The following is a 72,089-nucleotide window of genomic DNA, read 5'->3' as shown; positions in this document are numbered from 1 at the left end:
CAGAGCGGGGGATGAGGCTGGCTTGAGGACAGCGAGGGCCGACCTGTCCCGAGGCATCAAAGAAGCAAAGAAGGCGTTCTCGTGCAAGGTCTCCACCCACTTCAAGGACAGCAAGGACGCACGTAGCCTTTGGCGGGGCATTCAGACCATCACGGACTACAAGCCCGAGCCGAGGAGCTGTGAGGGCGACGTCCGTCTGCTGAACGATCTGAACCGCTTCTTTGCTCGCTTCGACGCCCAGAACAGCACTTGCCCACTGAAGTCCACTCCCCCCCTGCACGAGCAGCCCCTGCGCCTCTCTGCCGACGGTGTGAGGAGGGCGCTTGCCGCTATTGACACCCGTAAGGCGGCGGGCCCTGACAACATCCCGGGTCGAGCGCTGAAGGACTGTGCTGGGGAGCTGTCGGGTGTCTTCACGGACATCTTTAACGTTTCCCTGCAGCAGGCCATCGTCCCCTCGTGTTTCAAGGCTGCCACCATCGTTCCTGTGCCAAAGAAACCTGCACCGTGCTGCTTCAATGACTACCGCCCTGTGGCACTGACGCCCATCATCATGAAGTGCTTTGAGCGGCTGGTCATGGAGCACATCAAGTCCGTTCTCCCCCCCACCATTGACCCTTTCCAGTTTGCGTACCGTGCCAAGCGGTCCTCTGAGGACGCCATCTGCTCTGCCCTCCACTCGGCCCTCACCCACCTGGAGAGAAAGGACTCATATGTGAGGTTGCTGTTCGTGGACTTCAGCTCTGCCTTCAACACCATTGTGCCGCAGCGACTCATCTGCAAACTCGACGAGCTGGGCCTCAGTACCTCCCTCTGCAACTGGATACTGGACTTCCTCTGTCAGAGGCCTCAGGTGGTGCGTGTTGGCGACAAAATCTCCGCCAGCATCACGCTGAGCACGGGAGCCCCCCAGGGCTGCGTGCTCAGTCCATTGCTCTTCACCCTGCTGACGCATGACTGCACTGCGACCTACAGCGACAACCGCATAGTGAAGTTTGCTGACGACACGACTCTGGTGGGTCTCATCACGAAGGGCGACGAGACTCGGTACAGGTCGGAAGTTGACCTTCTGACCACGTGGTGCAGGGACAACAACCTCCTGCTGAACGTCGATAAGACCAAGGAAATGATTGTTGACTTCCGGAAGGGTCACACAACACACCTGCCGCTGATCATCGACGGTGCTGTGGTGGAGAGGGTGAGCTGCACCAAGTTCCTGGGGGTGCACATCAGTGAGGACCTCTCCTGGTCCGAAAACACCTCGTCACTGGCAAAGAAAGCTCAGCGCCGCTTGTACTTCCTGCGGAAACTCAGGCGTGCATGTGCTCCTCAGGCAGTCCTGTCTACATTTTACCGTGGCACCATTGAGAGCGTCCTCACCAGTTGCATCGCTGTCTGGGGTGGTAACTGCACTGAACAGAACTTGAAGGCCCTGCAGCGCATTGTGAATACGGCTGGTAAGATTATTGGTGCTTCGCTACCCTCCCTGAAGGACATTTACACCTCCCATGTCGCCCGCAAGGCAACCTCGATTGCCAGAGATGTGAGTCACCCGGCTCACTCTTTGTTTGACCTTCTGCCCTCTGGGAAGAGGTACAGGAGCCTGCGCTCCCGCACCACCAGACTCGCAAACAGCTTCTTTCTCCAGGCTGTTAGGGCCCTGAACTCGCTACCCCCTTCTGCGTAGCGTGCGGCACTGTTGCGCTACTTTCGGGAATGTCTGCTGTACGCGCACTTGCTCCTTTTTTTTTTCTGCTCCTCCTATTTATTTATTGTTGTTTATTATTGTTGTTGTTGCGTTATTTATTCATTATTTATTCAGCACGCTTTTGTTATACTTGTTGTCTGTTGTGAGCCATGTCTTGTCACCGTGGGATAGGGGGGAACGAAATTTCGGTTTCTTTGTGTGTCTTTGGCATGTGGAGAAATTGACAATAAAGCTGACTTTGACTTTTTTTTTGACCTCCGACTGCACGGCACGCTATTACAGTAATAGTGGAAAATCGTACGGTCCCCGGGAATACAACCATAGGTAGCTTTAGGGATATCTGGTGGGTGTGCGGGGCTAAGGCATATTTGTTTTTACCTTATGGCTGGGTGGGTTGCTGTTATTCGGCAACCTTAAGGCTCCCGTTTGAGGTGATGCCCATTAGGAAGGGCCCTAAGCCCCAGGGTAGTGGGTTTAGTCAGGTCCCGAATCGAGGTAAAAGGGACATGGCGAAGTTTCACACTACGGAGGCGTACCATTGGAGAATTAGTTTGGGAGAAAAATGGTGTTAGGGTTTTTCAAATTATCCTTATCGTATGATTATGTTGGAATGCAACCGCAGCTCAAGCAGAGGAGCAAGAGGGGCCTTCCGCTCGTACGCAAAACTTGTATCCAAGCTTAACAAACCTGCAGCCCCCCCCATATAACAGCAAAAGAAGTCAGGGTCACATTATTAGAAGTCCTGTACAAACAAGAAGTTTGACCACTGCTGCTAAATTTTCTCAAAATATAGACAATGTTGATGTGTGCCCAATGATACAGGTGCCAAACCCTATTGTAGGCGAAGGCCAACCCCCACATACATATGTTTTCCGGCCATGGACTCTGGAAGAGGCAAGAAAAGCAGTTGAAGGGGTTACCCCTGTTGCTGAAGACCCAGATATATGGGCAGAGGACATGGCTGGAATTATACATTCCTATAGACTGAATGGACATGAGGCAGGAGAAGCTGCAATGTCCTCCTTGGGAAAAGACTGGGCAAAGGTTAGAGGAAATTATACAGGTAGAAATAATCAAGGGCCTTTTCCCTATCCCATTGAGGAAAATCAATTGGGAGGGGAGTATGCAGCACAATGGAATGGTCTTGTGCAAAGAGTGCGAACTATATTTCAAAGATGAGCGAATTATGGTCACTTGGCAGGAATAAAACAAAAGCCTGGCGAAGATACTGATGATTTTCGTTTGAGATTTGAAAAAGAATTCAGGGTGCATAGTGGCATCCCATTCAATGATACAGCTGAGAGTGCTTATCAACAACAGCTTAAAAATGCGCTCCTCACTAATTTCCGCCCTGAAATAGGCAACTGGGTGAGGAAACATTTGGTGGAAGTGGATGTTGCAAGTGTGACAACAACTATGCAATGGGCCAGACATGCTGAAAAAGTGATCAAAAAAGGCAAAAGTTCTGATGTATTTCATCTAGATAATGATGATGATGAACTAGATGAAGACACAACAGTCTTCTTCCAAGGGTCCCAGCAAGGCAGAGGAGGAGGTAGAGGCCAACAAGGTCGCAGGCCGCCATATAATTCAAAACCCCCACGAGATTCTGACAACTGTTGGAACTGTGGGAAACGAGGGCACCTTGCAAGGGAGTGTCGTCGGGCAAAACAATATCAATCAAAGGGTGCAGGAAGGGGCAGAGGAAAGGCCAAATTTTCAGCATGACTAGATTCCCCCCCTTTGACCTCTGATGCTCCTATAGAGGAAGAAATAGTAGATGTCCATACAGCATGGGACATTCTGAGTGCATTAAAAGAAAAACCATATGTTACTCTAAACATTGGAGGCAGTGATGTCGAGTTTTTGTGTGATACCGGGGCTTGTAAAACCGTGATAAAAACTAAAGTCCCAAATCTAAAGGCCTCCCAAAATACTATTTGGGTGAAATCTGCTGATGGGCAGGTACACAAGGAAAGTATCTCTAATCCAGTTGAAGTGAGAGATAAGGAAACTGGAAGCATGGCTTCAGTTTCGATTGTCCTATCCCCAAAATGTCCCATAAACCTGTTGGGACGAGATCTGATGACTCGGTTGGGAATTGCAATAATTCCAGTAAAGGATGGCATGCGAGCATGTAGAGTGAGAGATGTGGACTCATATGCTGCACAAGCAGGTGAACAGATTTGCTGCTCCTATGCCATCCCTCCTGAACGAAATCCTAAACTCCCAAGCAGATTGCTGAGTGAAGCTCGAAAACAATTGTCCCAACCTGAATCAGAAATGACTTGTACTGAATTACATGTCACCATGAATATTCTCACTGATCCACAAGATGACTATATTGGAAGTTTTCTCAGCGACACAGAAGTAACTTTAACAATCACTGCTCTGTACACTGATCGCAGGTCATTTGCAGCTGCTGCTGTGCTCTAGCCCGTTCCTCAGAAAGACAGATACAAATTGTCGGCTGTACCCCACATCTCATTGTTTAAACCTCACAGTATAACGTGGGCAGATGTGGGTTCCCGAATTAAACTTGCTGGATCTGTGACTGATTATGAGGACAAAGGTGATGGGTGGAGCTACAGTACCAGTTGTGACGTGTGGAAGCAAACAGTGTGTGAAGTAGCTGTAGGCAGAGCAGGCGCTTGTGCGCTTCCCTGACTAGTTGACATTTATTTGAATGAAAAGGAGGAGGGGGAATTGGCTGGGCTTCCTGAAAAACTGTGGACCAAGGGCCCATCTGATGTAGGACTTTTAAAATCCATTTCCCCAGTACAGATCAAACCAAGATCAGAGTGGCGTCCAAGAGTTATCCTTTAAAACAGGAGGCAATGAACGGGATTGCCCCTGTTATAAATGATCTTTTGACAGGAGGAATCATTAGGGAGTGTTCGGATTCTCCTTGCAACACTCCCATTTTTCCAGTCCAAAAGGCCGACAAAATTAATTGGCGAATGATACAAGATTTACGAGCAGTGAATGATGCAGTGCAAACAAGAGCACCCAATGTGCCTGACCCACACACACTTCTGAACACTTTGAAACCTAATCAGAAGTTTTTCACAGTAATTGATCTCAGCAATGCATTTTTCTCAGTGCCAATTCACCCAGACTCACAGTTTTGGTTCGCTTTTACCTTTAAAGGACAAAGCTATACATACACCAGATTGCCACAAGGATTTGCTGATAGTCCAACTATTTTCGTTCAAGCTATCATGGCCTGTTTGGCTGATTTTCAGATGTCAAACAAAAGCCAACTTCTAGTTTATGTAGATGATCTCCTGGTAGCCTCTGAAACTGAAGCTGCTTGCAAGGCAGACTCCTTAGCATTGTTACACTATCTCTGCAAAACAGGGAATAAAGTGAGCAAAAATAAGTTACAATGGGTCAGACAGGAAGTGAACTATTTAGGTAACACTTTGTCGGCTTCTGGAAGACAGATACAAAGAACCAGAAAGCAGATTATTTCAGATACACCGATACTTGAAACAAAAAAACAAATGATGTCATTTTTGGGGCTCTGCAATTACTGCAGAGCATGGATCCCACATTATGCGGAAAAAACACAACCGCTGCTGGATATTGTGCATGGAGTTCCCATGACAATGACAGAAAAAATCATGTGGACACCAGCAGCGGATGATGCTTTTGTAGTGCTGAAACAGGCTCTGATAGAAACCACAACTCTTATCTTGCCAGACTACAATAAAACCTTTGTGCAAACAGCAGACTGCAGGAATGGTTTTATGACCTCAGTGTTGCTGCAGAGTCATGGTAGCAAACTAAGACCAATTGCATTTTATTAAAAAAAAACTGGATCCAGTGGCTCTGTCTTTGCCGGACTGTGTCCAAGCAGTATGCGCGGCGGCGCTTGCAGTGAGACAATCTGCAGATGTGGTGCTCTTTCACAAAATGGAGCTGCTGGTTCCACATGCTGTAGATGTGTTGCTGCTGCAAAGCAAAATGAACTTTTTGTCGCCAGCCAGACATCTGTCCTACACTGCTATACTTCTGTCACAACCACACATCGTGATAAAGAGGTGCACAATCCTTAACCCAGCAACGTTGATCCCGTTGCCAGGGGATGGAACACCACATAACTGTTTGGATGCTACAGAACATCTACAGCTGCCCAGAGAAGATTTAAGTGACACGCCACTTGACAAGGGGGAAAAGTGGTTTGTGGATGGATCATGTTCAAAGGATCCTAAAGGAAACAATCAAAGTGGTTATGCAATTGTGAAATTGCCAAACCAGATTGTTGAAGCAGAGAAGCTTCCATACACCAGGTCAGCACAGGCTGCTGAGCTGATTGCTCTAACAAGAGCTTGTCAATTAGCGGAAGATAAGGAAGTCACTGTATACACAGACAGTCAGTATGCGTTTTCTACTCTGTTCTATTTTGCGAAACAATGGGAGCGCAGAGGGATGACAACATCAACCTGTAAGCCGGTTACCCATGCCTCCTTGTTAAAAGAATTGTTGCAGGCCATTCTTTTACCTGCTAAACTAGCTGTGTGTAAATGTGCTGCTCACACCACTGGCAGAGATGAAGTCTCAAATGGAAACAGATTAGCAGACAAAATTGCAAAAGAAGCAGCTGCAGGGAGACATGGCCATGAATTTTTTTTAATGGGTTCAGAGGACACACAACTCATAGATAAGACTGTACTGACAGATATGCAGGGCAATGCTCCAATGGTGGAAAAACGAATGTGGACGACAAAAGGTGCAATAGTGGATACAGATAATATCCACCGCATCAATGACAAACCTGTTTTACCAAAATCACTTTTTAAGGCAGCAGCGCTTGCGACACATGGGCCTTGCCATGTGTCGACAGGAGGGATGAAGTCCATCATAGATCAACAATTCACTACCTTTGGTTTAGATGCTTACTTAAATTTTTTTTGTAAAGCATGTCCTGTTTGTGTGAAACATAATCCACAAGGAAACATGAGACCTAAGAGAGGCTCATTTCCAAAACCCTCTTATCCATTTCAAAGCATGCATATGGATTTTATTGAACTCACACAAAGTGGACCTCACAAATACTGCCTAGTGATGATTGATGCATTTTCCAAATGGGTGGAAATAGTTCCATCTAAACATGCAGATGCCTTAACAGTGGCAAAAGCCATCTGCAAAACCATCATACCAACTCATGGCATCCCCCAAACCATTTACAGTGACAATGGTCCACACTTTGTGAACCAAGTTGTGCAGAACATGGCTGTACACCTTGGAATAACGTTAAAAAACCACTGTGCTTGGCATCCTTCGAGCGCAGGCCTGGTTGAACGGGCAAACTTTACTATCAAAAGCAGGTTGAAAAAATGCATGGAAACAACAGGCAGATCTTGGCCAGAGTGCCTCGACTTAGTGAAGCTCTATATGAGAATTACTCCCACTTCCGAAGGACTAACACCTAAGGACCGTTTCAAGTTTTGCTTGCTACTCCCACGGCGGTTAAGATTTCTCAACGGCCCAGTTGGATTCACCTCAGCCACTGCAAGTTGCAGAGAGTGCTGGACCCCTAATTCGGAGTGGTGGGGAAGGCTAACTACAAAGGAGTCCCATCGTTTAGGGTGAGGCGTCTCAATGTTGGTGAAGAATTCATCGATCCCCACTCCGCTAGGCGAGGGGATGTCCCGGTGTCTCTGCCATCCTAGTAGCAACGGGGCTCCATATGCCAGATGGATCCTCTGCTGCGTTGTGGTTGGAGCGTGCTATGGTCTATTGACTCATCTGAACAGACCAAATGACAATGTTGCCCGTGGAAAACGATGGTCGCATGATGAGAACTTTGAGGACTGGTCATGGGACCCCAGAAACCCATACGAAACCAACACTTGGTACCGGTATGTCAAGTTCACTGTGAGAGCTCACACACAGGAGGGGTGTTATGTGTGTTCGAAACTCCCCCCTTCCTCCACGCAAGTTCGCTTGGAGGCCAGAGCAATGAATGTCACTGAAGCAAAATGTATGGCATCCATGGGAGGAGTTGGATATCAGCACCGTGCCGTCGCAGTCAAAGATGCCGACCCTTACCGCCCTGGACTTGCTGACGGTGCCTGTGATCAGCTATTCTGGACAAATCTCAATGTGACTGTTAGAGGACGAACAATACCACAAGTGGCCTACACAGAGAGACCAGCTGGAGTGAATTACACATGTTACATCCAAGGTAACAAGACCCACGTCTGCATTAACGACGAGGAGGAAACTGGATGGGAGCTTTGGACATCACCGATGAGTGTCAAGATAAGAGAGCCATTTCAGGTGGTGAGGGCTCTCCAACCAACATGGCTACACCATCGAACGGAACCTACTTCATACAGAATGGCTGGTGGCTTTGTGGTCACAAGGTTTATCCGATCCTGCCCGCCAACTGGACAGGAGTGTGTGCACCAGTGTGGGTGACGGACCACACCTACAGGATACGACATCATCAGCTGACAGGAGCACACAACTCTTCTGGACGTCGAAGCAGAGCAGTTGCAACCTTTGACCCTCATGACCCTGTCTGGGGTGCGAACGTTCCAGAGGACCATAAAGTACGGTCCGTCGGAGACAAAGTTGTCCTTGCGCTCTTCCCTCAGACTGGGGTTGGGAAACTATCGCTCTTCATCGAGACACTGAACTATCGTTTTCAATCCTTTGTGAATCTCTCACTGCAAGTCAACGATGGACAAAATAGAGAGATTCAGGCTATTAGACTGATGGTCTTGCAAAACAGGATGGTTCTGGACTTGTTGACGGCAGCACAAGGTGGTGTGTGCCACATCATTGGGACTTCCTGTTGCACATACATACCAGGAGAAAATGACACCCACAACGACGCCATGAATTCACTGAAGAACTTACAGCAGGCCATGTCTAATGACAAGGTCCCACATCAGTTTGATTTCTTTTCGTGGCTATTCTCTGGCAACTGGTGGCAACTGCTTTTGAAATTGCTGTCTCCTGTGCTTGTTGTGCTGGTGATGTTGTGCTTGTTTACGTCCTGCGTTATCCCATGTTTGAAGTCTGCTGTGTCAAAGTTTGTGTCCTCTACTGTAGCCCAAGTTCATATACAACTTCTTAGAGATGACGGATGTGATGACGATAATGAAGCGTGGATTGCGTAGATGCTGTTCTGTTGAGCATGTTTTACAGAAATTTGATGATTTGACCATCGAAAATGCTTCGCAAGTGATGGATACAATGATGTACTGTTTCTGTGTTTTTGTTTTTTATTGATAGCATTCTGGTCGTCTTAGGCAAAGGGACCGTGTAAGAATTTTCCTGCTAATAACATCTGGCCGGCAGGTTTTTCGCTTACACAATAAGTTTGATCTTGGGGTATCAAGGTAATGCCTCATCTTCACTGGAAAGTGTTGCTATCATTGTTTGTTGTTTTTTATTTTTACTATTCTTCCCTCTTCATTATACATATATATGTGTGTTTTTTTTTTACTTGTCTTTGTTGTTTGCGGTGGCATAATCATATGATAAAACAGGAGGGAGATGTTAGGGTTTTTCAAATTATCCTTATCGTATGAATGCAACCGGTAATAAATAACCTACCTTGTCTCATCCTACACAAGGTCGTAAAACATCCCCTGATATGTTTTGACTAGAGCACAAGGGCTTCCTATTCAGTCTACTCTTACCCCCACTCTTTCTCTTAATAAATATGCCTTTGCAGTTGGGAGAGGCTCCAGATTTCATTCCTGTAGCGAGTGAACTCTCCACCTGCAGGTGTCTAAAAGAACTTGCCTGTCTCCCGTGTGGTTCTTGCAAAATAAGTTGGAGTGAGCAAATCTCTAACAAATGGGGCCTTCGGATTTTCCCCTGGTATGAGGTTACGTTTTTGGTGGATCATATAGATAACATTACATATACTCTTCAAGGTTTCGCAAATGAGACAATCAAGGGTTTCAGACAGTTGTCACTTACCCAGAAGAGCCATCGCCTGACCCTGCTTAAACACGACATGGCCTTGAATTATATCTTGGCCCGGCAAGGGGGGTTGTGCGTGTCCCTCAATTTGTCGGACGACGCCTGTTACACTCTAATCCCTGATAACACAGATAATATAACCAGTGTCATCGACACGCTTAGAGTCATCCGTGACTCTTTTGGGCCCTCCGAAAGCGCCGGCTGGTCGGCTACGAGCTGGCTGCAGGAGAGGCTGGGGCCTATGGGGGTGATGCTGGTTCAGTTGTTGCTCGGGATATCGTTGTGTGTAATGTTTTGCTTTTGCACTGTGTTAGGGTTTTCCAGGTTATCTTTATCATAGGATTATGTTGGAATGTAGACTATATTGATTAACCAATCTTGTCTTGGTCTCACAACGCAGTAAAATAAAGTGGTTGCTTCCTCTGCTTGAGTGACCAGCTGCAGAGGAAGCAATCAAAGTTGTTCTGTTTCCCACAACATCGTAAAACACCCCCTGCTCTGATCTTACCAGAGGCCGGGGGTTCACCAAACCTGTCCACTCTCACCCCCACTCTGTTCCTCCTAATAAATATGCCCTTGCAGGAAGGAGACTGGCAGATTTCATTCCTTGAGCGAGTGAACTCTCCACCTGCAGGTGTCTAAAAGGACTTGCTTGTCTCCCGTGTGGTTCTTGCAAAATAAGTTGGAGTGAGCAAATCTCTAACACACTGTAATATTGACGTGCGTGAAGGCCATGATGTTGCAGTGGTTCGGTGTGGTAATGCCGAGGGACCAAACCCAGATGCCGTTAATCCCGGTCGAACGTGGGGCGGATTGGGGATTTGGGGAAGAGGTGCGGGTGAATGATAGGCATCACTTTTAAATAATAATAAATAAATAAAAAACGTGCCGGTGTCATTTTGGTGTGTACCGGGTGTTTTAGCTTAGATTTTGCTTGTTTTTCTTGTCGGGTTCTACACTTGTGTTTTTATTTTTAATTTTTATTTTCTGCATTGTTGGGAGGAATCCTGCTTAAAATGGTAGGCTATGTGGTTGATTAATTGTTTTTTTATAAAGCTTTCTTTGATTTTTTACTTGTGACCAGATGGAGACACCTTACAAGCCTGTCGGGGTTCTAGTCTTCCTTGCGCACGTCTTTATTTTCTTTAAATTTTTTCTTGTTATGACATTTGTGTTGTTTTGTGTGTGCTGTGAGAAAAAAAAAAAAAAAAACACAAAGGGGGTCTGCCATGCAGTGTTGCCCAGAAGGAGGTGTTTAGGGGATGGAGAGGCCATCCGGCTCGTGATGGACAGTGCCGCTTCCTTTGTACTGATGTTGCATGCGTACGTTGCATTTTGTGCCGTTGTCATCACTCGATACTGGCAGTGGTTCTCATTCGTTGCAGGACGCTTGGACGCTGACTGGGGCCTTGCAAGGGACTCTGAGGATGGTGGTATGGACATGAGGACTTTGTATGGACATCAGGCCCTGGGCAGCGCCGCCCGGTGCTCTTCACCGAGGAGGACTCAGTGGACTGGACATTGCTGCGGCACGCACTCACACATGCAAGGGGGGTGGGGGGGGGGGGGGACTTGACTGTTGTATGTTTTGATAATTCGTTTTTATATACCTCACTATGTTACCTCGTTGTTTTGCTGTGTTTATTTACTTCATTATGTTACCTCATTTCTTTGCCTCGTGGTGTGTTTACGATATGACAATGCTGGTTTGTATTGGGGAGCATGGTTCTGTTCATTACTGTTTTTGGGGCTCATGCTACGCTTTGTGGAATGTGATGTGTGCCGGAGCTCCCTTCACATGGCTGACACCAGGTGAGGGGGGTCTCTGGGAGTGTAGAATGGGCCTCCCTCTTTTTCCTTGTCATTAGATTGGCGAGGTTTTTTCGAAGGTGGTCCGGCGACTTTTTGGTGCTTCTAGCGGGCCACAGCAACGTTTTCTCTCCAAATTGATGTCCTGGTTAAAATAGCACCGAAGGGGGGGATGCGGTCGGCATCAATTGGTTAAGCGGGTTGGGGGAATTCAATCTTGGTCATGTGTGGTTCCTGAGAAGCCTCAGATTGCTGTCAGGGAGAAATTCGATATTAACTTAGGTCGGGTTTTCCTAGTTAAAGTAACCTTAAGTAGCAGATCTCTCACCCAGCGTTAAGGTATTCCACCTATCGAGTAGTTCTATGAAGACCGTTTGCGCACCAAGGTCGGAAGCCTTTTTCACCCACGTCTGCTCCACCTTGGAAAGAATGGACACCAGATTGGCACCCAATTTCTAGCAGACAGCTTGAGCTTCGGCCCACTTCTCCTTGTCCTCAAAGGTTTTATAGCAGAAGCCCACAAACTCCTCCCAGGACTCTCCCAAGCATCTCAGCTCTGCAGGTGAGATCCCATGCGAGGTTAGCAGTAGTTGAGCGCTTAACATGAGAAAATGCTCCGTGAACTCACCTCCGTCTGCAAATGTGAAGGCCTGATCCGTCGAGTCGGCACTCCTGCAGGTCGTAAATGTGACAATGAGCTGGGCCTCTTATTGGTACTTTGCCATAAACGTTGGCCACTCACTCCATCCCGTTCTGGGTGGAGGCATCAAAGCCGTTCTTTACCACGGCTGTCATCACAATGCAGTCTCCTCCGATGTCGTTATGAATGACGTCGGCGTGAATAGCGGCCACGCAGACGGTTGAATCCTTCACTCACATCAAGTCAAGAACTTAACTGGCGGGTCACGATAGGGAAGATTTGACTCCTTGCCCTTGCATGTCAGGGCGCAATTTTGATCACACAGGTACCGCACATGCTGCTGTTCTGCCTGTCTAAAACAATGTAGCCTTCCTGATTGGTGTGTGGAAATGAATGAATCTTTCAAAACAAACTAATTTGGACCTTTGCAATATAAAAGAAAATCCCAATTGAAATGTAGGTTCATCTTCAAAATGTTTATTTTTGCCAGAGACAGTGCCTCTCCAGTCCAAGCGTCACTGGGTCAGCAATCACGTACTTCATTGTAGACTAAGGTTCCTGTGATATTGTGTTGAGAGTCGGCGCACTTGGGTGGGCAGTGGAACCTGCAGAAGGCAAAAAGACAAGCGAATTGACAACAGGCACTCGCCGCCATGGAAACGCCGTGGCAAGTGCGACTCACGTCATTGCCTTGGTCAAGTGGAGGCTGTTGAACGTGCTGTCACAGGTGATCGTATCTGTCAGACAAAAGGTGATGTCAAAAGATGGGTTGCATGTTTTTCCCGGCAACCTCGGTAGCGGAGGGAGAGACTCGCTTACCGTCACGTGCGCATCCTAAGAGGTCAAAGCTGAGGCCGAAGTCAACGCTGTCCTCTACCGGCAAGATGCGGACGTACTGAGCGGACAACGCTGAGCCTAACCGGTGCCCCCCCCCCCTCCGGTAAACTACAAATAGCACTCATTTGTATTGGCAAATTTGGGCAACCCGGTCGGCGTCAGGTCGACTGGCTGGCCAGTCACCTTTTCGTCCGGGTGTTCAGTCCAGCGTTTGCCATCAACACTCGCCTTCATCTCAAAGTTGATGACCCAGGACCTTTGGTCAGTGTAAGGACAGCCCTGGGTGACGATCCCAGTCACCTTTCTCACGTGACCAAGGTTCACCTGGATCCAGCTGGTGGAGGCTGTAGGACACAAGTTCGCTCAGGACACCAAACTGCCAGCGCCAAAGTAGCTTTCAGTTGTCTACGTACGATCTTGTGACGGTCTCCAGCAGGAATTCCTGCTCAATTGAGCTTTCTCTGGGCTGGTGTCGCTCATAGAGGAGTAGGCTTCAAACACTGAGTCAGGGATGTGCTTGTCCGCCTCGACTAAACTGTCAAGATACACTGAGGACAACCCAGAATCAAGATTCAAGAATTTTTATTGGCCATGTTTAAGCATGCCAAACAAGGAATTTGACTTCGATACATCTCAGCCTCTGTTCAACATTTAGGTGACTAACAACACTTAGGACATGTGCAAAAATTGACAAATATTCTCAGACATCCCCTGATCTTATATCCCTGATAACTGAATCCTTGTATTGTATTGTTTTGGGCATTGTTAGGCGCGGTCGATTCACTAGGCCAGCGGTCACCAAGCTTGTATGGCGAGTGGTCTCCTGAACCTTTTAGTCATTGCATCAACGTTTGTAACAGTACAGACCATTCAATGTGCTGTCATACCCCAACTCTGGTCGGGAGATACCGCATTAGACAACAGAGACGTGAAGCCCACCTTTCCGTTCACAGCTGTAGACCATGTGCAGGTATTTGGAGACTGCAGGGCAGGTCTCCCGGACGCCCTCGAAAGGGTCAGCAAGACAATATTGACGGTTGTCACATTTCTGCCTGTAGTGAGGGAGGGCTCCTCGCACCATGCAAGTCTCTGCAAGTCACAAGGTTGAGTTGAAGCTTATTTGGCTGCAGCGGTTGTATCGTCGGACCAAAATGCAACGCGACGACATCGCTTATGTCCTGTCTTACCCTTTGTTGCGTTCTGAGTTGGACAAAGGCTGCCCCTCCTCCGTCCACAGAAGGCCGACTGGATCCGGATGACGCTTTGACCCTCACTCTGACAAAACAGGTCGACGTGCTTCTGCTGGTTGCACACAAGGATCTCCCGAAAAATCTGCGAGCGCAACGTGGTGTGCTTTTTCCGTCTCGCATCTTTTTATGTCAACATTCAGGATTCACGGAGACTAACTTACCGTCATGGCGTGGAAGTTCCGGTTTCTGTCCTGCGAGGCAAAAGGCAAAGCTGGGCATCAAAACCAATCAGCCATGAGTCACATCTTGAGTTTGACACCTGTGCTTTAGACTTTTTTCCTATCAACTGCGTGACGTTGTCCTGCGAACGACACGGCGGACGCCACTTGAGCGTGTTTTGTGTTGCGCTTGGTTGAATGAGTCCATTGTTTTTTCATTCCGTGTTGTAGCATTTCAACTTCTGGTGAAATCACAACTTCAAGCATTTCGATGAAAACTTTGCATACTGGGACCAATTTCATCATGTCATCCTGTTGGATTCTCCGGAATTCCATCAAATTCTGCACTTTATTCTACAAGACGGATTCTTTTTTTTTTTAATCTCATTCAGGTTTTCTTGTTCATGATAAAGTCAAAATCAAAGTCTGCTTTATTGTCAATTTCTTTACATGTCGCTGTGGTACAATGGTGTTGAATGCAGAACTGAAGTCCACAAACAGCAATCTCACATACGAGTCTCTTATTTCCAGGTGGGTGAGGGCTGAGTGGAGGGCAGAGCAGATTGCATCCTCAGAGGACCGTTTGGCTCGGTATGCAAACTGGAAGGGGTCAAGGGTGGGGGGGAGAATGAATCTGATGTGTGTCATGACAAGCCGCTCAAAGCACTTCATGATGATGGGTGTCAGTGCCACGGGGCGGTAGTCATTGAAGCAGGATGAAGCAGTTTTCTTCGGCACAGGTATGATGGTGGCAGCCTTGAAACATGATGGGACGCTGGCTTGCTGCAGGGAAGTGTTAAAGATGTCTGTGAAGACATCCTTAAGCTCCTCAGCGCATATCATTGTAAAGGGAAAATGGCAACTTTGTTCCGCAAATGTTCCAGTTTATATACTATACTTAAAAGGCATTTTCTATTCTTGCTACATGACGACAATTACAATATTTTGCCTTCAGATAGAGGCAAATGCCAACTTTTTTAGACTGCAGTAAATGTTTTACTTACTGAAGATTTTCTGTCAATCCACTCAAAGTTGTTTGTCTTCTTCCTCAATCCCACGAAAGGCTGAAATTCACCTGTGTCTCTCATGTGACCTTGAGGAAAGCAGAATAAGCGCATGCGTGTTCCCTCAAAATGATAGCAAGAATCATCGTACAGAAAGTCGCCAGGGTAGCAGAAGAAAGCTCAAGTCACAAACAAACATGGATTGTCAAAGCACGGCGGGATGATGAAAGAGTTAAAAGCAAGGGTGGCAGCCACTCACTCTCCACTCGATTGTAACCGAAGTCTTTAAAGGCACACGGCCAGCCCTCTGGGCAGTCTGCAGAAAGACCACAAGATTGAAATGTTCCTTTCGACATCACAATATCACAACTCATGCGGACTTACCGTCCAGGGAGCGCTTGCACATGAACGCCAACGAGGATCCGCCACTTTCCTGGCTGACTCTCGGTCCTCACGCCTTGGTTGACGTACGCGCAGGACTCTACGTTGGAGCTGTCGGGAGTAGTCGTGAAATGCATCTCAGTATTTTTTCTGCTTTCTGATGAAAAATTGACAAAAGCTTTTTTTTTCCCCCCTCGTCACGTGCGCTTTCCCATTTTGGAAAGGGGCTCCAAAACCTTGCCTGACGGTAAAAGGACTTAAGGCGTGACTTTTTTACCTTCCAACCTGACGGGAGTCCCAGTTGGAGTAGTTTCCCGTCACGCGGACATCTGACCAAGTCAGCTTCTTTTGCTTCTTGTCATACCGACACCAAGCCTCATCGCATTTCTGCACAGACCAATCCCGGTTGTCAGTCGCGTACCAGCAGAGAATCAACTGCTTGCGCTTCCGTCTCTCCAGATTGGAGAGTCCGATCCAGAAGGGGTCATCGGCCATTTGCTCCTTCACAAAAGCTTCCTCGTCTGATGAGGTGACGGAGACCATGTCGCCACCCTCCCAAACGCAGTCGTGCCGAGCCCCCAGCCAACCGTTGGGCGTCACAATCTTCTTGTAGCAACTGAAGCCCAAAGGGAGCCAGCCATTCACCATTTTGTGGTATATGGTTTTTGTGGCTTCGCTGGTCTCCAAAAAACACTCGGTGGTCGGTGGCTGGTTCCAGGCAAATGAACACCTCAGGGACCCACGGCTGATTGGGAAAAGATTTTATTCAACCGATGTCAGAGTGAAGTCTTTCCAAAAAGTTGAGTGGCCCCAAGGCATGGATGTAAAAAGCCCGAGAGAGAGAGCGAGCGAGAGCGAGCGAGCCCCTTCTTTTGTCAGGCCCGTAGCTTTTATACCTGACAAGAAGCTGATGTCACGGCTTTGGGTAACAGCTGCAGTTTGAGTCTCAGTCTGCTTGTTTCCCCTAAAAGGTCATTCCTTCGGCTCTCCCTGGTCACGGACAACTGGCCCTTCTATCTTCTACTAAGTACTTATACATTACTGAAACTAAAGCTTCTCTGTACAGCAAAAATAGTTTGATAGTCTTACTGCTACTAGTGGATCATCTAATGCAACATACAGATACGCATAAAGTTCAAAATTCACTTCATTCCCCCCTTCGGGACGTTACAAATGTCCCGAAAACAGTTTAACAAAAGATGACATCAGTAAACAACCAAAAACTCTTCTCCCAACCAAATTTTCTATATGCTCACGTCTACAATTTGGCCCAAAAATCCTCAGCCTAAATCACGCTCAAGGCATGCTACGTAAGGTTATTTTAACTAGGAAAGCTCAAACTATTTAGTTAGCCAATTGCTCCCTGACAACAATCTGAGGCCTCCCAGGAACCGCAAGTAAAGAAAATTGAAGTCCACATTATTCAAATGACGGTACCACCCCCCTTAGGCAATACCCCTACAACGGTGACACATTGCGAAGTAACAAATTTGGTGTGGCCCGTTAGAAGCCCCAAAAAGCTGCCGGCCCTTCCTCAAGAAAAACCCCCGCCAGTCTAATGACAAGGAAAAAGAGGAAGGCCCTTTCTACCATCCCCAGTGGTTCCCTTCACCTGGTGTCACCCAGGTGTAAGGAGCCCTGGCACATTACAATCCACAAAACAGTATGAGCTCACAAAACAGTATGGAAATGAAATGACATGTCCCTTTTTACCAAACAGTGAAATTGTACCGTCACATGATCAACATGCCAGCAGGTAACAAAATGAGGTAAATAATGTTGGAATAAACAATGAGATATACAGTAATGAGGTATCAAAACATGCTACTAAATCAAGCCCCCGAAATGTCGCCCCCCATTTTCATGTGTAAGTGCGTGCCGAGGCAGAGTCCATTCCCCGAATCTTCAGCGATAGGACGTGCTGGGTATCACTGCCCAGGGCCTGCTGTCCATACAAAGTCCTCATGTCCACGTCACTGTCCATAGAGTCTCTTGCACGGCCCCGGTCAGCATTCAGAGGTTCTGGAACGAATAAGAACTACTGCCAGTATCGAGTGATGACAATGGCACTAAACGCAAAACACATGCAACTTTGACACAATAATGATGGTAAACCGGTCACGGGCTGGGCAACAACATACGGTGGACCACATTCCAGTGGAATCATGCAACACATCACACAAAAAGGAAAATGAAAACCCAAGGAATTGGTGCTACGCTGATGTTCCCACTCCTTCATCCCCTATATTTATTTTTTTCATTTTCATGTATAGCTCTATTTTTAGTATTTTTCTGATATTAATTCTCCACTCCCATGCACTCCCCTTATCATTTTGTTATGTTTAATCCGAGTACCTGTCATTCACTATCATTTCAACAGAGTAAGTCAGATCAGTCTTACAGTCGATTGGGAGCAGCGGCATCTGGGTCTGGTCCCTTGGCATTACCACACCTATCCACCGTAATATCATGGCCTTTGCGCAAGTCATTATCACAGTGCAAAAACAAAACATCACACATAGTGATATCCCGAGTGCCCCCAACACCTGCGCCAGTATCGTCCCCACAGGTCCCAGTCTATCCTGTATCCAGCTGGTTGCTGACCAACCAGAGCCCTCAGACGGTCCAAAAGAATCTCGAATGACTTTAAGCGCGTCGATGATACTGGTAATGTTGTCGGTGTTATCTGGGATCAAAGTGTAGCAAGCGTCATCTGTCAAGTTTAGGGCTATGCACAACCCCCCTTGCCTCGCCAAGATATAATCCAAAGCCATGTCATGTTTAAGCAGGGTCAACCTATGGCTCTTCTGGGTAAGTGACAACTGTCGGAAGCCCTTGATTGTCTCATTCGTAAATCCCTGGAGGGTATACGTAATATTATCAATGTGATCTGCCAAAAACGTCACCCCATACCAGGGAAAGATCCCAAGGCCCCATTTTCCTCCCAAGCTAATTCTCCAATGGTACGCGTCTGTAGTGTGAAACTCCGCCATCTCCCACTTAGTCCTGCTTGGGACCGCCTGATAAGTCTCCCCCTCTGGCTTGTGGCCCCTCTTTATTGTCATCACCTCAAACGGGAGCTTCAGGGTAGCAGAATAGCAGCAGCCCAACCATCCATAAGGCAAAAACAAATAAGCTTTAGTCCCACATACCCACCAGATGTCTCTAAGGTTACCTATGGTTGTGTTTCCAGGCACCGTGCCATTCTCCACCATCACCGTAATCGCGTTATAGGAGTCGGGTAGAGGAAAGGTCACCGGATGGATGGCTCCCCTTTCCCCCATGCTTCACCTGGGAATTGCATAGAGTAATAGTCGCAATCTGCCACCCCCATAGGCACCCCCGGACCACCGTGAATCACATTAGAGCAAAAACAGGCGGGCACCTTTATGGATTCTGGCACCGCAACTTGAATGTCCTCATGCACGGCGAGCATATCCGAGTAGGGAAGTTCACTTATCCACACGCACACCCCTGTGGGCTTAAAAATCTTCCTCACCTGAGCGTCAGTTTCAGGTGCTTTCCACGACTGTTCGTACACCAACCAAAGCAGTAGCCTAAGTTGGCAATCGTCGGATACCGGCACCGGAACAGTCTGAAAAACAGCTTTCAGCGTACTTGGTGATTTTACCCTTACCAAGCACGGCCCACTCACCGCCTTGGACGACTTAATCGAATGCAACATCAGTTGATACCACATGTTTCCTCCTGCCCATTCGTCAACCCCAGGTAATGCCAAAGCATCGAACCCATAAGCCTTCCAAGCAGCTTACCGTCTTGCCATAGCATGCAAATTGGTTCGCACCTCCGCCGGGGACCAGTCCGAGTCCGCAAACGCTTCGCGGACGGTTCCTGGAACGTCAGGCGTCGGCTTTACCGCCTCCACCGTTTTCATGAGCGTCCCCGACGCGGCCGACTGCGTTTCAATGTTGTCGCCAATCGTTGTCATGGATACAACGTTAATTTTGATTGGGACTGCCTTGACTGGGCTGTCTGGTTGTTCGTCATCAATTTCTTTTTTCTCTGTCAATGTCACGAAAGTAACACTGTCTACCGTCATTTGGTCGCCCATGCGTAGTGCTTTTCCCACTCCCATTTTGAAACAGGTACACGTATAGTTTCCAAAATCAGTCATGCCAATTTTTGTCAGAAATAGAGCGCAATCTCCTAACACCTCAAATCGCCTATATGTATTTAGTAACAGTACAGTGTCCACATGTGTTCGCTGGGCCAGGCCAAGGATGTTACCGGTGTTGTCTTCCCATTTGGCGGTGTGTCTGCACAGGGACCCTCCTGTCCTTGCGCAATTACATGGCAGTAGGACAGCCCTTCCCAACACTCCCTCAACATTGCTCAATGTAACGCTCCGGCCGGACTCTGTGGCGGACTGGGCGTCCGTCGCTGGGTCCTGTTGGGTGACCGTGTCCATTGGGGACACCATCTCCGGTGGTAGTTGGCTCGGTGTCGCTGTGCTGAGGAGAGTCACCTGCATCTGGGGAGGGCGCGTCGTCAAGATTGACCTTATCGAACTGTTGGCTTCCTCGGCCGTCGCTGTGTCGCCCCCGATGTCCTCAGGAACAGATACAGCAGACATGTTATCCACCACAGCTCAATCTTACCCGTCTTCATCCCGATCTGGGCCCCTGGGCGACTCTTGTTCTGGCAGTTGTTCGGAGTTCTCGCAGCCGCGACTCCCTCTTCGGGGTTCTTCATCTTTGGGCACCTTGACGCAGTGTGTCAAATGGTATCAAGTTGGCGACCCTTTTACTTGCACCGCTGTTCCGGTACAGCGGACAACTTCAAATGGCCCCTGCCGTCTTTCGTTGTACCACTTGCGGCGGAACACTTTCACATACACCTTGTCTCCTGGCTGAACTGTGTCTTTAGTATTTGCTTCGAGTCTCTCGTGCGTCTTCTTGTTTCTGCCTGTCAACAACATAGGTGGAAATATTCCTATGTATCGTGGTTAAATGTTTGACATAGGCTTTCATTTCGTCCTCCAAAATTGCCAGGCTTGGGCCTTTCCCACTGGTACGCAAACACGGTGAAGGCATGCGTCTACCGGTTACCAATTCATGTGGGGTCAAATGCAAATCGCGGAGTTCACTCGACCGGCAAACCATCAGTGCAGAAACAGAACATTATGAACAATATATTACAGGGCTAACATTGCCCCTGAGTGGAAAGGAATGGGCAGCTATCCAATTCAAGCCTGTATGTTGACAAATTTTGGAAATTCGATTTTTTATGACGCCGTTCATTTTTTCACAAATGCCTTGGCTTTGTGGATGATACACTGCTCCGAGCCGCTGTTTAATTCCCAATTTTTGCATTATGATTTTGACCCTTTTATCCACAAACTCTCTCCCGTTATCTGAAGAAATCCTATCCGGCAGACCCCATCTGCTGATAACTTCGCGGCACAGAAACTTGGCCACAGACTGAGCATCTTTCCGTTTAGTTGGACAGGCCTCCGGCCATCTTGAGAACCGGTCTACGACCACCAACATGTATCTTTTCCCTTCGACAGGTTGTATCATGTCGACAAAATCCACCACTAGTTCTCTCATGGGGCCATTAGGAGTCGGGATGTAACCTGTGGGGGTAGCTACCCCTCTTCTCACATTGTTTTTCAAACAGATTGCACATTTTCCAATTACCTGGTCGATTTGTTCGAGAAAATATGGCGCCCAAAACCCGTATTCTGCGGTTATTTTTCTCTTTACCTCCCCCCTTGACACATTGGGCCAACCCATGTGCCTCCTGGATTAACAGTCCCAGCAAATCTGGCGGCGCCACTACCAGACCCTCGTGATTTCTCCACAGTCCAGTAGGGTCTTGACTCGCCCCCCTTTGCTCCCAAAGGTGTTTATCCATCGGGTTAACGGCTGCTTGCATTAAAATTACATCTCTGAGTGTGACCCTGTCTTCGAGGTCGACCTCATGCGTAACTAACAAAACTTTCCCCTTCTGGCTGCCTTTCGTGACAGCCCTGGCTGCCTCGTCCGCCATTCTATTTCCCTGCGTGACTCTGGACGCATCGGACTTGTGGGCAGCACATTTTGCAATGGCTATTTCTCTAGGTTTCATCATGGCCACCAGCAGCTTCATTATCTGCGCATGATGCTGGATGGGGGAACCGCCAGTCTTCTTGAACCCCCGATTCCTCCACACAGCACCAAACAGCACCACGATGCGCATATGCTGAATCTGTATAGATTGTCACTCTTTCCCCTTCTGCAAGCAAGCACGCTTCTCTTAACCCCACCAGTTCAGCAAGTTGGGCCGAGGCCGGTTGTGGCACCACTTTGGCTTTGATCGTTACAAACTCAGGTCCCTGCGCTTGCACGACCGCATAGCCAGCGCATAAATTTTCCCCGACTCAATAACAAGAGCCGTCTGTCCAAAGTTCGAGATCCACCTCCCTTAGGGGGATGGCTTGCAAATCAGACCGCAGTCTAGAGTATTTTTCTGACTCATGCAAACAATCGTGGGGGTCCCCATCCTCTGAAGTTGGCAAAAACCCAGCTGGGTTTACAGTAGTACACCTTGCCAGAGTGACATTCTCTTGCTCCAAAAGCCTGTAATAGTCCCGGAGCCAGGGCTCTGTCAAGGTGTACTTGCCATGGTTCAACAGAGTCTGAAGACTGTGGTGAGTAAGAATTGTCACAGGATAGCCCGTCTCGACATCCGATGCACAGACAATAATGTCGTCCACATATTGAATAACAGTGCTCTGCACCTGTCTTTCGAGCCCTTCGAGATCATCTTTTAACACTTTGTTAAACACATGAGGGCTATGTTTGTAACCCATAGGAAGTCTCTCATACTGATAAAACTGTCATTTGAACGTGAACCCGAACAGTCCTTGTGATTCGCTACTGAGTGGGACACTGAAAAAGGCGCCACAAAGGTCCACCACTGAGAAGCATTCTGCATCCGGCGGATTCTGTGCCAGCAGGGTGTGCGGATCTGGCACATCGGCTACATTGTCAATCACCACGTCGTTCACGGCTCGAAGGTCATGCGCTAGCCGATGGGTGTTGTCAGGCTTTTTCAAGGGCAGTATTGGCGTATTACTAAGAGGGGTCGCGTTATCCTCAACACATTTGCCACGAGCAATCCTTCGATCTGCGTTCCAATCCCCCGCACTGCTTCCTCCTTCAGGGGGTACTGTGTTTTCCATGGAGGTCTGCAGCCTGGCCGAAGATCCACTTTTACCGGTTGTGCTGATTTTATAAGTCCAATATCCGTACTATGGCGAGACCACAGGTAGTCAGGGACCTGTTGTAGCATGTCCTCTTTGAGTTGATCTGTTGTCATACTGAGGATGGAGTCTTGCGACAGCTGCACCGTTTGGAGCCATCCATGTCCATGCGCTGAAACCATGATTTTCATGAAACGTTTATCAACACTCACCCACAGAGCATTGTTTCCCGCCAGCGGGGAAAACTTGAGTGTTTCCGCCTCCGCCATCATTTCTCCTACATGTTGCTGCTCCCAGTCTTCTGCTATCAACAAAGTCACATGTGGGATGCTATTGTTGACTTTAAATTCCTTGTCAATGCATCCGTTCCTCTGGATTTTCATGGCCACTCCCTGTGGCCCCAAGATAATGCAAGTGCCGTTCAATTGCACTTCTTTAGGTTGCTGACGCAACCACTCTTCTGCCTGTGCCTGCGTCAGGTCTTTGTGATATTGTAGCGTGCAGTGGAATGGGTACTCGGGGGTCCTTGCTCCTGGTCTATTGGAGTGGATAAACTTTTCCCACTTCTTGTATGGTTCCAACAGGTTGTCGCTGACATCTCCCACCCAAACAACAGTGGGCGTTGACTTCACGGACCTTGACTGCATCATCACCTTGTGGCACTTTTTGTATGGTATTTCAACCTCACATCCATCGGGGGAACACTTTATGGTACAGTTCAATCCACACAGGGCATCTCTGCCGAGGAGGGCAATAGGTGTACGGTTTGACACCAGGACTGGAATTTTTATTGTGTGGTCTTGCCAGCAGAGCTTTACTGGTCTTGTGGAAGGGATCAGCTGTTTAATACCCTCGAACCCTATTGTCCGCACAAAATGACCGGACATGGGGAGATGTGTAGCGTCTTCGGGCCGGATACAAGTGAAAGCCGCTCCGCTGTCAACCATAGCTGTCAAAGGCTGATCATTTACTTTCACCGTTATTGTTGGCTCCTGTTCCGGACCTGACACTACCAGCTGACATCCCCCCTTAGGGCACTCTGGGCACCCCTAAAATCCAGGCTCCGGTCCCCCAAAGGGGTTTACCGGGCCCTGAGGCCTTTGGCCTTGTGGTTTAATTCCCCCTCTGAAGCCACCTCCAGAGGAGTTGTTATAGGGCCTATCACACTGGCGAGACATGTGGCCTGGTCGTCCGCAATTATAGCACACATTAGGTCTCTGTTGTAGGCCCCCCGGGAGATGAGGCCTTCCTGCCCGTCCTTTGTCTCCACGGGCCGTGGCTCCCCAGAGATGGGTCGGTCTGTTTCCCCATTGAGGGGCTGGGCTGAAGGGCACCACCATGGCTGCCTGCGGAGTTAGGCCATGCGGGGACGTGGGCTGTAGTACGATTTGTTGCGGTGGAGCTTGCACCACGACTGTCTGCTTCTTTTCCTTTTTATTGTCCATGAGCTGCACTTGGTTCAGCCTCCTCACCACTTCTTGGTCCTGCTCCTTTTGAGCCATCTCCTTCTTGCGGAACCAATCAACTTGATGAGCGATGTGATCAGTGTAGACATTAGTGGTCATGCTTCCCAGCCCCACCACTTCAGCCAGTTTGCTCCTCACTTTCACGGGCAGGCCCTTTTGGATCTTATCCCGCAAGATAGATTTTTCCATTTGGGTTGTATCTGGATCATTTCCTGTGATGTGTCTCCAAGTCTGATATGCTCTTGCCACGTATGAGCGTGCGTTCTCTGTCAGTCCCAGGGGTTCGAGCACAATATTATCAGGGTTTGCATTGGTCGGGTAAGCTGCCTTCAGTGCTCCCCACATCTGGCCTCGGACTGCTGCAAACAGGTCAGAGTAATTTGCTGATGTTGTAGCAAAGCGATGTAACCCTGCTTTTCCCAAAATGTCTTTCATGGTATGAACCCCTACCACGTTAGCCAGAAGCCTCTTAATGTCTCCTACCGCGAACTGGGTTCCCACCATGCACTCCTCCAATTTGGATATCCAAGGGTGTGCTCCGTCTTGAATGGTGGGCAGCTTCTCAAGGATGGCTGACATGTCGGAATTCTGCCATGGTTTGTATTCCAGCTGTTGTCCTCTCACCAAAACTGGTAGGATTGTATTTGCCCGCCTTGATCTTTGCCCCTGACTCAAAAGGGACGCTGGTATTTTGGACGCTTCTTTCTTCAACTTGCGTTCAGCAACCTCTAACCTTAGCAATTGTTCTTCCAGCTCCTCTTGCTCCTTTGGTTCCACACTCCAGTCCAATTCCTCCAGGCATTGCTTTTTCCTGTTCTTAATGCTCATTAAGGCGGCTCTTCGCCAATCCTCCATGGCAGTGGGGGTGGAGCATGAGGTAGGCGTGGGATCCTTGTCTTCCCCGTCGTCATCACTACTGTCGCTTCCACTGTCGGTACTACTAAAATATGTTTTTGTTCTAGTCTTTTTCCCCGGAGTGAGTCCTTTTTCCTCCGCTTTTTTCAAAATGCTTTTGATTGTGGGGTCATAGCCTCCCGCTGCTCCTTCAGCATCACTCTGGCTGTGATACTGCAGCCCCTTTCTGGTGTAGTCAGAAGTGCCTTGCTTCGCAAATCGTGTTCTATTTCTTTTGCGGGTAGGGCTAGGGTGCATGATGATGGTGGTCTTTGCTCTTCCTGTTTCGACAATGTCCTTATCCTCCGTCTCCAGCTGATAACTTCCTTCCTGGTTGATTATCGGAAGTTGTGGATAGACATTTCCACGGTCTTCACTCACATCATACGGTGGGGGATTCTTAACAGGGGACACATGTGAAAAAGGCATGTTTGCTTTTTCCGTTAGTTTCGTAGCTTCTCCCATATTTTTCTGCACTTCAGCTTTAATTTTCTCTTTTCTCTGTTGGAACTCTTGGTTCAATTTGAGTCCTTCTTCGTCAAATATTTTTAACAATCCCAATTCCCATTCTCTCTTTTCCTTCCTCTTTTCTCCTCTTTTGCCTTTTTTATGTCCTGCCTTGTATGCTGATACTAGTACACGTATAGTCTCAACTACTTCCCTGTTAAAAGTCCCTTCCACCGGCCAAGGCCTCTCAATGTCAGGCCATCTCTTATTCCATTTTTTGGATATTTCTTTAACCCCCTTAATAAGCGGGTAGTTTCTCAGCACTACCTCGATAGGGATAGTCACCATTGGACTAGCATAGTTCCTTTCTCCCATTTTATTTTTATTTTTTATTTATTTATTTATCTATTTTTTGAATTGATTTGATTTAGTTTGATTTGGTTTGATTGCAGGTAACAATGTCAACTAAACAATAGACATAAGATTTTGCCAACCTCAGATGCACCCCTTAAGACCGGCTGTCTCAATTGATATTTGATCCGGTGTACTCCGCCCGCGCTATTTCTGTACCCGCACTCAACTTATGTTGGAGATGACACATTGTTTGAAAAACAATTGTTCACAAGTTTACGATGATCAGTCTGTAGTCAGTCTGTTATGCAATCCCTGTTCCCAGGTTAGAGTGAAATGCAAGAGTTTGTGGACAAAATCACACTGGCCTTAAGAATTTGAATGCGACGCTCCACAAAGCTCTTCTCCAGACGACTTGGAAGTTCAGTCTGTGTCTCTTTGTCCCCCTGGAGAAACGGATGTATCCGCCGTCTCAGGTTTTTTATGTAAACAGAAAATCAGAAGTATTGAGGAGAGCCCCAGAGAGCAATATCAATAATTGGTTTTCAATTTTGTCATTCTGTCTTTAAATTAACAAGTTGGGCTTTTCTTCAACTACAATTTCTCATTGCTCCCAGAGTGCCTAGGGGGCGCCAGCTGACCCTAGTAGGGTCCCTCATTATTTACGAGGGGGCCACACTCTTTCTTGATATACATACATGCACATCTATATTAGTGTCGTATTAGGTAGCATTCCCATGCTTCTTGTTTCTCCTGTTAGACAGCTGTGTCACATTAATTCTCCTGGGTTGCAGTTACCTCAGGACCTCCACTGTTGGTCATGCATTCTTTCGCTCCTTCAGCATGCCGTCCTCCATCATTCTGTCACATTTTCTCGCTACCAGCAAGGTAGGCCCCAAAATGGGCACAACTCCGGCCCCGCGCCCCGCCCCAACGTCACCCACACGGGGAGTGCCTAGCGTTAAAACACGGTGGGCAGGTACAGGTTGGCCACTCCCTGCCCCGCCCCCAAAGCCAGATTCCCCTCCCCGAGCGGGCACCGCAGGCGGGCACGCACCCCAGAGCACCGAGAAACTCACTATCCTTTTAGCTTTTGCTGCTTCTACAAGCACACACCCACACGTGCGCACTCAGGAGCACACCCACACACTCGTACTCTCGATCACGCACACGCGCACACACACACGCTCACATACACACACCCATGGGTACACTCACACACTCATGGGATCCCACACGTCTCTGCACGCGCAGACAATCTCAAACAGACGACATTGAGCGGACAGCGCTCACAAAAATGACGCACGAACATAGAAGACAAAGCAGGATTCGAATCCATTCCGCGTCTATGCAGTTTGGTGTTATCAGTGCACATATGCACTGACAAATACGCACGTCTTACTTAACTTTTGTTTTGTTTCGTTTTGTTTCTAATAGCGCTTTATATTTTTCCCTTCATTTTCTGCAGAATTTAACTTAAGTGTGCACACAAATTACTTTTCCCCCATGGTATACCAATCCTTGCACTCCAAGAGGCCTCATTGCCACGTTTTCCCCTTCACACAGTGGGATTTCTCTTCACACAGTAACCGTCCAGCACCTATTTCCCAAACGCGGTCTGTACAGGCTCAAATTTATCAAACTTTGACAGACGTGCATGCTATTATAATACGTCCCCATAGAGGAATCGAACCGCAAGCAGATCGTATTAGCTTAATCAATATTCAAAAACCGACAGTCCTTTTAAGTTTTACCTGGGGGCCTCTTGCACCAGCATTTAAATTGACAAGCCTTATAACTCACATACACCTCTAATTCGATCAGTGCCCAAATGACGTGGCTCGCGCGCATCCTTCTCTTCGGCCCACATGGTCCCTGACCTGGCCGGATATCGTCACACATTTACTCTCACAGTTACGAACGCCAAGTTTGCTTTTGTTCCTATTGGCCAAATGCGGTCAACGCAACCTCCCTTTTGCGCTGGACTTTGGCAGAGACTAGGCTCCCACCGGACATCTCGACTATTGCCCCTGGCCCGTGTGGATTCACCCGTATCTTGTCGCAGCACAGTTCAATCGTATCTGTGTTTCCGCCACAATCACACAGCTAAAATTTCGATCCTCCGCCGGACCATTGACACGACTAATTTCCACGTCCACGTTTTATGGGACTTTCTACTATTTTCTTCTCGTGACAGCCGACCAGCGTTGTTCTCGACGACCTGTCCTGTTTCACATTCGCCCTCCCTGGGGCGTTTATTTCTTCTCGATTAACATTCTCACCCGGCATGCCATTCACTTGTGCAATCCCCAAAACGTTTTGTTACTGTTCCCTTTTTATTTGTTGTTTTTTTTAATTTATTTTTCCTGTTTTTATTTTACTTTTCTTTCGCTGTCTCTATTTGGGGCCACTCCCCCTTCAAAAGTCGCATTATGACGGCTTTTGACTACGAGAGACAACTTTCCCTGGAACCCGCTGTGGCCACATCAGATCCGTTTAACTGTCCTCCGTGTGGGGGACAGCGCTCCCTCCCCCCCTTTCCAAGAGCGAGCATGCTGCGGCGACCTTGAGTGCAAGCAACTCACCTCAATACAGGTCGTCGGCCGGCCGCTGGATGCTTGCGTAGAGAGCGGACGGGAGGTCCCCTGGAGAACACGAATCCTGTTTGTGACGCCAAAAATGTGGTATATGGTTTTTGTGGCTTTGCTGGTCTCCAAAAAGCACTCGGTGGTCGGTGGCTGGTTCCAGGCAAATGAACACCTCAGGGACCCACGGCTGATTGGGAAAAGATTTTATTCAACCAATGTCAGAGTGAAGTCTTTCCAAAAAGTTGAGTGGCCCCAAGGCATGGATGTAAAAATCCCGAGAGAGAGAGCGAGCGAGAGCGAGCGAGCCCCTTCTTTTGTCAGGCCCGTAGCTTTTATACCTGACAAGAAGCTGATGTCACGGCTTTGGGTAACAGCTGCAGTTTGAGTCTCAGTCTGCTTGTTTCCCCTAAAAGGTCATTCCTTCAGCTCTCCCTGGTCACGGACAACTGGCCCTTCTATTTTCTACTAAGTACTTATACATTACTGAAACTAAAGCTTCTCTGTACAGCAAAAATAGTTTGATAGTCTTACTGCTACTAGTGGATCATCTAATGCAACATACAGATACGCATAAAGTTCAAAATTCACTTCGATTTCACATGACTTCTGATCGACTGAGTAAACATTTGGGGGATTGTAGTCTATTTTTATTATACGCATATTGCATATTCCACTTTTTCAAGCTCATCTCTTTTGAGTGTGGGCCTCAGGACGTGGGTACTTTTAGCCCTCAAGAAACGCTGACGTATGAGTACAGAGAATAGAATTGGGTCAGCTGGCTCCAATCCAAATTTAACCATCAAGCAGTCTTGTTTGTGATCATCTCAGGGAAAGAAATTATAACGGCTGTCTAGGATCAAAGTTTAACAATAAGTGGTTTGGTTTGCGACCGTTTAGGGTGGAGACTCAATGTAAAAAGCCCGGAGTCTGGAACGCACGGGAGGAACTCACCACTTTTCTGAACGAGAGACATTTCGACATCTTGGAGGAATAAAATCTTTTTCCAATCAGCTGTTTGTGATGTTTATTCTGTCCCTGAGGCAGCCACTTTCAACAGGGGGTTCCCGAAGAACACCTGACCAGCAAATACAATTTACCACAGGATTATCAAGGTTTTGTCACAAATGTCGTGGAAAACAAGAAATTCAGACCAGCTGCACTCTTAATTCCAGTTTTGCAAATTGCGTTAGCTCGATGACTTTACACGCTCACAAAGAGAAACACGCTGATATCGAGGACTTCAGAAGCCTTCTCAAATCTTAGCATTTGACAATATCAGTGCGAATCGGCCAAGCGTCACGTTACCTTTTCATCTTTTCTTGCAGATGTAGCTGCTTTTTTTTTGCAATCGGCAAATTCCCAGCGGCCGTCGACAGTGAGCAAGGAAAGACAGCGTCCGCCAGTGGCGTCACCAGGGTTATCTGGAAAGAGACGACAGATGCTGAGCACTCGTCCGTTTTGTCGCCGACAAACATTCGCCGGGTTATAGGCGGTTTTTGTAAGTGAACGGGGATCCATCAGTCCACTTGCTGCCTTCAGTGGTATTGGCATTTGCGCCCAACCATAGAGAGGGAATGGTCAGAAGAAGGGCGTGCAGACCTTTGAATCAAAGTTAAACAACGATCAAGAGTTGGAACAACGTACAGGTGCGTGTGTAGAGCCGTTGTTTCTTCTGGAGTCCATGCGGCATAAACTGTGCGAGCCTCTATCGTGTCCTCCAGTTTACCTTGTATGAAGGCCTGTTCATTTGAGTGGGTGATGCTGAGCAGGTCACCACCAAGGCGGACGCAGTCGTCTCGCGCCTCCTGCCAGGTCTTGGTATCGTTGCGGTTGAGCAGGTAGGAGTGTTATGCTTTTTCTACTATGCGTTTGCTATATGCATTTGTTATATGCTTTTCCTACTGCGCATGTGCGGACGCGTTGTATGTCGGGAGTCAAGGAAATTATTCGGTTGTTGTAATGGAGTCACGTTGTTGAAGTGTACAAGTAAAGTCTAGTGAGACGCACAGTTGTTGTTATCGTCGTTATTCAGCTTCACAGGAGAAGTCGTTAAAGGGGTTGTCTACCCACCAGTCGTACTTTCTGCTCCTATCTGCAAGCGAGACTCGCGTCACTTGAGGGCCAATTGGCGACAAGAGCGCGACCACGATTGTAACGCCCACCTGGCCTAAATGTTGACGGCGGAAGAGCAGTAACAGCCTCTTGGACCTTGGCTGCAAGAGGGATCAAGTATGAGAGCGCATGTGAAAGCGCAAAGGGAGCTGTCGTGACTTTCAGACCTTTTTTGCAGATGGAGACAAACGATTGCAGTGGTAGTCATGAACTACTCCGGACCCAATTAGAGCTCCGCAGCTGCTAGAGCTTTGTTAGGCTACGGATTTTAGTTATTGATCTGACTCCAAATTGCGATCAACACTTAACACATAAATTGCTATGTCCTAATCCACACACTGGCGCACTTAACAATTTTGCGAGTTCGTTCTGTCAAAGAGAAGACCAGTAGATCAATCAGACCAAATTTACCAATTGTTTATTCCTGACAAAGTAACTAATACAGGCCTGGGTCCCGGGTCCCTCACGCTAAAGCTCGTGCGTTTTTGTGACCACCAAAAGACGACACATTCTTCCGGGTTGCCCAGTTTTAAAGAAACACAATATGAATATTAAAACATGCAAAACATTGTGTGATGATTGGTCGATGGCCATCTCCTCCCGACTCGGTGTTATTGCTGAGGTCAGGCGGTTGGGTTTTCCCGCGAAGCCCGACCACCTGGACGTGATGTTGTTCTCGTTTCTCACCGACCTTGAGGTGTTCTCGTCCGGTACTCCCTGTCTGGGCCTATTCCACAACACTTCAAAGAAAACAAGTTCATGCAGTTTGCCTCCACATTCTTCGCCACCCACCAATCCACACGAGCACTCCAATATTAGATATTATATTAATATGATTATAAGTTTAACACAACCTTAAAAATATGTTTGCAAACTGCCGAAAGCACATTTCCCTTTAGCTTGTAGGTGCTTTTGGCCCCCATGGGATGTCGGCCTGCACACATGGCGGAGGTGACTTGAGCGCATGATGGCTTTTCCTTTTTTTTTTTGCTCTTGTCAATTACAATTCTAATTGCCATTAAACTGCATCTTTGTCCTTGTTCCAGCTGATTTTCTAGAAAACATTTTTTCCTTTTCTCGTAACATTGCGGCCATTCCGGTCAAAGTTTGACTTTTTAGTTTTTGTTCAAGAAAACCTTCTTTTCCTGCTGAATTGACACTCTGTATCTCACTTTTATCTTTTGCATTTCAGTACGACATTTTCATTCTGGACAAATGAAAACTTTTTAGGTCACTCTCAACATTTCACTTACGCTACATGTTCTGTCAATGAACTCCCACTTGCCATTCTTCTTCACGAGTCCCAACCAACTCGCTCTATCACCTGTCGCGTGAACTTGAGAAAAGCAGAACAAGCGCGAGTTGCAAAGATGCTAGTGAGCATTGTGGGATGATCCCAGGATTGTCGGTTTGTCTTGGTGCTCACCAGCCAGGAATTTGCCTTCGTCCTCTGAGTGGACGCTGGCCAAGTGACATTTCTGTTGTATGCAACACTCCTCAGCCGACCGCCAATCCATGTGTGTTCCCTCAAAATGATAGCAAGAATCATCGTACAGAAAGTTGCCAGGGTAGCAGAAGAAAGCTGAAGCCACAAACAAATTTGGATAGGAAAAGCACGGCGGGACAGTGCAGGAGTAAAAACAAGCATGGCAGCCACTCACTCTCCGCTCGATCGTAACCGAAGTCTTTGAAGGAGCACGGCAGGCCCTCCGGGCAGTCTGCAGAATGACCACACGGTTGAAATCTTCCTTTCAACATCTTAAATATGACAATTCGTGCGGGCTTACCGTCTGGCGAGCGCTCGCACATGTATGGCAACGAGGATCCGCACGAGCTGTGTCGCCACTTTCCTGGCTGACTCTCGGTCCACACGCCTTGGTTGACATACGCGCAGGATTCTTTGTCGGAGCTGTCGGGAGAAGTCGTGAAAAGCATCTCAGTATTTTTTTCTTGCTTTCTGATGAAAAATTGTCAAAAGCTTTTTTTCCCCTCGTCACATGTGCTCCTTCCCATTTTGGAAAGGGGCCCCCAAACCTTGCCTGACAGTAAAAGGATGTAAAGACGTGACCTTCTTACCTTCCAACCTGACGTGAGTCCCAGTTGGAGTAGCTTGCCATCACGCAGATATGAGACCAAGTCAGCTTCTTTTGCTTTTTGTCATACCGACACCAAGCCTCTTTGGATTTCTGCAGAGATCAATCCCGGTTGTCAATCGCGTACCAGTAGAGAATCAACTGCTTGCGCTTCCGTCTCATAAGATTGGAGAGTCCGATCCATTTTCTTCTTCACAAAGGCTTCCTCATCTGATGAGGCGATGAAGACCAAGTCGCCGCCCTCCCAGACGCAGTCGTGCCGAGCCCCCAGCCAACCGTTGGCGATCGTTATCTTCTTGAAGCAACTCGAGCCGAAAGGGAGACAGCCGTTCTCACACGCTGAGCCCGGATCAGCTGAGGACACATTTGAGACTTGTATGACGTACTGGCATAACTGTTCTGTCAGCAGCTTAAGACAACGTGGCAGGCAGCTTGCAATGCTGTGTGATTCAAAAGGCACGCGGTTTCAATTTTGGTTGTTGCGTTAACATTCAATTAGCTCGCCACTAAATAGCACTAAATTGTTCACTTAGTCCACAAAAGACAATAGCAAATACATCCTAATTTCAGTCCCGCTCGCTCTGAGAACCTGCGCCCCACATTTATTGGTGTGGCTCCTTTGTTAGCGTAATGGAGAAAACACAGCAATGAAATGGGACAACGTGAAGTCAAGTTGTTCTTGAAAAGATCCCCAAAGAGCCATATTGGCCCAAAATAAAAAAAAAAAATATCCCGTGTTTATTCCAATTATCGCCCATATTCTAATAATCGCCCAGTGTGTGTTAGCGATGACATTAATAAAAACATTGATACCAGGCAGTGCCTCACCTTGCCACCAGGGGCGGTAAAGGGCTCAACATGGTTTCCTCAGCTGTCACCATAAGTTGTTAAAAAAATGAATAATATAATAAAACATAATATAATATCTGTCCTGTGGTCTATGCTTTTAATGCAGTTTTGGTGTGTTTCCTATACATTTGGATCATTTTCATAGTCAAAATAGCTGTATTTCTTGTTCAAATAACAACGGGAGACAAGAATCATGGAGGCTGAGGCAGTCACAGGTAGTGCCTCTCAGGGCGTGCGTGTGAGAGTGTGCACCACTCACACACTGTACTGAGCGCGTGCAAACGGCGCGTGCTTGCAGTCAGCAGGAAAATACGGGCCTTGAGGCAGCCAGTACCTTTGCCTCAAAGATGGGGCGATAGTGAGCCTGCGGCTAATAGTTCACGAGTCGTGAATCACGACACGAGTAAATGCGAGAGTAAATTAAGAAGAAAAAAAAAGAAAAGAAAAACAACGAACAACATTCGGTGCTAACGCGTTGCTATTTGGCTTTATTTTCCCTGAAAGTGGAGGATATAATCTGACTCTGAGTCAGTGCCTCACCAACCCCGACCCTCACCGCACGTCACTGATTGATACCTCTAATTATCGCCCGTGCTGCTAAAAATTCCCCCCGAAACTTACGTTTTCCCCCGCAACCGCATGCCGACGTCATTGCGCAAGTTTAAATATGATTTGACAGCACGTCGAATGTCCCTTTTAAATTGTTTTTCTCCATAAACTATGATACAATTACACTCGTCATTCCGCTACAAGATCCTCGCACAATTACGTCATCGGGGCATGCGCTCGAACAAGACGATCGCGATAACATGACGTGCGCAACATGTGATTTGCGACGGTAACGTGTCGCATCGATGGAGCGTCAATTGACGCACCACGCTGTTAGAGGTAGATCAAAACAGCCGCTGTTCTAGTGTTAAGAACACCAGCGAGATGCAGTTATTGCATACTACATAAGGAAAATATACATATTATCGCCCATTTCAGTGCCCCTTGGCGATCGGACAAAGAGTGTTCTCTATTAATCGCCCACCCCCCCCCCGTTGGACATAAACCTTCTCTCATTATCGCCCTGGGCGAGTAAATACAGTTCATCACTACATCAGTAAGTACGGGTTAAAACTCTACCATGCAAAGCAAACGCCGTTTATGAACAACATCCAGAAACACCGCCGGGTTCTCTGGGCCCAAGCTCATGTAAAATGCACTGATACACAATGAAAAAGTATTTTGTGGTCTGATGAGTCCACTTTTCAAATTGTTTTTGGAAACACTATGTTGTGTCCTCCGGACCAAAGAGGAAACGGACCATCCGGACTGTTATCAACGCAAAGTTCAAAAGCCAAATTCTGTGATGGTATAGGGGTACATTAGTTCCCATGGCATAGGTAACTTACATTTCTGTGAAGGCAACATAAATGCTGACAAGTACATACAGATTTTGGAGCAACATATAATGCCGTCCAAGCGATGTCTTTTTCATGGACGCCGCTGCTTATTTCAGGAAGATAATGCCAAGCCACATTCTGCACGTGTTACAACAGCGTGGTGTAGTGTATTTTTATTTAGGTCTCATGCAATGTATATTTCATTTCTAAGCTTAGAGGTGACTAGGTCACCCGCGCATGGGATTTTATGGGGCCTGAGCCAGGATGGCAGACTTCCTGACACCAGGATACAGAAATCGGCCATTTGGTTAGAATCAACAAGGCAGGCTGGGGGGTCAGAGGACATCCAGCAGCCCTCGTGTGTGTGCGCCCGAGTAAGGGGGGGGGGGCGCGGGGTATAAGACCCAAGGCAGGAGAAGACAGGGGAACTTCTTTTTTTGGCTAGAGACGCTTCAATTCTGACATCGGTTGAATAAAATCTTTCCCCAATCAGCCGTGTGTCACTGAAGTTTTCCCTCCCTGAGCCAGCCACCTATCCACCGTTTGATCTGGGAGACCAGCAGAACATTGTAGAGAATTCACCACAGTGGCTTCGAAATAAAAGAGTCCAGGTTCGCCCCTGGCCCACTTGCAGTCCAGACCTGACTCCCATTGAAAATGTGTGGCACTATGAAGCGTAAAATACGACAGGGAAGACCCCGAAATGTTGAACAACTGAAGCGGTTCATCAAGCAAGAATGGGAAAGAATTCCACATGAGAAGCTAAGGGAATAGTCTACTCTCTTCCGAAACGTTATTGAGTGTTATTAAAAGGAAAGGTGATGTAACAAAGTGGTAAACATGCCCTTTCCCAACTTTTACTGCACGTGTTGCAGCCATGAAATTCTAAGTTAATTATTATTTCAAAAATAAAGTAAAGTTAATGAGTTTGAGAATTAAATATGTTGTCTTTGTAGTGTATTCTGTCAGGCGCAGAGCAGGGAGAGGACTTGAATGCAGAGAGTTCAATGTCCAAAAAGGCTTTTATTGTCTCCACTGACAGTCGAACAAAAAACGCCTCACTAGGAGGGAAAAAAGGGAAAACAAAGGCGCCTCGAACCGAGGGAGAAAAAGGGGAAATCAAAGCGCCTCGAACCGAGGGAAATACAAAAACAAGGTAGCGATGTAACCAAGTTAACATCGGTGATCAAAGTCGCTCAAACAAGGCTTCTACGTGGAACTCGAGGGTTTCGTGATCGCTAGTGTTCTGACAAGGCAAGACGCACTGGCACTGGATACTAGGAAAGACGCGGGTTATATGGACACAGGAGGGGAACACGGGTGAAGACAGTTGGTCATTGACGCAGGTGCACACACTTGGAATCAGGGGTTCACGTGACCGGACGCACAGGGGAAGGACACACTGACTGGACCGAGAGGAAAATCACAATAAAACAGGAAATGATCCGGACGACACATGACAGCATGACAGTATTCAATCGAATTTAGGTTGAAAAGGATTTTCAAATCATTGTATTTTGTTTTTATTTACATTTTGCACAATTTCCCAACTTCTACCAAATCCGGTTTGTACGATAGAGTTCACGTACCTGCATAGCAGAGCTGTCTGTTCGATATCGGTCATGTCACACGACTCATCACAGGCAATTGAGAAAGCTGGAGCTGAATTGATGTCCTTGATTTGTTCATCGGTGATATTGTTTGCCATTTTAATTACCCTTTCCTTCACTGTCCGAAAATAGGTCAAGTCAAGTCAAGTCAAGTTTATTTGTATAGCCCTAAATCACAGACAGTCTCAAAGGGCTTCACATAGCCAAAATTGACAATTATTCTCAAAGCATCCCCTGATCATAAGCTCCCAAAAGGGCAAGGAAAAACTCAAAAAACCCCTGCCAGGGGAAAATGAGAAACCTTGAGAAGGGACCACATATGGAAGGATCCCCCTTTCAGGATCACCAGGTTGTAATGGATGCAGAGAGTGCACAAGTAATACATAATCTGAAAATCAATGAAAAAAAAAATGGATGTCGGAGGTGCCCTCGATTGTCCTGGCAGTGTCCTCAAGGGGGCCAAGCAGCAGCTCCCCCATCCCGAACTGGTCCCCGAGAATCCAGCCAGCCGCTATCAGCTTTTGAGCCACCTAACCCCCTCCCCAGTCGGGGAGGAGGTGGGCAGAGAGAACAGAACAAACTCCGGCCAAATCGGCCATCACAAGTTAGTTAAAGGCCATCTCATAGAAATGTGTCTTTAAACGCGTCTTAAATGTTTCTACTGAGGTAGTAGTTCTAATATCCATTGGTAGGGCATTCCAAAGCTCTGGAGCCCGAATAGAGAATGCTCTAGACCCTGCAGACATTTTCTTGGCCCTCGGTATAACTAAAAGACTAGCGTTTTGCGAACGAAGGTTACGAGACGGAACATAAGGAACGACTAGGTCGACGAGATATGAAGGCGCTAAGCCATGCAGTGCTTTATAGGTTAGTAGAAGAACCTTGAAGTCACATCTTAAATGGACCGGGAGCCAATGTAATTCGGCTAATATTGGGGTAATGTGATCAAATTTTCTTGACCGTGAGAGCAGCCTCGCAGCGGCATTTTGCACTAACTGTAGACTTTTAATACTGGATTTAGGAAGACCAGAGAATAATACATTACAGTAGTCCAGGCGCGACGTGACGAACGCATGTATAATAGTTTCCGCATCCCCGGTCGAGAGGATAGGATTATAGCAATATTACAAAGGTGAAAAAACGCAATCCTGGTTATATTCTTAATGTGTTTTTGAAAAGAGAGCGTTTGGTCAAATATTACCCCGAGATTAGTTACCGTATCACTCTGAGTGATAGTACGGTTATCTATAGTTATAGTGGTTTCCTTAAATAAATGTTGATAACGAGTAGGACCAATTATCAACATCTCAGTTTTATCCGGGTTAAGATGAAGGAAGTTGAGAGACATCCATTGCTTAATCTCCGCAAGGGACGCCTCGAGATTACAGCAGTCCTGTGGATCTGTCATCGATAACGGCATATATAATTGGGTGTGATCCGCGTAGCATTGAAAACTAATATTATATTTACGTATTATGTCCCCAAGCGGAATCATATAAATATTAAATAAAATCGGTCCGAGTACCGATCCCTGTGGGACACCACACGTAACATTATAAAGCTCAGAGGACGTATTACCATGGACCACTCGGTGCGTCCTGCCTGATAGATAGGAATTGAACCAGCTTAGTGCTGACCCTGAGATACCAACACAACTTTTAAGACGCCCTAATAAAATATCGAAGTCTACAGTGTCAAAGGCAGCACTAAGATCAAGTAGTAACAATACAGACGACGTATTTGAATCCATAGCTATGAGGAGATCATTAGTCACTTTAGCAAGTGCTGTCTCTGTAGAATGATTAGCTCTAAAACCAGACTGAAAAGAGTCATATCGATTATTAGCGACCATGTAATCAATAAGCTGCTGTGCTACTACTTTTTCAAGAAGTTTTGCTATGAATGGGAGGTTTGAAACTGGCCTATAATTACTGAGACAGTCCGTGTTAGGGTTTTTCAAAGTATTCTTATCGTATGATTATGTTGGAATGCAACCGGTAATAAATAACCTACCTTGTCTCATCCTACACAAGGTCGTAAAACATCCCCTGATATGTTTTGACTAGAGCACAAGGGTTTCCTTTTCAGTCACTCTCACCCCCACTCTTTCTCTTAATAAATATGCCTTTGCAGTTGGGAGAGGCTCCAGATTTCATTCCTGTAGCGAGTGATCTCTCCACCTGCAGGTGTCTAAAAGAACTTGCCTTGTCTCCTGTGTGGTTCTTGCAAAATAAGTTGGAGTGAGCAAATCTCTAACATTTTGGTGCCGAAACCCGGGACCCTCATACCCATCATCTGGCTGACGGAGGACGACGCGCTGTACACCGTCGACGGGCCAGTGTCCATTAGCCGGACCTGGTAAAGAAAGACCTGGGAAGGAAATTCTTCGCTGGGCCAGCATCTTAGGTCTGCCTTCGTCTGACAGAGGTGGATTGACGGGACCCGGCAGTGCAACGAACCAGGGGACAAGTAAGTTAAAGGCCTGAAATTGTGTTGTGTTGTTAAACGCGTAACACATAGAGGTGCACGGGAGCCAGCTTGGGTTCAAGTCCCAGTGGAAGAAACAGGCTAAGAAAGGCAGAGCTTCTTTTTCGTTCATCGAAGAAGTGTGTAGACTCTTCTTTGTCTGTTTTTCCGAGCTGAGGGATCTGGCTTGGGTTAAAGTCCCAGTGGAAGGAACGTGCTAAGAAACACGGAGCTTCTTTTTTGTTAATCAAAGAAGGGCGTAGATTTTTCTTTGCATGTTTTTCCAAGCCAAAGAATAGCTTGGGTTCAAGTCCCAGTGGAAGAAACGGGCTAAGAAAAACAGAGCTTCTTTTTCTTAATTGAAGAAGGGCGTAGATTTTTTCTTTTGTCCGTTTTTCCAAAGCTGTTTGGGAGGGTTTTACACCCATCCCTGGATAGGCCTGGAAAAAAAAAAGCGCTTGAGTTTGTGTGGTTGGGAGTGTGACTGGTAGGATAAATTGACTAAATAGCAGTTCTAGCATTGATCCACGGCAATAATACAGGCTAGTAATTTGTTGAAAGGTCAATTTAAACCTGCATTGAGGATCCTCAAAGACATAATTAAATAAATAAGTAATAAATAAGTAATAATAATAATAATAATATTTTTGAGAAAAGGAAATTGTATAACCTAAAATTACTAGAATTAAGATGGGAAATAAAAACGGTAAATCTCTACCTCTTGACGGAGATGAGAAGTACATGGCGAGTAGATTTCTTAATTGTATGCAATATATGCCGAAGTGGAAGAAAAAGTATGGAGTAGAAGGGAAGTTGAGAGTTGAAGTGTGGAAGATAGTAGTTGATGTTTTGGAAGAGAGTGTGGATAAAAAGAAAAATGGACTGAAAAAGAAAAGAAAAGAGAGAGAATTGGATTGTGCTAAAATGTGGTTGAAAGCTTCACAAGAGAGAAAAGAACAAATCCAAAAGACAAAAGATAGAAAGATGAAAGGTGATGAGGCTGAGACTATGTTTGTCAGGCCGGAAGACAATGAGGCCGCAGTGCGCAGGCGCACTGCCGCGGCCACGGCTCCAGCCGACGCTGAAGGGGCAGCTCGAGCAGAGGAGCAAGAGGGGCCTTCCGCTCGTACACAAAACTTGTATCCAAGCTTAACAAACCTGCAGCCCCCCCCCATATAACAGCAAAAGAAGTCAGGGTCACATTACTAGAAGTCCTGTACAAACAAGAAGTTTGACCACTGCTGCTAAATTTTCTCAAAATGTAGACAATGTTGATGTGTGCCCAATGATACAGGTGCCAAACCCTAATGTAGGGGAAGGCCAACTCCCACATACATATGTTTTCCGGCCATGGACTTTGGAAGAGGCAAGAAAAGCAGTTGAAGGGGTTACCCCTGTTGCTGAAGACCCAGCTATATGGGCAGAGGACATGGCTGGAATTATACATTCCTATAGACTGAATGGACATGAGGCAGGAGAAGCTGCAATGTCCTCCTTGGGAAAAGACTGGGCAAAGGTTAGAGGAAATTATACAGGTAGAAATAATCAAGGGCCTTTTCCCTATCCCGTTGAAGGAAATCAATTGGGAGGGGAGTATGCAGCACAATGGAATGGTCTTGTGCAAAGAGTGCTAACTATATTTCAAAGACGAGCAAATTATGGTCATTTGGCAGGAATAAAACAGAAGCCTGGCGAAGATACTGATGATTTTCGTTTGAGATTTGAAAAAGAATTCAGGGTGCATAGTGGCATCCCATTCAATGATACAGCTGAGAGTGCTTATCAACAACAGCTTAAAAATGCGCTCCTCACTAATTTCCGCCCTGAAATAGGCAACTGGGTGAGGAAACATTTGGTGGAAGTGGATGTTGCAAGTGTGTCAACAACTATGCAATGGGCCAGACATGCTGAAAAAGTGATCAAAAAAGGCAAAAGTTCTGATGTATTTCATCTAGATAATGATGATGATGAACTAGATGAAGATACAACAGTCTTCTTCCAAGGGTCCCAGCATGGCAGAGGAGGAGGTAGAGGCCAACAAGGTCGCAGGCCGCCATATAATTCAAAACCCCCACGAGATTCTGACAACTGTTGAAACTGTGGGAAACGTGGCCACTGGTCAAAAGACTGTTTTAGAAAAAAACATAACCAATCAAAGGGTGGAGGAAGAGGCAGAGGAGGGGCCAAATTCTCAGCGTGACTAGATCCCCCCCCTTTGACCTCTGGTGCTTCTATAGAGGAAGAAATAGTAGATGTCCATACAGCATGGGACATTCTGAGTGCATTAAAAGAAAAACCATATGTTACTCTAAACATTGGAGGCAGTGATGTCGAGTTTTTGTGTAATACTGGGGCTTGTAAAACCGTGATAAAAACTAAAGTCCCAAATCTAAAGGCCTCCCAAAATACTATTTGGGTGAAATCTGCTGATGGGCAGGTACACAAGGAGAGTATCTCTAATCCAGTTGAAGTGAGAGATAAGGAAACTGGAAGCATGGCTTCAGTTTCGATTGTCCTATCCCCAAAATGTCCCATAAACCTGTTGGGACGAGATCTGATGACTCGGTTGGGAATTGCAATAATTCCAGTAAAGGATGGCATGCGAGCATGTAGAGTGAGAGATGTGGACTCATATGCTGCACAAGCAGGTGAACAGATCTGCTGCTCCTATGCCATCCCTCCTGAACGAAATCCTAAACTCCCAAGCAGATTGCTGAGTGAAGCTCGAAAACAATTGTCCCAACCTGAATCAGAAATGACTTGTACTGAATTACATGTCACCATGAATATTCTCACTGATCCACAAGATGACTATATTGGAAGTTTTCTCAGCGACACAGAAGTAACTTTAACAATCACTGCTCTGTACACTGATCGCAGGTCATTTGCAGCTGCCCGCTCCTCAGAAAGACAGATACAAATTGTCGGCTGTACCCCACATCTCATTGTTTAAACCTCACAGTATAACGTGGGCAGATGTGGGTTCCCGAATTAAACTTGCTGGATCTGTGACTGATTATGAGGACAAAGGTGATGGGTGGAGCTACAGTACCAGTCGTGACGTGTGGAAGCAAACAGTGTGTGAAGTAGCTGTAGGCAGAGCAGGCGCTTGTGCGCTTCCCTGACTAGTTGACATTTATTTGAATGAAAAGGAGGAGGGGGAATTGGCTGGGCTTCCTGAAAAACTGTGGACCAAGGGCCCATCTGATGTAGGACTTTTAAAATCAATTTCCCCAGTACAGATCAAACCAAGATCAGAGTGGCGTCCAAGAGTTAAACAATATCCTTTAAAACAGGAGGCAATGAACGGGATTGCCCCTGTTATAAATGATCTTTTGACAGGAGGAATCATAAGGGAGTGCTCGGATTCTCCTTGCAACACTCCCATTTTTCCAGTCCAAAAGGCCGACAAAATTAATTGGCGAAGATTTACGAGCAGTGAATGATGCAGTGCAAACAAGAGCACCCAATGTGCCTGACCCACACACACTTCTGAACACTTTGAAACCTAATCAGAAGTTTTTCACAGTAATTGATCTCAGCAATGCATTTTTCTCAGTGCCAATTCACCCAGACTCACAGTTTTGGTTCGCTTTTACCTTTAAAGGACAAAGCTATACATACACCAGATTGCCACAAGGATTTGCTGATAGTCCAACTATTTTCGTTCAAGCTATCATGGCCTGTTTGGCTGATTTTCAGATGTCAAACAAAAGCCAACTTCTAGTTTATGTAGATGATCTCCTGGTAGCCTCTGAAACTGAAGCTGATTGCAAGGCAGACTCCTTAGCATTGTTACACTATCTCTGCAAAACAGGGAATAAAGTGAACAAAAATAAGTTACAATGGGTCAGACAGGAAGTGAACTATTTAGGTCACACTTTGTCGGCTTCTGGAAGACAGATACAAAGAACCAGAAAGCAGATTATTTCAGATACACCGAAACCTGAAACAAAAAAAACAAATTATGTCATTTTTGGGGCTCTGCAATTACTGCAGAGCATGGATCCCACATTATGCGGAAAAAACACAACCGCTGCTGGATATTGTGCATGGAGTTCCCATGACAATGACAGAAAAAATCATGTGGACACCAGCAGCGGATGATGCTTTTGTAGTGCTGAAACAGGCTCTGACAGAAACCACAACTCTTATCTTGCCAGACTACAATAAAACCTTTGTGCAAACAGCAGACTGCAGGAATGGTTTTATGACCTCAGTGTTGCTGCAGAGTCATGGCAGCAAACTAAGACCAATTGCATTTTATTCAAAAAAACTGGATCCAGTGGCTCTGTCTTTACCGGACTGTGTCCAAGCAGTATGCGCGGCGGCGCTTGCAGTGAGACAATCTGCAGATGTGGTGTTCTTTCACAAAATGGAGCTGCTGGTTCCACATGCTGTAGATGTGTTGCTGCTGCAAAGCAAAATGAACTTTTTGTCGCCAGCCAGACATCTGTCCTACACAGCTATACTTCTGTCACAACCACACATCGTGATAAAGAGGTGCACAATCCTTAACCCAGCAACGTTGATCCTGTTGCCAGGGGATGGAACACCACATAACTGTTTGGATGCTACAGAACATCTACAGCTGCCCAGAGAAGATTTAAGTGACACGCCACTTGACAAGGGGGAAAAGTGGTTTGTGGATGGATCATGTTCAAAGGATCCTAAAGGAAACAATCAAAGTGGTTATGCAATTATGAAATTGCCAAACCAGATTGTTGAAGCAGAGAAGCTTCCATACACCAGGTCAGCACAGGCTGCTGAGCTGATTGCTCTAACAAGAGCTTGTCAATTAGCGGAAGATAAGGAAGTCACTGTATACACAGACAGTCAGTATGCGTTTTCTACTCTGTTCTATTTTGCGAAACAATGGGAGCGCAGAGGGATGACAACATCAACCTGTAAACCGGTTACCCATGCCTCCTTGTTAAAAGAATTGTTGCAGGCCATTCTTTTACCTGCTAAACTAGCTGTGTGTAAATGTGCTGCTCACACCACTGGCAGAGATGACGTCTCAAATGGAAACAGATTAGCAGACAAAATTGCAAAAGAAGCAGCTGCAGGGAGACATGGCCATGAATTTTTTTTAATGGGTTCAGAGGACACACAACTCATAGATAAGACTGTACTGACAGATATGCAGGGCAATGCTCCAATGGTGGAAAAACGAATGTGGACGACAAAAGGTGCAATAGTGGATACAGATAATATCCACCGCATCAATGACAAACCTGTTTTACCAAAATCACTTTTTAAGGCAGCAGCGCTTGCGACACATGGGCCTTGCCATGTGTCGACAGGAGGGATGAAGTCCATCATAGATCAACAATTCACTACCTTTGGTTTAGATGCTTACTTAAAAAATTTTTGTAAAGCATGTCCTGTTTGTGTGAAACATAATCCACAAGGAAACATGAGACCTAAGAGAGGCTCATTTCCAAAACCCTCTTATCCATTTCAAATCATGCATATGGATTTTATTGAACTCACACAAAGTGGACCTTACAAATACTGCCTAGTGATGATTGATGCATTTTCAAAATGGGTGGAAGTAGTTCCATCTAAACGTGCAGATGCCTTAACAGTGGCAAAAGCTATCTGCAAAACCATCATACCAACTCATGGCATCCCCCAAACCATTTACAGTGACAATGGTCCACACTTTGTGAACCAAGTTGTGCAGAACATGGCTGTACACCTTGGAATAACGTTAAAAAACCACTGTGCTTGGCATCCTTCGAGCGCAGGCCTGGTTGAACGGGCAAACTTTACTATCAAAAGCAGGTTGAAAAAATGCATGGAAACAACAGGCAGACCTTGGCCAGAGTGCCTCGACTTAGTGAAGCTCTATATGAGAATTACTCCCACTTCCGAAGGACTAACACCTTTTGAAGTCATACATGGGAGACCATACAGACTACCAGTGTTCCCTGCAGATTTGCAAAAAGCAGACGAAGAACAGACCTTGGCAGATTATCTAATCAGGACGCTCAAACTGAAAGATGTGTCCAATGCAAATTTACTGCCGCCTGATCTCTCCCCCTCACAGGTGGACAACCCCATCAATCCAGGAGACTGGGTCTACATCAAGGTCATCAAAAGAAAGAACTGGGCCAGCCCGCGGTGGGAGGGACCATTTCAAGTTTTGCTTGCTACTCCCACGGCGGTTAAGATTTCTCAACGGCCCAGTTGGATTCACCTCAGCCACTGCAAGTTGCAGAGAGTGCTGGACCCCTAATTCGGAGTGGTGGGGAAGGCTAACTACAAAGGAGTCCCATCGTTTAGGGTGAGGCGTCTCAATGTTGGTGAAGAATTCATCGATCCCCACTCCGCTAGGCGAGGGGATGTCCCGGTGTCTCTGCCATCCTAGTAGCAACGGGGCTCCATATGCCAGATGGATCCTCTGCTGCGTTGTGGTTGGAGCGTGCTATGGTCTATTGACTCATCTGAACAGACCAAATGACAATGTTGCCCGTGGAAAACGATGGTCGCATGATGAGAACTTTGATGACTGGTCATGGGACCCCAGAAACCCATACGAAACCAACACTTGGTACCGGTATGTCAAGTTCACTGTGAGAGCTCACACACAGGAGGGGTGTTATGTGTGTTCGAAACTCTCCCCTTCCTCCACGCAAGTTCGCTTGGAGGCCAGAGCAATGAATGTCACTGAAGCACAATGTATGGCATCCATGGGAGGAGTTGGATATCAGCACCGTGCCGTCACAGTCAAAGATGCCGACCCTTACCGCCCTGGACTTGCTGACGGTGCCTGTGATCAGCTATTCTGGACAAATCTCAATGTGACTGTTAGAGGACGAACAATACCACAAGTGGCCTACACAGAGAGACCAGCTGGAGTGAATTACACATGTTACATCCAAGGTAACAAGACCCACGTCTGCATTAACGACAACTGCTCTCCAGGAGGAAACTGGATGGGAGCTTTGGACATCACCGATGAGTGTCAAGATAAGAGAGCCATTTCAGGTGGTGAGGGCTCTCCAACGAACATGGCTACACCATCGAACGGAACATACTTCATACAGAATGGCTGGTGGCTTTGTGGTCACAAGGTTTATCCGATGCTGCCCGCCAACTGGACAGGAGTGTGTGCACCAGTGTGGGTGACAGACCACACCTACAGGATACGACACCATTTGTTGACAGGAGCACATAACTCTACTGGACGTCGACGCAGAGCAGTTGCAACCTTTGACCCTCATGACCCTGTCTGGGGTGCGAACGTTCCAGAGGATCATAAAGTATGGTCTGCCGGAGACAAAGTTGTCCTTGCGCTCTTCCCTCAGATTGGGGTTGGGAAACTATCGCTCTTCATCGAGACACTGAACTATCGTTTTCAATCCTTTGTGAATCTCTCGCTGCAAGTCAACGATGGACAAAATAGAGAGATTCAGGCTATTAGACTGATGGTCTTGCAAAACAGGATGGTTCTGGACTTGTTGACGGCAGCACAAGGTGGTGTGTGCCACATCATTGGGACTTCCTGTTGCACATACATACCAGGAGAAAATGACACCCACATCAACGACGCCATGAATTCGCTGAAGAACTTACAGCAGGCCATGTCTAATGACAAGGTCCCACATCAGTTTGATTTCTTTTCGTGGCTATTCTCTGGCAACTGGTGGCAACTGCTTTTGAAATTGCTGTCTCCTGTGCTTGTTGTGCTGGTGGTGTTGTGCTTGTTTACGTCCTGCGTTATCCCATGTTTGAAGTCTGCTGTGTCGAAGTTTGTGTCCTCTACTGTAGCCCAAGTTCATATACAACTTCTTAGAGATGACGGATGTGATGACGATAATGACACGTGGATTGCGTAGATGCTGTTCTGTTCAGCATGTTTTACAGAAACTTGATGATTTGACCATCGAAAATGCTTCGCAAGTGATGGATACAATGATGTACTGTTTCTGTGTTTTTCTTTTTATTTTTTATTGATAGCATTCTGGTCGCCTGTGGCAACGGGGCCGTGTAAGAATTTTCCTGCTAATAACATCTGGCCAGCAGGTTTTTCGCTTACACAATAAGTTTGAGGTAATGCCTCATCTTCACTGGAAAGTGTTGCTATCATTGTTTGTTGTTTTTATTTTTACTATTCTTCTTTCTTCATTATACATATATATACATGTTTTTTACTTGTCTGTGTTGTTTGGGGTGGCATAATCATATGATAAAACAGGAGGGAGATGTTAGGGTTTTTCAAAGTATCCTTATCGTATGATTATGTTGGAATGCAACCGGTAATAAATAACCTACCTTGTCTCATCCTACACAAGGTCGTAAAACATCCCCTGATATGTTTTGACTAGAGCACAAGGGTTTCCTTTTCAGTCACTCTCACCCCCACTCTTTCTCTTAATAAATATGCCTTTGCAGTTGGGAGAGGCTCCAGATTTCATTCCTGTAGCGAGTGATCTCTCCACCTGCAGGTGTCTAAAAGAACTTGCCTTGTCTCCTGTGTGGTTCTTGCAAAATAAGTTGGAGTGAGCAAATCTCTAACAGTCCGGGTCAAGATTTGCTCGCTTAAGTAGTGGTTTAATAATAGCGGTTTTAAAGGCTATTGGCACTATCCCAGAGGAAACAGACAGATTGATTATATTTAAGACGGACGGTCCTAAAATTGGAAATAATTCTTTAAGTAGTTTGGCTGGAAGCGGGTCGAGTAAACATGTTTGTTTAGCCGTACTAACCAATTTTGTAAGCATTTCAAGGGACACGCTTTTAAAATTTGAGAGGGTTATTGCATGATCCCCAGCGCTAGTAACCGGCGGAGCGATTGGCATGGTATTCTTGATCTCGTCCCTAATGGACTCAATCTTTTGAGCAAAAAATTTCATAAACTCGTCAGCTGAGTGGAAGGAGCTATCGGGGGTCGGCTGGCGCAGAGTTAGCTTTGCCACTGTATCAAATAAGTATTTAGGATTGTTTTTATTAAGATTAATGACTTGCGAAAAATAACGAGTTTTTGCTAAAATAAGCGCATCTTTATATTTCAGGAGGCTGTCCTTCCATGCCTGATGGAAAACCTCAAGTTTGGTTAAACGCCATCTGCGCTCATGCTTTCTACATAATTGTTTAAACGTACGTGTTTCATCTGTGAACCACGGAGTTGGCCATCTACGGCGAGTTTTCAGACGTAGCGGTGCCACAGAGTCGATGGCTTTTAATAATGTCGCATTGAATTCATTTGTAAGATTATCGATAGAGCCACTGTACGCGGGAAACATGGCGGTTGCCGGCGACAGTAACTCAGATAGCGCAGTTGCAGTCATGGAGTTAAAATTACGGCTGCTATAATTCTGATTGCTCTCTTGTCTTTGACAAGGAACTAAAATTTCAAATTTTATTAAAAAATGATCAGACAGAACAGTAGTGTATGGCAGTACTGTTATATTTGAGGTTGCTAGTCCCCGGGATAATACCAGATCTAAGGTATTTCCATTCTTATGCGTTGCTGCCTGTACAGCTTGCGTAAAACCAAACGTATCGATTAAAGTTTGAAATGCCGAAGTCAGTGGTTCTGACGGTGAATTCATGTGGATGTTGAAATCACCCATGATAACTATATTATCTGCATTTGTCACTAGATCAGCCACAACTTCTGAAAATTCATCCAGGAAGCCAGAGTAAGCCCCGGGTGGGCGGTAAATAACAACAAGATAGAATGACGGTAACGCAGTGGATCGCACAATGAGAACTTCAAATGTTTTAAATACGTGAATTGAGCGAGGCCTAAATCTAAGCTCAGAATTTGAGATGAGGGCGACACCCCCACCCTTTTTTCGAGGACGAGCCACATGCGAGCTCACAAAATTTGGAGGCGAGGCCTCGTTAAGTGGCAGCAGTTCATTAGGTTTTAACCAGGTCTCGCAAAGACCAAAAACGTTTAGATTATGTTCCGTGATAAGGTCATTAACGAGAACTGCTTTCGTATGAAGTGATCTAATATTCAAAAAAACGAATTTAAGTGTAATTGGTTGATCAGGGTGCGTATCTATCGAAGGATTTTTGAACGGGATGCGAGTATAATTGTGTTCTCTAGGCCTAATATCACCTCTCAAAAGTTTATTAGGGCGGTGGGATGAAACGACCGTGGGAATTTGATGATGAGTATCTGTTACACATGTGAAGTTATCTAAAACAGGCACTGTTTCATCAGCAATACCGGTCGGGACGGAGTGATTGGATTTGTCTACTACCCCAGTAGAAAGTGTGTTTATGTGTACTGCAGCACTATTTAAACTGTCGCGCTCTAGTCTACACGAGGAGCTATGTGTATGCTGAAAGTTTAGCCTAGCGCTAGTTAACTTTAACTTAACAGACTCCAAACCCATCCTCACAGGTGGTCTAATCACCTGTGCCCTGGCCTGCTCTAAAGTGACCTGTCATGAGTGGCTCAAACAGTAATCTATATTCCTAGAAAGAGTGAAGGCGCCTTCACGGTTAGGGTGAAGGCCGTCCTTCCTCAGCAGGTCGGGGCGGCCCCAGAAGGAGGACCAGTTATCTATAAAATACAGTCCCTGCTTTTTACAGAACCCAGCCATCCATCGATTAAGGGAGACTAATCTACTAAACCTCTCATCAGTGCCTCTCCCAGGCAGGGGGCCAGAGACAAATACTCGATGCCGACTCATCTTTCTGGCAAGATCACAAGTCCTCGCTATGTTCTTCTTTGTGATCTCTGATTGTCTCATCCTAACATCATTGGAGCCGACGTGTATCACTATGTCCGAGTAGCTAGTGTTGTTGGAACTACGCTGTTGACTAGGCCTATTGCGAGTCAGCTCCCTAAGATTAGCTTCTATGTCGGGTGCTCTGCCCCCAGGAATACACATTACCGTGGCTGGATTTTTAAGCGTAATGTTGCGGGTAATGGAGTCGCCTATGACCAAAGTGCGAGGGCCAGTAGACCGAGATGACTTTGGACGGCTATGCGTCTTACCTGGCTCATCGCGATTAGCAAGCCGCTTGGGGCTAATGCTAACCGGGCTAGCGGGCTGACTACAGCCCGCGTCTGTGTCCGCCGCACCTACTGTTATCGCGCTATTCTGCTCTAACTGGCGGACACGTCCCTCTAGCAGAGACAACCTCTCTAAGAGAAGGGTGCAGTTGGTGCACGAAGCCGTACATACCTCTTGGTCCGCTGCCATACTTTGTGTCCGAAGAGCGACGATCTGTCAGAACAACCCGGAAACCGGAAGTCAACTCGAGTCAACTCCTCCCGTCCGGAGAAAATAGGTACAGTCAAACCTCGGTTTTCGACCACAATCCTTTCCAGAAGGCGATTCGAGAAGCGAATCGGTCGAATTCCGAAACTATTTTTCCCATTACAAATAATGGAAACAATTTTAATCCGTTCCAAGACAAAAAAAAACCACGCCTTTTTAAGCATTTTTTTCATTTGCGCATTTTGTCCGATCGCGCAACTGCAGCGTACCGCCGAACGCGCAAGCGTAGCGCGCCGCCGACCGCGCAACTGCACCGCGCTGGTCGCATTATTGTGACTGAGCCGTCGCTGAAATTTGGAAAATATTTTTAAAGTCCTGATGTACTTTCCAAAATTTAAGTGGACCTCAGTGCGCAGAGAGTTTAATTTAGTCCGATCGCACAACCGCAGCGCGCCGGCGCTCACTCTCGCATTGCTTTAAGAGCGTCATTGTGTTTTAGGATGGCTTAGCTCCCACTTGCTTTCTTTGGAGGCATGATTAGGGGTTAATACAATCCTCACAGTAACGGAAATACAATAACAACGGAGTCAGTCGGCATCCGGGCCGCGCAGTCGGGTTTTCTCGGGTCCTCCCGGCTCATCTCGCGAGGTTCGACCTCCAAATTCTGTTCGACAACCGAGACAGAAAAATCTCGCATTTTTTTGTTCAAATTCCGATTTGTTTGAGAACCGGGACGTTCGAAAACATAGGATTGACTGTACTCTGATATTTTGATGAATGAATCCTTCATGTACTCTCCATCGGTGAATGGTTTTCCACACTTGAGCTGCAACAAAACTTGCAGCAGTATAGTAGAGTTTGGAGATACAATCCACTTCTTGAAACTGTTTCTTCGGTCCTCACTCTCTCCACCAGCACTGCAATTGTACCTTTCCTCTCAGTTCTAACTGGGTGATCGGCAGCAAATTTAGCATGCTTTAGCTCAGCGGTCACCAGCACGGTGCCGGCGGGCACCAGGTCGCCCGTGAGGACCGCATGAGTCGCCCGCAGGACTGTTCTAAAATTAGCTCAAATAGCGGCACTTGTCAGTGAGCTGCATCTATTTATTTTACAGTCAAACCTCGGTTTTCGAACGTCCCGGTTCTCAAAATCATCGGAATTCGAACAAAAAATTCGAGATTTTTTTTGCATCGGTTGTCGAACAAAATTCGGAGGTCGAACCTCGCGAGATGAGCCGGGAGGACCGGAGAAAACCCGACCGCGCGGCCCGGATGCCGACTGATCTGTTGTTATTGTATTTTCGTTACTTTGAGGATTGTATTAACCCCTAATCATGCCTCCAAAAAAAGCAAGTGGGAGCAGTAAAGCCATCCTAAAACACAAAGACGCTTTTAAAGCAATGCGACAGTGAGCGTCGGCGCGCTGCAGTTATGCGATCGGACCAAATTAAGCTCCTTGCGCACTGAGGTCCACTTAAATTTTTTAAAGTACATCAGGACTTTAAAAATATTTTCTAAATTTTAGCGACGGCTCTGTCAGAATAATGCGACCAGCGCAGTGCAGTTGCGCGGTCGGCGACGCGCTACTGTTGCGCGTTCGGCGGTGCGCTGCAGTTGGGCGATCGGACAAAATTAAGCTCCCTGCGCACTTAGGTCCACTTAAATTTTGGAAAGTACATCAGGACTTTAAAAATATTTTCTAAATTTCAGCAACGGCTCTGTCACAATAACGCGACCAGGGCGGTGCAGTTGCACGGTGGACGACTCGCTACGGTTGCGCGTTCGGCGCCGCATTGCAGTTGCGCGATCGGACAAATATGCGCAAATGAAAGAAATGCTTAATAAAGGCGTTTTTTTTTTTTTTTGTCTTTAAACGGATTAGTTTTTTTTCCATTATTTGTAATGGGAAAAATAGATTCGGAATTCGACCGATTCGCTTCTCGAACAGCCTTCTGGAACGGATTGTGGTCAAAAACCAAGGTTTGACTGTATTTTTGCTATTCTTGTTAAAATCACACATGTGAACTGGAAATGACAATAATAACACATAGTGAAAGCCAAATTGAGCAAATTGGCTATTTCAGAAGTGTGTGTCAAACTGGTAGCCCTTTGCCTTAATCAGTACCCAGGAAGTAGCTCTCGGTTTAAGAAAGGTTGGTGACCCCTGCTTTAGCTGAAAATATCGCTCCAAATTGCTCTTATTTGACAACTTCTCATTGCAAATCAAACCCTTCAGCATTGGCAATGAAAGCACATAGTTCAGTCCATTATTTCTTAAAGCCTCTGTTCTCATCAGCAATATTTCTCTTTTTGCCTTTTGAATTAATGGCCCCTCACTCACACACGTTTGTTTACAACTCGCCTGTGCTGTGTCGCAAGCTACGACGCAATTTTGCTATTTGGCGCTGTGGTGAATTGTCTTTGTTGCTCCGCTGGTCTCCAAAAAAACACTTGGTGGAAGATGGCTGGCTCAGAGAAGGAACACTTCAGTAACACACGACTGATTTTATTCAACCGATGTCAGAGTGAAGTTTCTCCAAATATTCGAGTGGCCCAAAAGCAAGGATGTTAGCTGGTCTCCTCTTTGTCTGCCAGGCATCCCATCTTTTATACCTGGCAAGACCCCTGATCTCATCGCTTTGAATAACAGCTGCGGTTTGAGCCTCAGCATACTTGTTGTTTTCGTTTTCCCTAAAAGGCCATCTACTCGGTTCTTTTCTGGTCACGGAACTGGCCCTTCTATATTCTAACTCACTATACATTACTGAAACTAAACCTCCCTGTCCAGCACAAATAACCTATGCGTAATCTTACTGCTGCCGACCCGGCCCGCTAAGGCAACATACATGCCGGCTAAAATTTACCACAGCGCCATCCTGTAATTTGGTGTTTTTAATATATTTACGATTACATAAATTTTTACAGCATAAGAATGTTTGTGTCATGATTACCATCTAAAAACCACATTTAAAAAAAACAACAAAAATACATATTTTTCCATTTTCACGCATATTTTGCAAAAGCTCCAGGGAGCCGCTTGGGGCGGGGTGCTAAAGAGCCGAATGCGCCTCTGGAGCCCCGGGTTGCCAACCCCTGGTTTACATTCACAACGAAACAATGTGGCGTTGCGGCCGTGGCTCAGGCAGTATAGCGGCTTGATGAGTGACCCCAGCTCTGTCACAGTCACGTGTCCATATATGAGTCCTTGGGCAAGACACTTTACACACCTTACCTCCAGGGTGCCATTGTACAGGTTCCGGCTAAATGATCTGACACGTTTGTAGGTTTGATAAAATGCAAAGAAACAAAACTTGTGTTTTTAAAGTACATATAATGCCGTTTTGTTTTGTTTCATTTCATTTTCGGTTCGTTTTCGAATGTTAATTTGTTCCGTTTCAGTTGCTAACATGAATTGAAACGGTGAGCATTGCGCTTTCATTGTGGAAACGTTGATCAAGAACGAATCTGTAACTGCAACACAACAAACGTTCCGTTTGCGTTTCAGACTTAGTAGGCATGAACCCGTACCTACTCGAAACACGATCTTGTGATGGGTTACTAACTTCAGAGCCAGTGGATCAGCATTGAAACGAAAATCAACCAGTCGACCTAGCACCGCCAGAATTCCAGAAAATGTGGCAGCGGTAAGACCAAAATAGCATTATTCGAAAACGAAACGAAAATGAAACGAAACGAAACAAAACAAAACAAAATGGCATTATATGTACTTTTCGAAAATAAAATAAAAAAGTATTTCGTTTCTTTAATTTATTTGCATTTTATTAAACCTACAAATGTGTAATTTTGCCGGACCCTGTATATGAGAAAGTGTTCTCAATTGATTACCCGGTAAAACATTGAATGGATAAAAAAAATAAAAAAATAAAATACAAAAAAAAAAGCGGCGCCGATGAAAGAACGAGCGTCATGAGCGCGTTCGGGTGCTTTCTCAGTCCACGGGGGGGCAAACTCCCCACGGACAGTGGCGGGCGGGTGCCTTCCACTTGCCCTCACACAGTTTTCAAACAGGCGCGCACGCGTGTGGTCCCCACACGCTGTACGTACGCACGCCACCGGCTTTGCTTTTTCAAGATGGCGGCGCGTGCACACGCAGCGGCCACTCTCTGTCCCGTCGGTACGGTGATTTGTTCATCTAATGAGTGTTCGTCCGACAGTCTTGTGTGTTTGTCTCGTCCGTGCTACAAGTACAGCAGGCAGGTTCTGCTTGACATCGGCAGAAGTGGGTTTTGCGGCGTTCTGGACTTTGAAGCGTCGACATTAAAGGCGCTCGGACTGCTACGTCCTGAAACGTTGCCGACCTCACCCGCTATTCCTCCCCCGGTTGGGAGCCGTCGGAAACGGTGTGCGAGGCGGCAGAAGAGGGGCAAGCGCGGAGGCGTCCGGGCCAGGCTGGCGGCCAACCCAGCGCGACCGGCGGTGCCCTCCATTCTTCTGGCGAATGTTCGATCGCTAGACAACAAAATGGATTACGTTCGCCTGCTGAGGTCTACGAACCGGACGGTGCGGAACTGCTGTGTGCTCGTGTTCACCGAGACCTGGTTGAGTGACAACATTCCGGACTCTGCAGTGCACCTGGAGCGGCTAGCGTGCTATCGGGCGGACCGTGCCATTGTACGAGGGGGAAAGTCGCGTGGAGGTGGAATATGCGTCTACATCCGAGAAGAATGGTGCCGGGACTCTGTGGTGGTATGTAAGCACTGCTCGCCGCTTGTGGAGTTTGTGATCATTAAGTGCCGTCCTTTTTATCTGCCGAGGGAATTTACCGCGATTCTGCTAGTCGCGGTATACATCCCGCCTTCCAACATCGAAGGAGACAGGATCGCGGCGCTTGGTGAACTGTACCAGGCTGTCAGTGAACAGCAAACAGCGCACCCTGACGGTTTCACCATCTTCGCTGGAGACTTCAATCAAGCCAACCTGAAGTCTGTTTTCCCAAGGCTTCACCAGCATGTTCCTTTTCCGACACGTGGCGACAGCTTCCTGGACCTAGTCTACTCGGCGCAAAAGGGAGCTTTCAAAGCCACCCCCCTCCCCCATCTGGGGCTTTCTGACCATCTCACCGTTTTGCTTGTGCCCGCATACAGACAATTGGTAAAGGCATCCAGGCCGGTTCGGAGGCAGGTTCGAGTGTGGCCTGAGGGTGCCTCCGATGCACTTCGTGACTGCTTCGACACCACTGACTGGGACTTGTTTAAGCAGGCAGCCACCTACAACGATTGGACGGACATAGAGGAGTATACTGACTCTGTTACCTCTTACATCACGAAGTGCATCGATGATGTGACTTGCTCGAAATCCGTCGTCACTCGCGCGAACTGGAAGCCGTGGCTGACGGGGGCTGTCCTCAGACTGTTGAGGGCCAGAGACAAGGCTTTCAGAGCGGGGGATGAGGCTGGCTTGAGGACAGCGAGGGCCGACCTGTCCCGAGGCATCAAAGAAGCGAAGAAGGCGTTCTCGTGCAAGGTCTCCACCCACTTCAAGGACAGCAAGGACGCACGTAGCCTTTGGCGGGGCATTCAGACCATCACGGACTACAAGCCCGCGCCGAGGAGCTGTGAGGGCGACGTCCGTCCGCTGAACGATCTGAACCGCTTCTTTGCTCGCTTCGACGCCCAGAACAGCACTTGCCCGCTGAAGACCACTCCCCCCCCACACGAGCAGCCCCTGCGCCTCTCTGCCGACGGTGTGAGGAGGGCGCTTGCCGCTATTGACACCCGTAAGGCGGCGGGCCCTGACAACATCCCGGGTCGAGCGCTGAAGGACTGCGCTGGGGAGCTGTCGGGTGTCTTCACGGACATCTTTAACGTTTCCCTGCAGCAGGCCATCGTCCCCTCGTGTTTCAAGGCTGCCACCATCGTTCCTGTGCCGAAGAAACCTGCACCGTCCTGCTTCAATGACTACCGCCCTGTGGCACTGACGCCCATCATCATGAAGTGCTTTGAGCGGCTGGTCATGGAGCACATCAAGTCCGTTCTCCCCCCCACCATTGACCCTTTCCAGTTTGCGTACCGTGCCAAGCGGTCTTCTGAGGATGCCATCTGCTCTGCCCTCCACTCGGCCCTCACCCATCTGGAGAGAAAGGACTCATATGTGAGGTTGCTGTTTGTGGACTTCAGCTCTGCCTTCAACACCATTGTGCCGCAGCGACTCATCTGCAAACTCGACGAGCTGGGCCTCAGTACCTCCCTCTGCAACTGGATACTGGACTTCCTCTGTCAGAGGCCTCAGGTGGTGCGTGTTGGCGACAAAATCTCCGCCAGCATCACGCTGAGCACGGGAGCCCCCCAGGGCTGCGTGCTCAGTCCATTACTCTTCACCCTGCTGACGCATGACTGCACTGCGACCTACAGCGACAACCGCATAGTGAAGTTTGCTGACGACACGACTCTGGTGGGTCTCATCACAAAGGGCGACGAGACTCGGTACAGGTCGGAGGTTGACCTTCTGACCACGTGGTGCAGGGACAACAACCTCCTGCTGAACGTTAATAAGACCAAGGAAATCATTGTTGACTTCCGGAAGGGTCACACAACACACCTGCCGCTGATCATCGATGGTGCTGTGGTGGAGAGGGTGAGCTGCACCAAGTTCCTGGGGGTGCACATCAGTGAGGACCTCTCCTGGTCCGCAAACACCTCGTCACTGGCAAAGAAAGCTCAGCGCCGCCTGTACTTCCTGCGGAAGCTCAGGCGTGCATGTGCTCCTCAGGCAGTCCTGTCTACATTCTACCGTGGCACTATTGAGAGCGTCATCACCAGTTGCATCGCTGTCTGGGGTGGTAACTGCACTGAACAGAACTTGAAGGCCCTGCAGCGCATAGTGAATACGGCTGGTAAGATTATTGGTGCTTCGCTCCCCTCCCTGAAGGACATTTACACCTCCCATCTCGCCCGCAAGGCAACCTCGATTGCCAGAGATGTGAGTCACCCGGCTCACTCTTTGTTTGACCTTCTGCCCTCTGGGAAGAGGTACAGGAGCCTGCGATCCCGCACCACCAGACTTGCCAACAGCTTCTTTCCCCAGGCTGTTAGGGCCCTGAACTCGCTACCCCCTTCTGCGTAGCGTGTGGCACTGTTGCGCTATTTTCGGGAATGTCTGCTGTACGCGCACTTGCTCCTTTTTTTTCTGCTCCTCTTATTTATTTATTTATTGTTGTGTTATTTATTCATTATTTATTCAGCACGCTTTTGTTATACTTGTTACTTGTTTGTCTGTTGTGAGCCATGTCTTGTCACCGTGGGATAGGGGGGAACGAAATTTCGGTTTCTTTGTGTGTCTTTGGCATGTGGAGAAATTGACAATAAAGCTGACTTTGACTTTTCTGAGGGGACGTGACGTCATTTGGCCCATTTGACTCCAACCGCTGAGCTACGAAAAACTTCACACTTTTATTTTTGTCGGGATTTTATTCGGGAAGCAAAAACAAAGAAAGCACTGCACCAGGATAAAGGGGGGGGGGGGTCACTTTTAGGGCAAACATCCGGGCACAAACCTGCGAGTCTGATCGAAGCCAAAGTGGTGACAGTTTTAACTTTGTCATAATGAATTCGCCGGCAAGGTCATTTCCTCGTTAAACAAGAAATAAGATCAAAATCATCCAGGTGACCTTTAATTAGTCATTGGTCACTTAAATGTTATTCTATTTGATTCATCATTCTGAATGCAAAGGATCTAAAGCAGTGGTTCTTAACCTTGTTGGAGGTACCGAACCCCACTCGTTTCATATGCACCTTCACCGAAAAAATTTTTTTTTTTTAAATTCAAGACATAGATGTTTTTTACTAATGCACAAAATGAGCTGTGCATGAACATCACCTTGTTCAAAGAACAAAACCAACACAATGCATGAACTCACAACTGTCACGGTCGGTTGTAGCATGGAGCAGGACGACCAAGTGCAGCTTGGACCAGGGTTTATTGAAGCAACTCAAAATACAGACTCGGTAAACTGACATGACTTAAACAATAACTTGACTGACTGACCGGGACGTGGAACAAGAAGACAGCAGGACATGACGGCACCAAGACAGGACGACAACACCGAACGACAGCAACCAAAACCAAAACCAATACCAATGATCCGACCGGGAGTGAGGGGCAGACAGGACTTTTATACACGACAGGTAACGAGAGGCAGGTGGGAACAATCACACTGATCATGGGCACACAGGAGGGGAGGGGCGAGCACACAGACAGAAACCAGGACAACAGACACATAGTGGGGCAGTTGGGGGTGAGACGTGACAGAACCCCCCCCCCCCCCACAAGGGACGTCTCCCGACGTCCCAAAAAAAAAACTAGGGGAACCAAACCGCACCGCACTCGGGCGGCGACTTGGGGAACCGAACCGCACCGCACTCGGGCGGCGACTTGGGGAACCGAACCGCACCGCACTCGGGCGGCGACTTGGGGAACCGAACCGCACTCGGGCGGCGACTTCGGGGAACAGAACCGCGCTCGGGCGGCAACCTAGGGGACAGAACCGCACTCGGGCGGCGACTGCGGGGACAGTTCCGCACTCGGGCGGCGACTGCGGGGACAGAGCCGCACTCTGGCGGCGACCTAGGGGACAGAGCCGCACTCTGGCGGCGACCTAGGGGACAGATCCGCACTCTGGCGGCGACCTAGGGGACAGATCCGCACTCTGGCGGCGACTGCGGGGACAGATCCGCACTCGGGCGGCGACTGCGGGGACAGATCCGCACTCTGGGGGTGACCTAGGGGACAGAACCGCACTCCGGCGGCGCCCTAGGGGACAGAGCCGCACTCTGGCGGCGACCTAGGGGACAGATCCGCACTCTGGCGGCGACCTAGGGGACAGATCCGCACTCTGGCGGCGACTGCGGGGACAGATCCGCACTCTGGCGGCGACTGCGGGGACAGATCCGCACTCGGGCGGCGACTGCGGGGACAGATCCGCACTCTGGGGGTGACCTAGGGGACAGAACCGCACTCCGGCGGTGCCCTAGAGGACAGAGCCGCACTCTGGCGGTGACCTAGGGGACAGAGCCGCACTCTGGCGGTGACCTAGGGGACAGATCCGCACTCTGGCGGCGACTGCGGGGACAGATCCGCACTCTGGCGGTGACTTCGGGGACAGAACCGCACTCGGGCGGCGACTGCGGGGACAGATCCGCACTCTGGTGGTGACCTAGGGGACCGAACCGCACTCCGGCGGCGACCTAGGGGACAGAGCCGCACTCTGGCGGTGACTTGGGGGACAGAACCGCACTCGGGCGGCGACTTAGGGGACAGAACCGCACTCCGGCGGCGACCTAGGGGACAGAGCCGCACTCTGGCGGTGACTTGGGGAACAGAACCGCACTCGGGCGGCGACTTCGGGGACAGAACCGCGCTCGGGCAGCGACTTGGGGAACACAACCGCACACGGGCGGCGACTTGGGGAAACAGAACCGCACTCCGCGGAAACTCGGGGAAACCCAACCGCACTGGGGCGGCGACTTGGGAAGTCTGTACCGCGATCGGCGGCCACTCACAAAGTCCGTACAGTGATCGGCGACATTCGGAAGGCGGGGCTCTGCGCGGCGGCAAGAGCCATCACGCGCCGCAGCAGTGGGAGTGGAGCCAGGGACGATCGCGGGTCCGACGCAGCTGGCTTGGATGTCTGGCGACGCCCGCAGGTCCTGCAACGCTGGGATGGAGCCCGGTGGTGGCCGCGAGTCCGATGGCGCCGGGGGGGCACTCCGATAGCGGCCGCGGGTCCGGCGTCGCGGCAGCGAAGTCCGACGACGGTCGCAGAGGCGATGGTGCCGAGAGGAACTCCGATGGCGGCCGCGGGTCCGGCGTCGCGGGAGCGAAGTCCGATGACGGTCGCGGAGCTGATGGCGCCGGGGGGGAATTCCGATGGCGGCCGTGAGTCCGGCGTCGCTGGAGCAAGATCCGATGGCGGCTGCAAGCCCATGGCGCTGGAACATGCTCTGATGTGGATCGGGCGTCGCAGCGGGAGATGGTGGTGGAGGGGGGTCCAAGCGCTGGTCGTTGTGATGGTCGGATCATTCTGTCACGGTCGGTTGTAGCATGGAGCAGGACGACCAAGTGCAGCTTGGACCAGGGTTTATTGAAGCAACTCAAAATACAGACTCGGTAAACTGACATGACTTAAACAATAACTTGACTGACTGACCGGGACGTGGAACAAGAACACAGCAGGACATGACGGCACCAAGACAGGACGACAACACCGAACGACAGCAACCAAAACCAATACCAATGATCCGACCGGGAGTGAGGGGCAGACAGGACTTTTATACACGACAGGTAACGAGAGGCAGGTGGGAACAATCACACTGATCATGGGCACACAGGAGGGGAGGGGCGAGCACACAGACAGAAACCAAGACAACAGACACATAGTGGGGCAGTTGGGGGTGAGACGTGACAACAACAAATTACATACTGGCAAATCAGAAGGTACACGATAAAACAGGTTTGTTCGGACCTCCTCAGTGGGGGCTCTGTCGAACCCCTGAGACCGACTCACCGAACCCCTAGGGTTCGATCGAACCCAGGTTAAGAACGACTGATCTAAAGCACGTGTCAAACTCAAGGCCCGGGGGCCAGATACGGCCCGCCACATCATTTTATGTGGCCCGCGAAGACAAATTGTGCATCAAATTTGTGCGTCATTACTAGAATTGCAAATTGTCTTAACTTTTAATAATACAGGCAGGAGTCAGACTTTTTTTTTCTCAGAATTCTGACTTCACTTTAAAGTGATAATTAAAGTCTGAATTCTGACTTTAAAGTCTGAATTCCGACTTTAAAGTCTAAATTGAATTTAATCTAATTTTTTACTTTAAAGTCTAGATTTTGACTTTTAAGTGAAAAGTCAAAGAATTCTCACTTTAAAGTCAGAATCCTGTCACCCTGTTTTTTCTCTTCACCGGCCCTAATCCTTTTCCATACCAATCCAACTCTAAAATCGGCAATTACTCACCTGACGAAGTCCACGCGACGCTCAACACGAATACGCACAAGGCGCACGGCCAGTGGCGTTCTCATCGCTCACGGGAGAGGCGATTCCAAGCAAATAGTTTGCAGTCAACAATTCAACTCCAAAGCAAATGATGGATGGACTATACTAGTCACAATAGGCTTGCGTGTTCTGATGCCACTCAGACGTCGGCCACCACGTGACGTCACAAAAAGCTCCTAATACGTTTGCACGCCTTTGACTTGGCAATGGTGGACGTGACATCGTAGACGCCGGCCAGCACGTAAAGTCACAAAAAGCTCCTAACACGTTTGCACGCCTTTGACTTGGCGAGGGTGGACGTGACATCTTAGACGCCTTTCACTCGCATCAAAAAAGAGGACCGCAAATAAATAATAAAAAAAAGGGGAAACAAGTTTCGTCACTTTCGGCTGCCAACAAACCTCCGAGTTGGGCTTGGATCAGAGCCAAAGTGAGGCCATGTCTTGTGTAAATACATATGGCAGTGACACATTAGAAATGACTGTGTCAGGGATCACTGAGGATAAAAACACAATCAATGCACAATGGAATACAGTTCAAACCAAAAATAAACTTTTCTATTTAGCATCAATCTACAGTTGTGTTTAAACACAATTATTTTCATCACCTGGGTGCAATTCACACGGCCACTCAGAAATAGAAAGGCATTGGCGCTCATTAGAAATGTGGTCGTCTTGATGGAAAACACGGCCCTTTTTGTCCATTGGCACCGCCATAATCAACAAAAAAGGAATCATGTCTAATACCCTGTCAGCCATAGATGTCTATTAGACGTCTGGTCTATGTATAGACCCAATTTAGACGTCTATGTTAGGTCTATATGTAGACCTAATTTAGACGTCTACATTAAAAACATCAAATATGATCATATTTCGAAATTTTAAACTCTCAACCAGCTGTAAGTTGTATAAATATTGTACAGAAGTTGTATTGCTTTGTTTTTAACAACCGTTGATCTGTACATGTGAAGTGTGGTTATTTCTGTAACCTGATATACAGGACTGTCTCAGAAAAGTAGAATATTGTGATAAAGTTCTTTATTTTCTTTATTATGCTATAGACGTCTAAAAGACGTCTAGACGTCTACGGGATAGACGTCTATTAGACGTCTATTAGACGTCTATATGTGAGTGAGTTTTTTTAGACGTTTATTGAGTAGACATTCGAATGATGGCGAATAGCTATTAGCGCGATTAGGGCTAATCGCGCAAATAGCTAATGTGGTGAATTCTCTTCGATGTTCTGCTGGTCTCCAAGATCAAACGGTGGATAGGTAGCTGGCTCAGGGAAGGAAAACTTCAGTGACCCATGGCTGATTGGGGAAAGATTTTATTCAACCGATGTCAGAATTGAAGTGTCTCTCTCTAGCAAAAAAAAGAAGTTCCCCTGTCTTCTTTGCCTTGGGTCTTATACCTCGCGCCCCCCCCTTACTCGGGCCCACGCACACAAGGGCAGCTGGTCGACTTCTCCCCCGCCAGCCTGCTGTGTTGATTCTAACCAAATGGCCGAATCCTGTATCCTGGTGCCAGGAAGTCTGCCTTCCTGGCCCAGGCCCCATAAAATCCCATGCGCACGTGACCTGGTCACTTCAAAACTTAGAAGTGAAATATACATTGCATGAGACCAAAATAAAAATACACTACATATTCCCCCCTTCGTGACACTCTACGTGTTTCGACAACGGTTCGACAAGAAATGACATCAGTAAACATGCAAAAATCTTACCCCAAACATTTTATGGTTTCCATCTACAATTTAGACCTATTTGTCTCATACTAAATCACGCTCAAGGCATGCTACTTAAGGTTACTTTAACTAAGAAAACTCAACCTAAGTTTATATTAAATTTCTCCCTGACGGCAATCTGAGGCATCTCAGGAACCACACATGACCAAGATTGAATTCCCCCAACCTGCTTAACCAATTGACGCCGACCGCAAAATGTATAATTAAATATTTGCCCTGTAATAGCAGCTTTAATGCAGTCACACGTTGAGAAATTTTCCCTATTCGTTGTTTCTGGCCCCGTCTTCCTCCGACATTCAATGACCTTCCAAGCTTTCGTTGTGTATTGTGCCACTGTCCATTCCCTAATCGCTGTATGATTTGTCCTTCGTGCTTTGTCACTGAAAAACCTTAAACCTTATTGTCACTAGATTGTTACCACGCTTCGCATCCATTCCAGGTTGTTGTCTCCCATTAACTCCCTTTCTTTCAAGATGCCTCTTCAGCTCCTTCCATCACTGCTTGTTAAATTCTGGCATGTCCTGTTAAAGCTTAAAAAAACTGAATTTGGAAAAATCTTTAAATCTCACAATTAAAAATTGAAATCTACTCACCCATTTCTATTTTACCACTCCCCCTTTGACACATTCGCCCAATGTGCCATTACATATCAAGAGGAGCCTGCAAAGTGTCCCCCCCACATCACCACACTCATCGTAGCCAGGCCCGCGGAGCCTCTAGCTTCCATCTGGGCCCCGGGACTGTCGCCCCAAGTCCCTGAAAATTGACTGTCCACCACACACTCGGCAACACAAACAAAAATCAACGCACTCCTGTCAGTAGGCATATAGCCCTGCTGACAGTGGACATTTGTACACACAAAAACTACACAGACATCAAGTATCAAAATAAAAACAGTCATAAAATGAATCCTGGCGCCCGCGGATCATGTCCTGAAAACCAACAAATTCATCATAAAAACCAAAAGGGCAAGGGTTAACATATTCATGTAAATTCAACACAAACTTTCCACGAACGCAATCGACAACCTGCAAAAATGAAAACAAGTTACGCAGACAATGCGCAATCCGCTCCTTGGCTGGGGGCTGATGCTGCAAAAAAAATCAAGTCACGCAGAAAATTAAAGCAGAGCGTGTTCTTGTCGCAAGCAAGCTCATGCGTCAAACATTTGGTCACTGTCCACCTCGTCCGTCACCCCGTCGGGTGAGCCCAAAGTCGTCACATGTCAAATCGTCTAAAGTCTTGATGTTAGATGCTAGTTCTGTCTTGTCTGACCATATCACTGAAATGGGCCTTCTCCATCGAACCATTTTGTTGTCGATGGTGCCCCTGATTGATCATTGAACCATGGTTCCGGTCAGAACTCATCACTTACCAGTTCCAGTCCCTCCAATCTGTACCGCCTCTTCAGGTGAGAGGAATGTTATCCTCAATTGTGATCACATCATCCCAACTTCAGACCTCTCTGGCTACTCATACTGCGCACACACAGTCATAGACGATCACAAGTGCGCGCACCCATCTCCACACTCACAGACACACTCATTCGTCACTGTCCCTCAGCACTCATTTGAGACTAAGAAAGTTATTATGTCAGTGAGCAGGCAAACATTGACTCCTAAAGGGAAATGTGCTTTCGGCAGTTTGCAAACATATTTTTAAGGTTGTGTTAAACTTATAATCACATTAATATAATATCTAGTATTGGAGTGCTTGTGTGGATTGGTGGGTGGCGAAGAATGTGGAGGCAAACTGCATGAACTTGTTTTCTTCGAAGTGTTGTGGAATAGGCCCAGACAGGGAGTACCGGACGAGAACACCTCAAGGTCGGTGAGAAACGAGAACAACAGCACGTCTATGTGGTCGGGCTTCGCAGGGAAAACCCAACCATCAGATTTCAGCGACACCTAGACGGGGAGGAGATAGCCATCGACCAATCATCTCACAATGTTTTGCATGCTTTAATATTCATATTGTGTTTCTTTAAAACTGGGCAACCCGGAAGAATGTGTCGTCTTTTGGTGGTCACAAAAACGCACGAGTTTTAGTGTGAGGGACCCGGGACCCAGGCCTGTATTAGTGCGCTTTGTCAGGAATAAACAATTGGTAAATTTGGTCTGATTGATCTACTGGTCTTCTCTTTGACAGAACGAACTCGCAAAATTGTTAGGTGTGCCAGTGTGTGGATTAGGACATAGCAATTTATGTGTTAAGTGTTGATCGCAATTTGGAGTCAGATCAATAACTAAAATCCGTAACCTAACACTCCTAAACGTAACTCTTCTCATTTGGACATATTCGTCAACCAGACCTATTGTAAAATCTCCAATAAAATTATCCATAAACTCACCAATCAGATTCATCGCAAATTGTCATATATATCTATCTGAAAGGCTAACTCTGGTGCCCGCATTTTGGGGGAGCCTCAGATTGCTCCTACAAACTCGATCCCTATTACTTATCCTAATTAAAATTTAAGAAAGAGTAGTCAGACCACTCCCTCTGACCTCTTACTTCATCCTTTGGCTCCCCCCTGTTTCCTGTTGTCAAGCTCAAAGTTGTCTCTCAGTCTGCTTCCCTTTATTGCCCCTTTTGGTGAGTCTCACTCACCCCCTTTTTTCCCCCCTAAAAATCCTGCCTGTCACACCATCCAGCACCTCTCCCTGCTTCCTTACGTCATCGCCTATTACCACTCCTTTCATCCAATCACTCACGCGGTCTGCCCCCCTCTGCAAAGCTACAGCTCCACACAGGGAGCTCCAAGCCCTCTCCCTCGAATGAGCAGTTTTTAATGTAATTTACGTCATTGCTGTCCAGATCTTCTATCTTCAATCTCCCTTGCTGTCAACCCCTGTTAAAATGCCAAAATGTCCCCATTCCCACTCACTCTACTCCTATCTTTGACTATGGAGTTTGCCCTTATTAAACCTCAGAAAATCTACATCCTCCTGTTATCTTCACATCCACCTCTTAGTGCTGCTTTTGATAGAATCTCCTATTGGTAACTCTATAGCGGACTGTTTAGCATATAATCCCTCACTCAGCTCTCTTGCTCCTACTTTGCCATGTCGGTGCAGCCGTAATTGAGCCCTATCGCAGTCATTATCTTGTTAACTGTCGCCTTGTGCGACTCCTATGCATGATTGTGTGAAAGATTCCTATGGCCATTCCGTCTTGAACGTATCCAACTTTCTGACCACACAACCTCCCCTGTGGTGTAACTAATTTCTATCGCATTGGGCAGGTACATTGAGCAACCTAGCTTCCTCTTGACTGAATTCACTTTAGTCCAAATGTCCTATTCTACAATTTATATAACTCGACTTCTACTCCTTAAGCGAGCCACAATATCAAATCCCGCTCTTGTTTCCTACCGTTTTAACCCATCTGTTTTATCCAAATCTGTTCAATCTCCAATTATGATGCTTTTCTCTGTAGCTCTCACATTATTCAATTTTTTATTAAATCTCCTCAGTTATGTCAAACTCAGTGCACAAGAAAGCTCCCATCCACTTTGACCCAATCTCCGCCAAGTTTGGTAAGACCTCAGCAAGGAGTGCGATTTGGTTGTCGGACACTTCATGTCTCATGTGTCTTTTGCAGCACCTCACCCTCTCATGTTGGTGTTCTGTTGTTGTTGCTTCAGAGCCAACCCATCCATCACTCTCGAATGAGTCAATTTTTTTTTAATGAGTCAATTTTCTGCATTGTGAGTTCCTCCGCTTCTCAATGTCTTTTCTCGTCTCCGAGGATGTCGTCCTTCCTCCGGAGAGTCGCTTGCCCCCAACAGTCTTTCTTTGTTCTTGCCAAAGGTCAAAGGTGCCTCAAAGCCAGGCACCGTTTTTCTAGTCGTCCACAGCTGCAGGCGGAGTTTCGGGATCAAGTTTTAGGGATCCTGGCACTGAGAGTGACAGACTGGGACATCAAACTTGTAAGATTATCTCCAAATATAGCTGCTGCCATCAATTCGCTAATAACGTTTGTTTATCAAACTTCAACTTCTCCTAGTAACAGCAATCTCGTTTTTATATTGCAAGTCCTGCAAACTCATCCTGTTTTTGAGATACATTTCATCTGTTGTTCTCTTATTTTCGATTCTAATCCCTTCCTTCTTCTAATTATTTGAGTTGGAACCGCTGAGACCACTCCTTGCATACCACATCCCCCCAGGGGACTTACTCCAAGCTCCCCTCGTTCCATACCTCACTTAGATCCCTCATCCTTCTGTATTTCCCACTTCAAGCCTTCAATTTTGAATACAGCTTTCAACTCTTGTGTAAAGATGTAATTTAATGAGATGTAGGTTGTGTCTTCAGTATCAGTATTCAAAATTAACTAATCAAACGTATGGGTTTTAAATCTAGCCCTGATCTACGTCTCGACCTCTCAAACGTTATTACCTGTGTCATGCTTGCTCAAAAATGTGACTTAGAATATGGTGTTGTGAATTTCCAATCCCCCTGATCCCATTTGATCCCGCTTCTCAGATGTTCTTTCTCATGCTCCTGTTAGCCTGCAATTGTCCAAATCAAAAATGTTATTTTCTTTTAAATGTCTTTCTTTTGAACCTCTAAATCTCTCGTGTTGCTAACCTATCTACACCAGGAAACCAATTAAAGGGTATTGTCAGGTTCAAAGTACTAACTGAATATCTGAATAAGAGAAAAGGATCAGCAGACAAAAAACAAGTGAGGCAGAATATTGATTTTTCTCACGAGGAGTGCGATACAGATTGCTTTCTACAATCTGACTACACTAAAATCTGTGTACACTCTCGCTCTTTTTATTTGGAACGCCCTACCCACAGTGTGAGACGATTAGCCCCTGAGGGTGAGGGGAAAAAGGATTGTGGGCTTCGTCTCGTAAGAAAAGAAACAAAAGTGATGCACAAAGTGTTGCGTGCAGATATGGCTATATCAGCAAAACAGTTTAAGCAATCAATAACTTTCTTGGATTCCGAGAGATAAAAAGAGAAAGTGACGTTCTTTAAGGAAGATCAGAAGGTTCATGATGCATCGTTTGACGTGTTGTTTTCACGATCTGTTCTGGTGGACGCTGAGATGTCAGCAGTATCTTGTTTGACACAACCGTCATCTCGCCCCTGAACCAGCCGTAATCCTTCTTGCACAAGATAAGAATAAGCAAGGCAAAGCAGCAAGCATATTGAGCAGTAACATTATGAATAAGTACTCATTAGAGAACGCATGATAACATATATATACAATTTTTCTAACAATTCCCCCCTGTTTATCATAAGTTCTCGGGGACTAACTTATCACCCATATGGCCACTTCAAAAGATTTTCAGCCAAGGGATCACATTTCGCAAGAACTAACTTGCACTTGGGAGGAAATTGAGTCTTAATCGTCAAAGCCAGAGTCAGGAAACAAATCGGACAGGTTTACCACAATAGAGTCGCTGTACTGTTAAGGATCGGACAGTACAGCCAAGTGACCATCAGTGTTTTTAGTTGCACCCCGCTTTTCCCAAGAGAGTCGTTCCTGGGAGGGGCTCTGAGACTGCATGTCAAGCAACACATCAGGGGAGATGTGTGACATCGAATCATGATCAGTGAGAGACGAGAGGACATGGAGCAGGCCTTTTGCAGCGGCCTTAGCGGATTTGTCAGCAAAAGCATTACCGAGAGAAACAGGATCAGAGCTTGCAGTGTGAGCAGCATATTTGCAAACCACCACCTTTAAGGGCAGCTGGACAGCGACCAAAAGTTGAGTTAGTAATGTGGAATGGGTGACGGGCTTCCCCGTAGAAGTTATCATGCCACGGTTGCTCCACTGCTGAGCAAAAACGTGCACTGTAGCAAAAGCATACTGACTATCAGTCCAGATAGTGACGGACTTGTTTGCAAACAATTTGCACGCCTCAGAGTAATGAGCTCAGCGGCCTGTGCTGACAGCGGCCGAGCCTTTGCAATTTGTTGAGCAGCATCGACGCAATCATGGAATTCGCCGTCGTCAGGAAGGGGAATGAGAGTGGAATGACTACACTGCGGCCCGCGAACAAATGAGTTTGACACCCCTGGCACAAGGGATAGCCTTCTCATTGATCAATCGTGTATCTTAAATCATGCTTTTCCTCCTTTGAAGCGACTATGTACTTCAAACCAAAACGGCACCATTTTATAGGGAAAAAATTTGTTGAATTTATTCGTTTTCGACATAATACTGGTCACAAATTTGCATGTAGAGCATTTTTGAGTTGTTGATCATAGACATCAGTTGAACACTCTTTCTGGTCTGTGTCTAAAGTTTGGAATTTTATTTTTATCCTGCCCAATAGTTGGTCAATTTGTATTTGTAATGGCACCCCGTTATATTCCAATGGACGGGCCTGGAGATCAAAAGGACTCCAGGTGCCTTTAACGCTTGCCCAATGTTTGGTTAAGGATGCCATGAAAACCTGTTGTACTTCATCACCTCTCAAATTATAGGAAGCAATGAGTTGTTTAATTTGGGGTACAAAGACGGAAAGGATGGTTCGCTTTGCCGTGCCACATTTTCCTCATCTTCATTCATCACATTCTCAGCTGCGGTTCTTAAGCGAGCTCGCGCTGACACTGTGTCATCATCTTCCTGTCTGTGCAACAGCAAGTTCTATTTTATCTTTTCTCCGTCTTCCTTATCTTTCAATTTACTAACAATTTACTGCTAATTTACAATTACTAACCCCCATCAATTGATAAATTATCTCCTCACTAAAGTCCTAGCCTGTTAACCTATCTTCATCAAGAAGACATTTGCAATGCAGGGGATACGAGAATAATAATAACACCTGAACCCTAACCTCAGAACACAAGAAAAACCTTAACAATAAACAAAATAAACCCAAGTACTCCAAATATTTCCTCATTAAGATTTTAGCCTTTTCGTGTCGAACACCATTGATTTCTAATCATTAACCTAATTTTATCCAGTTCTACAATGTATGTTTTCTCTTACTCTCACATTTTTGTGAGAGTTGGGCACTCTCCTCGTCGGACGAGTTTCTGCCCTCAACCCTCATATTATTCTATAATTTCTCATTTTTACATTTAACAATGCAAATCTGATAAACCATTGTCTAGCACACCGTTTTCATGCACCAATTTAACGCAATTCCAACCTTTATAACGAACTGATACACAAAGACAAACATACACAGAAACAAACACACGGGCCCACAACATAGACATGACAATCTTCCCAGCTGATAACAAGGGTGGGGGAGCAACTGAAGTGCGGAGAGCCTCGCCACCGCCACGTCGCATAATGCAACCCCCCACCTCTGTCCAAAATATGCATTTGTCAAGATATTTTATATTTTCGGTGTCGACCCCTTCCATTAATTTCCAATCTTTGCATTTTAATTCATGTCGGGGTAGCGACTTTTGTTTGCTATTTGATTTTCCCATGGTTTATTTTTCTAAATTTCGGAGTTGGTAATTCGAATGGCACTTACAGTGTCCTAAAGCCAATTTAATTCACAGGACAGTGGTAAAATATTCAATGAGTGGTAAGTCTCCTTTCCTCTGCTTCCACACAAAGCCACTGTTTGCAATCCTGTGTGTTTTATATAAAGGAGAGCTCAAATGAGATCACTCTCAGTCAAACCATATACACACACACAGAATGCGCACTCTTATCGTCTCACAGGCAAGCAGGGGAGTCCGCCCTCCCGTGGATTTTAACAAACTCGTTAACCTTCCTATTGTGTAAAGAAAACTTATTTTCATGGATAAGGGAGCGAAACCAGCTAAACAAGAGTTAAGAAAAACATTGGATGAAAAAGATTGTTTTTAGTTTTTTTTTTTTTTTTGGGCTGATTCAATACACGGGTCAAAAATGACCCGCTAACACCACAGATGGCAGCAGAAAGCTAACACATTAGGAAGGTTAAGTTAGGAGGCCCCACGGCACCTCAGCGGAATTTAACTGCTCCAAATTACCTGTACTTCTTTGGAAAACAGAGGAGCCCGCCCTCCCGTGGAATTTAACTGACTTTTACGTCAGGGGACTCCACCATCCCATGCGGAATTTAACTGTTTCTAATTGCACTTGATAGGGTCTAGAATTGTCAAGGTTTTAAGTGACCTCTTGTCACTGCACTTTCATTCCTTTTAACAGAATCAATATTCGTACTCACAGTCTGCTGGTTCTTTTCCTCGGATGTTCTCGTCAACCACTCTGGTGTCCGACCGACTGATCGAGTCAGCCCCGTGAAAAGGGTTTCTTTATATGCCTCGGCCAAGGACTTGTTCTGCGTCGAAAAGTCAGCCGGACCCCCGAAATAGGTCTGTTGAGAATCCCGGACGAGCCCCCAATTTCTGTTAGGTTCAAAGTACTAACTGAATATCTGAATAAGAGAAAAGGATCAGCAGACAAAAAACAAGTGAGGCAGAATATTGATTTTTCTTGCGAGAAGTGCGATACAGATTGCTTTCTACAATCTGACTACACTAAAAATCAGTTTACACTCTCGCTCTTTTTATTTGGAACGTCCTACCCACAGTGTGAGACGATTAGCCCCTGAGGGTGAGGGGAAAAAAGATTGTGGGCTTCGTCTCGTAAGAAAAGAAACAAAAGTGATGCACAAAGTGTTGCGTGCAGATATGGCTGTATCAGCAAAACAGTTTAAGCAATCAATAACTTTCTTGGATTCCGAGAGATAAAAAGAGAAAGTGACGTTCTTTAAAGGGCTAGAGACACCGGTATATGTATAAATCGGTTTTAGTTAGCTTATGGGCTTATAAATATAAATTGACGCTCGAAACAACGAAAAGGAAGCTGTTGCTCTGAAAAATAGAATTTAAATTTGCCGCACAGACGAGTTTGACTGCACCGAGCCGCCAGCCGGAAGTGACGTCTCATGACGTCTCAAGTTGTACGCGTTTAGCTTCAGTGAATGTAAACAAAAAGAGAAGAGGGGCC

General features: G+C 46.9%; 1 protein-coding gene and 2 long non-coding RNA genes across 3 annotated transcripts in view; 1 reads left to right on the top strand and 2 right to left on the bottom strand.

Moving 5' to 3' along the window:
- Positions 1–11,922: 11,922 nt before the first annotated feature.
- On the bottom strand, positions 11,923–30,654 carry LOC125987504 (uncharacterized). Its single transcript, XM_049751920.2, has 13 exons — positions 29,996–30,654; positions 15,741–29,765; positions 15,616–15,672; positions 15,357–15,445; positions 14,356–14,385; positions 14,132–14,276; positions 13,884–14,033; positions 13,358–13,492; positions 13,066–13,288; positions 12,646–12,712; positions 12,210–12,334; positions 12,096–12,139; positions 11,923–12,023 (listed from the first exon to the last, which is right to left on the bottom strand). Exons 2-13 carry the CDS (start codon positions 15,760–15,762, stop codon positions 11,923–11,925), a joined length of 1,188 nt encoding a protein of 395 aa, XP_049607877.1. The 5' UTR covers positions 15,763–29,765; positions 29,996–30,654.
- Positions 30,655–43,351: 12,697 nt separating this feature from the next.
- On the top strand, positions 43,352–48,434 carry LOC137839708 (uncharacterized). Its single transcript, XR_011085820.1, has 2 exons — positions 43,352–47,269; positions 47,612–48,434. It is a non-coding gene; the product is annotated as an uncharacterized lncRNA (long non-coding RNA).
- Positions 48,435–68,028: 19,594 nt separating this feature from the next.
- Positions 68,029–72,089, bottom strand: part of LOC125986929 (uncharacterized) — a 9,830-nt gene continuing 5,769 nt past the window's right edge. The window contains exon 3 of the long non-coding RNA XR_007487813.2: positions 68,029–72,089. This exon is cut by the window's right edge and continues 3,957 nt beyond it. This is a non-coding gene — a long non-coding RNA (uncharacterized lncRNA).

Source organism: Syngnathus scovelli, chromosome 19 (genome assembly GCF_024217435.2).
Source record: "Syngnathus scovelli strain Florida chromosome 19, RoL_Ssco_1.2, whole genome shotgun sequence".
In the NCBI taxonomy this organism is placed as follows: Eukaryota; Metazoa; Chordata; class Actinopteri; order Syngnathiformes; family Syngnathidae; genus Syngnathus; species Syngnathus scovelli.
The sequence above is the reverse complement of the archived record's forward strand: the minus strand, read 5'-3'. Positions and strand labels throughout refer to the sequence as shown.

Bases quoted from the DNA above. Each gene is read 5' to 3' on its own strand.
- LOC125987504 (XM_049751920.2), bottom strand. From the start codon at position 15,762: ATGTGCAAGCGCTCCCTGGACG. The intron at 13,493-13,883 runs GTGGGCTTCACG...GGTTGTCCTCAG, and splicing joins CTACAGCTGTGAACGGAAAG to TGTATCTTGACAGTTTAGTC. The intron at 12,024-12,095 runs GTGAGTTCACGG...TCTCACCTGCAG, and splicing joins CTTCACATTTGCAGACGGAG to AGCTGAGATGCTTGGGAGAG.